The sequence below is a fragment of the Ixodes scapularis genome, unplaced genomic scaffold, assembly GCF_016920785.2.
Source record: "Ixodes scapularis isolate PalLabHiFi unplaced genomic scaffold, ASM1692078v2 PGA_scaffold12__126_contigs__length_90152505, whole genome shotgun sequence".
NCBI lineage: Eukaryota > Metazoa > Arthropoda > Arachnida > Ixodida > Ixodidae > Ixodes > Ixodes scapularis.
This window is the reverse complement of record NW_024609838.1, coordinates 3,630,715-3,702,008: the sequence shown is the minus strand read 5'-3', so window position 1 is coordinate 3,702,008 and position 71,294 is coordinate 3,630,715. Positions and strand designations below refer to the sequence as shown.

The 71,294-nt window shown below is 47.3% G+C and overlaps 2 protein-coding genes across 3 annotated transcripts in view; both read right to left on the bottom strand.

Annotated features, from left to right (window-relative positions):
- Window positions 1-16,591: 16,591 nt before the first annotated feature.
- LOC115329598 (transmembrane protease serine 9) lies at window positions 16,592-39,812 on the bottom strand. Its single transcript, XM_029991289.4, has 9 exons — window positions 39,496-39,812; window positions 38,428-38,609; window positions 30,929-31,160; window positions 27,938-28,057; window positions 24,231-24,441; window positions 22,471-22,603; window positions 20,755-20,926; window positions 19,010-19,158; window positions 16,592-17,153 (listed from the first exon to the last, which is right to left on the bottom strand). The coding sequence occupies exons 1-9, from the start codon at window positions 39,566-39,568 to the stop codon at window positions 16,839-16,841; spliced, it is 1,587 nt and encodes a 528-aa protein (XP_029847149.3). The 5' UTR covers window positions 39,569-39,812; the 3' UTR covers window positions 16,592-16,838.
- Window positions 39,813-56,380: 16,568 nt separating this feature from the next.
- LOC8051036 (oxysterol-binding protein-related protein 9) overlaps window positions 56,381-71,294 on the bottom strand; it is a 25,515-nt gene continuing 10,601 nt past the window's right edge. For both annotated transcript variants that reach the window (XM_029991290.4, XM_040500391.2), the window contains exons 10-20: window positions 70,518-70,599; window positions 68,782-68,882; window positions 65,033-65,062; window positions 64,401-64,566; window positions 63,242-63,404; window positions 62,063-62,147; window positions 61,161-61,432; window positions 60,130-60,252; window positions 59,446-59,537; window positions 58,637-58,772; window positions 56,381-57,781 (exon numbers count right to left, since the gene is read on the bottom strand). In XM_029991290.4, the coding sequence (XP_029847150.3) occupies window positions 57,710-57,781; window positions 58,637-58,772; window positions 59,446-59,537; window positions 60,130-60,252; window positions 61,161-61,432; window positions 62,063-62,147; window positions 63,242-63,404; window positions 64,401-64,566; window positions 65,033-65,062; window positions 68,782-68,882; window positions 70,518-70,599 (1,322 nt within the window). In that variant the 3' untranslated portion in view covers window positions 56,381-57,709. The remainder of the gene's footprint in view (window positions 57,782-58,636; window positions 58,773-59,445; window positions 59,538-60,129; window positions 60,253-61,160; window positions 61,433-62,062; window positions 62,148-63,241; window positions 63,405-64,400; window positions 64,567-65,032; window positions 65,063-68,781; window positions 68,883-70,517; window positions 70,600-71,294) is intronic.

Sequence of the window (71,294 nt, the reverse complement as noted above, 5' to 3'; positions counted from 1 at the left end):
GGATTTCCGAAAAAAATCCACCAATAAGTCTTACTGTAATTATTTTCATCTCTTTTCTGTACTTTGCCTGTTAGAGTACGTCGCCGTCTTTAAATACCGTCATCCATATCACTCATGGAAAAAAACACATCCATACCACTCGTGGAAGAAAAGCACATCCGTATCGCGCGTGGAGGAAACCGTGTCCATCGTTTTAACTACGCACACACATCACAACCCACGCAGCGTTACTTCGCAAACCCATGAGCGAAGAACAACCGGCGACGGCAGCGCGGCAATTGAGCACGCCCGAATTCCACCGCCCCGCGGCGCGTCCCCCACTCTGGCTCCACGCCAGCTGTGCGCGTGACTTTGACGAGAACGAAAGGGCTCGTTTTCACGAAAACTCGCCGGTGTCTGTCAGTTTGTCAGCGCCGGAGAGAGAGGGAGAGGCTGACGCGTGCTGACGTCAGCTCATTCGAACCAAAGGGAACGTCGCACGCGTCACCCTCTCCCCATTCTTTTCCCTTTCTCCCCGGGTTTTCGTCAAAACGAGCGTTCTGATACTGACGCATTAAAGACCTAATGACGTTTTGCATTACATTAAGCAATGCAAAACGTCACCATTGCATTGCTTAATGTCACAACTTAGACTGCGTTTTTAGGTCTAAACATATGTTTCGGCACCGTCATTCGCTGAGCTGCCTCCACGAGTTGCGGTGATTGGCTCTCCGAGTGTTGTGCGGGAAAGTAGACACATGGGCTCTTTTTTAGAGTGTGCGATGATCATCCAGATCGAAAAGGGCAGAGGTGGGTGTTGAACCCAGGATTCCTGGGTTTCGCAGCGCGAGCTTTCGATCCACATGCTCCGAGCTGGTGTGCGCTAGACCACCATTAGAGCTTATCACCCAAAATGACCTACAGAGTTGTGCCTTTCAAGAATACAGTTGTGCACAAAAAGTAAACGAAGACACGAACGCACTCATGTCATATATAGACACTGTGGCATACGATGTCATAGTGCGTCAATTTGTGTCACAACGTCATATTAGACGTCCCAACGCACTACGTTATATATAGTATCTGAAAGAATGAGAACGGCAGAGCTTGCGTCTTTCGAACCCGCGGCCTCCAGCACGCGCTCATTGCCTTCTATCATGCTTCGGCTGCGTGACTACGATCGAGGATCATGATACGCTGAAGCATTATCGAAGGTACGAAACTCGCGCTGGAGCACTCAAAAAAAAAAGGGGGGGGGGGGGGGGGGGGGGGGGGGGGAGGTAGTCTTACACCTTTCTGTCCCATGTAATACACCCAGACTTGTACGTAACATGTTACAAGTAATGGATTACTTCTAATCGATTACATTTTACTGTAATTTTGTAACGCTTCAATTAGTTCCTTTAGGGAGTAACAATCCTTGTAATTGAATTACTTTCTTGCTATAATTGATTACAAAGTTACCCATTACAATTTTTATCAATTTCCTTTATTTTTTCTTTTTTTTTTTTTAGTGGGGGGGGTGGTGTTAGATGTGCTCAAGTCACTTCACTCTGGAAACGGTTTTTTTTTTTTTTTTTTTTTTTTTTTTTTTTTAAACATTACGCACGGGGTTTCGAGGATTAGTAGGCCACTTCACTATGCTTTGTTCCTGGGTACATTTTTTTTTTTTCTTTTGGTACACCGGAGGCTACGTTCGGGTATGAAAAATGACCTTATCCAGCCTTTTTTTAATAATGTATTTAAAGTTTTTTAAACAGCGCTCTTTTTGTTTATTTTTTTCCCAAGAAGGATTGGGTGTGTTGGCGTCGTTCACTCAGCTCTAAACAAAAACGGTCAAGGTCTTCTCTTTTTTTTTTTTTTTTCGGAACAACTGAGTTTGATGCTTTAAGGAATATGCTACCGAAATAAAAAAAAAAAAAAAAAAAAGTTGATTTAAAAGTAACGTGGGAAGTAATCGATTACTTTAGTAATTTTTTGATCATTTTTTGAGGCTGTAATTGTAATTGGTCACTTTTTACAGTTAAGTAATTGTGATTGTAATCGGTTACTTTTTTTCAGTACCGTGTACAGGTCTGAACACACCCCAAACCTTCACTTCGAAGTACAGAGCATCGACGTCGAACTGACGGTCCCAAGTTTTACGAGGGGCTTGAGAACGGTGCGGTATAACTTAATAAACAACTAGAGTACATATCAAAGACCACAGAAAAATGAAAACAGTGAGGTTTTGCAGTAAGTTCAAGAAAACCCCGATTATTATTTTTTTTTTTTTTTTTGTAGTTCTGACATTTGCATTAGCTATTTTAATAAGCCGTACCCCTCGGCTATCATGCCGCTCGTGAAAGTTGGTGCCGTCCGTTCGACGTCAATGCTCTGTGCATCAAACTGAATTTCGGGGTGTATTACACGGGACAAAGGATGTAAGACTATGCCCCCCTTTTTTTTAAAGTGAGGTAAGAGAACTGAAAGACTCCCCCTTGCCGTTCTACCCCTGTCCATGATTATAATTTGGCATCGTTACGCGCACACTGTAAAAATGACGTGACCTCCGCATTGTCCTCCGCAACTAGTTAGGCCTAGAACCTCTACACACTAGGCCTCGTGCCTGTCCAGATAGGGCTACCCTCATGAGGACCACTTTTTCTTGCAGAGAAGCCAACGCTGTACTTGTGCGCTCCGCGCACCTCGAGCGCCGATCGAGGCTGCTCACGCACGGTTTCCACATCGAAAATGTGAGAGGGAAAAAAAAAAAGAAAAGAAAAAACGTTGTCTTCGAGCATAGCGTTTTTACGAGTTAGGCCTAACAGTTCCTCTACAAGGTGTTATTGAGCGATATTCAGGCCTAAGAAAAATTCGTTTAAATGAACCAACGAACCAAATTCCTTGAAACTTCCCACAATAATGATTTTATGTGATACATTCATGTAGTCAAACTTCATAACTGTAGGCTATGGGAAAAAAATCGGAAGCCTAAAAAAATCTTTTTTTTGTGTGTGTTTTTTTTTTTTTTTTTTTTTCTGTAGAGGCAGGAACAAGTTAAAAAAAAAAGTCTGGTTGACGGATGCTACTGGCACCACTCACGCTCGGATCTGCTGGATCTGGTTTAAATGACCCCCTAAAAGACATCTTTCGAAAAGTATTAATGCACTCCTTTCACTAATGTGTTTATACGATTTTTTTTTGTACGGTTGAACTGCGTTTTGAAACGTCCTGTAATCTGCAGTTAGACCTATAGCACCTCTCAAAGTTAGGTCCAGAGCCTCTCCAAGTTAGGCCTCGCACCTCTTCAAAGTAGGCCTAGCACCCCTCCAAGTTAGGCCTAGCGTTTCTTCAAATTAGGCCTAGCGCCTCTCCAGGTTAGGCCTATAGCGGCCGACCCTCCAATTAACAGTTAGGCCTAACGCCTCTTCGCTCCGCGGCTCCCGCGGGTGCACGCGGGGACGCGGTGGCCGTGGGCGCCGCGACGCGGCACGAGGACCAGATTCCTGGGCGTGCCGCCGCCAACAGCGGTCGCGTGTCCGCCGTCCGTTCCGGCTGGACGCCGACGACGCCGCGGCCGCGGCGGCGACGGCGGCACGCGTTGTCGAGCTCGTACACGTGCCGCGACCGACGGACCGACGACGGCCAGCTTCGTTACGCGCCGGTGGCGTGCACGAGCCGCCCGTGCCGACCGTCAAGTGCACGAACGATGCCGTGTGTATACGATTACGCAGACACACACACACAGGCGCCGCGTGCCATATTAAAACCTCCTTATTACGATTGGAGTATACACATGCACACGCGGCTCGGATGGTGTTCGCAACTTTAGGTGATGCTGGATAGTGGTGCGTGACAATCAGTCTCGTAGAGAAATTTTGTGTAAAGCTGAAAGAGCCTTAACACTCCCCCCCCCCCCCTACTCCCCCCCTAAAAAAATAAGAAAAAAGAATACCGCATTTTTCGGGTACTAGTCTGTACCCGGTGCGAAGTACTAACAAAGTCGGGGTCAAAATAAAGAGTTTTTGCTTAGATAGTACGCCGTGCATATAGTCCGCACTTATAGTGCCTAGTCCGAACGTTAAAAAATTCTCACACACAGCACACCTTGACAAATGCCTTTAACTTTTTTTTTTTCTTTTTTACTGTGAACGATTTAGAAAAAAAAACATAATCATTGTATAGTCCCCGCGCGTAGATAGTTTGCATCGAGTAACATTTAAACTTATAAACAGGTAGTTGTTATCGTGCAAAACAAAATTTATGTTTGTCAACACTCTTTCAACCTTGATCCTCGCAAGCTTTCTACCAATAGCTCACTGCACTGCATAAATTTATCGTCTGCAGTGCATGCTTCACAATGTCGCCATCCCCGGCAAACTAAATCCTGCTGTCTAAACAACTATACCGACTGATGTGCGTTTTTGTCCGGTTTGTGATTGAGGTTTCGAACGCTCTGCTGGAAATTTCTCATAATTCTTGGTCTTACTTTGCAGTCACTCGAATTGTATACAGTCTTCCGTATGTAGACTAATGCGTTTCGATTAACACTTACTGTGACTGTGTTACCTTCTAAAAACGTTTACCGCAACCGTTACTTCTTTTTTGAGAACTGAAAGTTGCAACAGTAGTTCAAATACGTATACTTCTTTTTTTAACTAACGAGGTAAGTAACGACTTTACAATTACTTTTTTTTTATGTTTTAAATTTAAGAATGTCGTTCAAGCCGTGCAATTCAACTGTTAGGTACACGTAGCAGAGCGCGTTAGATGGAATACAGTTCACACGGAAAGAATAAAAACACAAAAAAAAATATACGAGGGACAGACATCCACAGTGTTTTCAAGTTTTTTTTAAAGAACTGTGTGTATAGTTTCGTATATATTCGTATATTTTCGTGTTTTTATTCTTTCCGTGTAAACTGAATTCAACTGTTCCTAGTTCTTTATGAAACTCAAGTGATCGCCGTACTCACTCTAAAACTAAAAAAAAGGGGGCGTCGTCTGACATCCTTTTCTCGAAGCACCCCCTAAAGCTTTAGTTCGACGTACAGCGAGACGTCCTCAACTTTTGCGAGGGGCTTTGTAACGGTCAGATATGCCTCTCTAAACAGTTAAAGTACGTATCAAAATCTACAGAAAAAAAAAACCAGAAAAAAAAAACCACTCAGGTTTTGCAATAGGGCCAAGAAAACTCCGATAACTTTTTTTTTAAGTCAATAACTTGTACATTAGCTATCCAGTAAGTAAAAGTTGGTATAGCGTCGGTTCAAAGCCAAAGCGTTGTACGCCGAACTGAAGTTTTGGGGTTTCTTATATGGGACAAGAGGTGTAAGAATATGCGTTTTTGTTTTCCTTCTGAGAGTGCGTTATGTTTCGAGCGTTCGCTGACGCGAAGTGCTAAACACTCGTCACGAGCGATACAAATGATGTATTCTTCCTCGCGCACTTCGTGATCTGCACTTCATGGCTGTGGATACTTAAACATACACGTGGTTACAAACGTTTGAGCAACGAAACTTAGTATATGCTTACGGGTGGGACGTGATGGTTGCAGTCGGAAGTAGCCCCCTTTGTTACCGCGATCCTTACATCTTTTCTGGGCCATCCAAGTTATTGGCCAAATCCGCGGTAGCCCAACGCGTTGAAGAAGAGCCCGCAGTGAAGATTCCAGACGACGAATGCCGAAGATTAAGTTCCACCGGAAGAGCAAAGGAAGCACCGCGGCGACTAACTCCAATGTCATTGGATCCTGGGAAAGTAGTGCCAACTGCCCCCGTGTGGTCGCGACATTGGTTCATGGTATGAACCAATGGTTCATTGGTTCATACCATGAACACGACAATGGTTCATGGTATGAACCATGGTCGCGACAATGGTTCATTGGTTCATGGTATGAACAGTTTCTCGTTTACCTCTCCATTTTAGGAGAGACGATCTAAATTAACCGGTGACGGTCTTTGCAGAGACGTTTCTTAAACACCGAGATTGTGTTCACACCGGCGAAACAAGCAGGCATCTCGCGCACCGCGACCATGCATGGGGGGGCCGGTGCTCGGTGGCATCGGAAAATAATTTATATGGCTCGAAATACTCAAATCATTGTAAGGGACAGGTCGAGCTAAGCATGACTGATAAGTCTACTTCACGCACTCTGCCCAAGACAGTTAGTTATATTGGCGAGGAACGTTTCCAGTGCCACGATGTTCCATATAACGACCTACAAGTGCGACTGGTTCAGTCGCACTTGTAGGTCACCCGTCCCCCTCTCCCAAATCATTGGGCATGATTACCTATCCCCATGCGTCGCACCAAAGAATTCCAACGTCGTTCTTATTGAAACATGTCCAAGGTACGTCGATTTGACGCGGAGGTACCTTCGGAGGCTCCTCGAACTGCTGAGTAACACCGGCAAAGAACCGCATGTCCATGCTTCAGCACCGTACACTCGTTTTCTGGCTCCGCTGTTACCTCATCTATCTACTGAAATTTTAGGCGGGAGTTTATTGCCGCAATAAAAACCGCCGCTGGCTCGTTCGAGAGAGAGCCCCGTCGCAGCGAACGCTCCATTGGAACGACGATCTTCCCCGTCGCCCAAAAGAAGAAACCGGACTCAAAAACAGGCGTCCAAGCAAATTACGCTGGAACCCACGGGGCCATTACCTCCACGACGCGGCATGCAGCCAGCGCTAACGACGATGAACATGATTTGTGGGCCACTTCCCTTCCTATATGTGTGCCCGATCGAGTCTCTCTACCGTCTTTCTAAAAAATGCAAGAAAAGAAGAAAAACAAAAGCGCTAGTGGGAGGAGCCATGACAGTCTCCACCCATCCGCATAAGCCCCGCCCCTTTCACTCCACCCGCCACCTCCTCCCTCTCTCTCTCTCCAAGTCTCGGGTTTACGACCCTGCGGTGCTGGAGGAAGCGGCAGCGCTCAGTTCGCGACATCTTATCGACTCGTCTCCGGTTCAAGGTTTCTTCCCGCGGGGCGAGGCCTGGAGACGCGACGCCCCCGGCACCCATTGGTCTCACCGCCTGGGGCAAAAAGGGGGCGGATCCTTCGCTGGCTCCGCCTTCCGCCTGCGGCGACGACGCAGTCGGCGCGCGTCAGTCGCCGACGGAACACCGGCGCGGTTAGTTTTCACGACATCGTGGTTTTCACGCACGACGTCGCGTTTGCAATCGGCGCTCGCCGCCAGGTTCAGCCGACGCGTGAGTAGTGACGACCATCGATAACTAGAATACACGCCTCTTATGACTACGCAGGGAAATAACTATACAGGACAACACAAACACATAGGCTTTTTTTATATACTTTTATGGTTTGTGTTGTAGTGTAGTAGAAATTCCAGTATCGGGTCAATTCATTGTAGCGTAACATGGTAACTGTTTATTTACGTCACGCATACTGTACCCAGTCTTTAGTGGATCAGTAGCAAGATGAATCGAAACTTTGCCCCTTCGTTATGACCATCGCATTTACATGAAAGAGTCCACTTTGTGAGTCTGTAGATTTCCGGCTGTCACCCAAACTATGTACAAATTACGGTCCAGACTTCGGAATTTATAGATGTCATTACGTTGCGAAAAGAAGTGAAGACTCGAGTGAAGCAGCTATTGTTTTCTTATTCATTTTTTTAAACGCCTCAAATAGTCACCAAGTGACCTTACTGCGTTGCGTTTCATCAATCAACCATTATTATATTATTATTATTTGCCTCAAATACACTTTAGTGCGTATGTTCCCTTCCCAAGATCATTGCTTTGTACTTTTCTTGTAATTTAACGTTGTCAGTGCAACTTGAATATTGAATACGATCGTGACTGTTGTACCGTTTTAGTTGAACCATTGCACTACAAAAAAAAAAAAATAATAAAGGAATCTATTCTTGAAAGGTTTGTTGACCCCCAAAGAACTTTCAGCTCGTGAAAAACGGATTATTTGCGTCGATCAATGTGCAGGAAAACTACAGTGCGTCGACACTTCCATTATACAACAGCAATATTAGTTTTTTTTTTTGTGACATTTTTTTTTTGTATAACGTTGACAGTAAGTGTTTACTTATACATTAAAACACCGTCGCCATCACCACCGTTCTAAGTTTTCGCCGTGACTCGAACACGGGGCAGTTTCCGTAATCCTGTTTACGGAAGTGCCGTGATGAAAACGTCTTTGAGTGCAACACGTTTCCATACAGCGTATCGTTATCGGAGGTAACGGAACGATATCTACTAAAACTCTCTAATCGTCCAGCGTACCGGAACATGCTCGTACAGGAGGCTACAAACATTGGTTTGGTTTCAACCGATGAAGCGGAGGTCTTAATAGACGATCAAACGGTCTTGGCAGGCGAAAGAAAAGTGTCTAGATGTTAATGATTGGAGGCCTTTACTCCCCAGGGTGAAAAAGACGCGAGACAAAATATCGTACAAACATTCTCTTGGCGAAACACTAAGATTATGTTGGCAGTCCAATAAAATGGTTTTGGAAGACCTGGCAGAGAATGAAATGGTCTTGGCGTACACGATAAGTGAAAGCACGTTCCGAGTGTGCACCGTGAGCAGTATCAAAGTTTGGAAACAGAAACACGGCAGAGGATGAAATGGTCAGCGCCGACGTCACCGCGACTAAACTTAGCAGACGAACAATCTGCATATCACTCGGCGTTACCAACGACGACCCACGCACTCAAAATGGCGCACGTTTTCGCCCAGGTACGTGTGGGGGGTGCACGTCCGACGGCCGCAGCTGGTTCCCCCGAAACCCGTGGTTTGAACCACGGGATGGTCCCGAGGGTTCCCGACTCGTGACTCCGCGGGCATGCGCGACGGAGGCGCCGTGCCATCTGCCCGGCGAGGGATGCGTGCACGCCGGGCTGATTCACGCCAGCGCAGGTGGCTTTCTGAGCCGTATCGCAAGCTAGGCGACGCTGCGTGGAGCCACTGTTGGTGACGTCATTGGGGGGGGGGGGGGGGGGGGGTTGAGGCCCAGGTTTTGTGTCCTAAAAGGAATTGGCGGTACTCGGAGCCGTATACCGGTTGTCCGCGAAGAATTTGTTGAGAGCCCGACGCCTTTGTGACCTGGTCCCACTCGATAAACCCCACATGGACAACTTTCTAAAACATTCCGTGGAATAATAAAAAAAAAAGGTTTCATGAAGATTTTTTGTTTTGTTTTTCTTCTCCAGGGTTTATTCTCGTTTCAAAGAAATATGAAAAAAAAATCTAATTGGTTTGCTTTGTATGATAGACAGGCAATAACAGTCCTCGGGAACATCCGTTTTTATCGTTCAATAAAAAAAAATTAGAGTGATAGAAACCCGGCCTCAATGCGCTGAGGAAAAATCAGTGAGCTCATCAACTAACTCATTTACTCAATACACCCGTACTTATTGCTATAAGTTATTGCTGACATACGAAAAACTCAACTCGCCTGCCCCTCATGGGAAAAGGGTGGGCTTCACTAGCAATGCATTCCTGCCAAGCGATGAAGCCTGCCTTACGAACAGTGGGGCAGCGTTGAAATGTGCCGATGGAGTGAAAGAAAATAAAAGTATGTCCCGGTGGCATGATAACCGATCTCTTCGGCTGAAGACCGCGCTGAAGTTTGTTCGGTTGCCCGTGCTTGTTTTTGTTTGTCCCTTTGTACACTGCACGAGTATTTGCTCGAGCCTTTCGCTTACATCTTAGTTTGTATCCTGGCTGATTTCTTCGTTATTCTTTTTCTTTAATAACTGATCAAAATAAATGAAAAGAAGACATTGGCTGCTGCTATAGCAGCGCCGGCTACTCCTTTGAACTTGAGTGTTCAGTGTCCATTTCCTTCAGAGTTCACAGTTGTCACATAAACTAAACACTGCACAGAACACCCTGCAATACACTCCAAGTTATAAAAGTACACTATTTACATCAGGGTGCAATGATTTGTCATGCTATTTATATATATTCCTACACTCAAACGTACGTGGTGCACTGTACAATATATATACACTAAAAAGGGCGGTATGCACATTAAATTATTCAAACACTTTTTACATTAAAAGCTCAATTTAGCGCGATAGTATAGAACCAAGGTGTATTATATACAGAATTTCACAGTTGAAGGATGTATGTAACGTAAATATATCATATAATGATGTTTCCACTTTGGTGTTGCGTTTCTGTTGTTCTTGTTGAAGATGTATAATTCTCAATAACTGTCCGCTATTTTAGTTTGCAAGATGAAATCGCGTAAGGCAAACAGAGCCCTTTTTTGTAGAACTGGCGTAGGCCAAGGTCCTAGCATCTTCTTTAGTGACAAGGGGCGGTCGTCAAGTACCATGAGCCGTAAATTGAGCTCTTTTCGACACTTTACGAATCTTGAGCATTCTAGTAGGAGATGAGTTTCATCTTCGACCGACTCTCCACATGCACATTCTGGAGATTCTGCGCGATGGATGCGGTATAAAAAACTAGCGGTATAAGCAACATTGAGACGAAGTCTATGTAGTAATGTTTCTATGCTGCGTGGGAGAGAAATGGGTACGCGGAATTTTATCTGAGGGTCGATTTCAAAAAGAATGGAGCGTTTAGAGTGTTCGTCAAACCACGTGGAACTACACTTTGTGCGTACCATTGTCCTTAATATTTCCCGAGTGTCTCCACGGGAAAGGGGAACTCGTTGATATTGCCCGTCCCAGTGTGCCTTTTTGGCGAGGCAGTCTGCTGCTTCATTGCCCGTGAGGCCACAGTGTCCTGGGACCCACTGAAGTGCAATGTCATGGCCTGCCTTCATTGCCGCCGTCATTTCTATCAGAATTTTATAAATGTATCCGCCGTTGTTACTTTTATAGTTCATTGATTGTATGGATGTGAGAGCCACTTGCGAGTCACTGCATATGACCCATTCCTTTATCATGCTTCCATGCCGAATATATTGTAATGCTGACAGTATGGCATGTAACTCAGCTGCAGTAGAGGATGATCGATGTGATAGCCGGAATGAACGATGTGTGTCTAAAGATGGTATAACAAATGCAGAAGCTGATCCTTGATCGTCGGTAGATCCGTCTGTGTACACTTGAGTGAAACTGGGGTACTGAGTGTATACATGGAAGAGAGCCAGTTGTGCCGCCACCATACTGCTCACTGAGCTTTTCTTCTCCATTCCATTTATTGTGGTCTGAACTTTAGGCATCGTCAACGTCCAGGGAGCAGGTGAGGCCGGTACTTCCCATTGTGTGTAACTTGGTAGGTGGTGCTGATGTTCTAAAAGAACGTTATGTACTCGTGCGCCTGTTCTGCTCATAAGGTTATGAAAAATAGGATGGTCGATATGTTGTGTCTTTAACCGAAAAAAATGCCTGCAGGTTTCTTGTATTCGAAGGACCGAGACTGGCGGCTCTCGTGCCTCTGCAAAAACTAGAGTACCGGATGTTGCGCGAGGCACTCCGAGGCAAACTCTTAGACTACGAGCCAATAAGTAATGTAGACGAGTCTCGGCAGTGCGCGAGAGGCCATGGAGCACTGGTATAGAATAGGCTAGTGTTTGACGTACTAGCGCTACGTGCAGGTGGAGGAGGGATGATGTTGAGCCTCCCCATTTGGTTCCCGCAATGCAGCGTAAGGCATTAATTATTCTATTAACTTTTTGTTCCATCGCAGTCACGTGCGTGTTCCACGTAAGGGTTCGGTCTATAGCTATACCCAAAAATCGGTGGGTCTTGACAATTTCTAGTTGTTCTCCGTCTACAGAGAGTCTGAAGTCTTTTAGTCTTTTTAAAGTGAAAGGGAGAACTGCCGATTTGGTCGCAGAGAGGTCCATTCCATGCTCTTTTAAGAATGACACAATAATGTCTAGACCGTTCTGCAATGATGCTTTAACAGTATCAATAGAACGTGCTGACGCCCAGATGCATATGTCGTCTGCGTAGATGGAATACTCTAGCTCTGATGGAAGGAGACGTGACAGCTGATTCATAACCGCGTTGAAGAGAGTGGGGCTCAATACGCTGCCCTGAGGAACCCCATTGCGAAGAGTATGTTCCTGGCTTTTGCCTTTGTTTGTGTCTACAAAAATCTTGCGTTCATTGAGGAAGTCTGCTATCCAACGTAGGGTGCGACCGCGAACACCGAGTTCAAGAAGTCCATGTAAAACATGACTATGATTAACGGTGTCAAAAGCCCGTTTGATGTCCAGAAATACGGCTACGGTAATGTTACCTCGGCTTCTTTCGTGTTCTACATGAGTTACTAGGTTCAGTATACAGTCCATTGTGCATCGTCGTCTTCTAAAGCCAGCTAGGTGCGGTGAAAGTGCGTTGTTTTCTTCAACCCACCATTGCAATCGCTCGTTAATTAATTTCTCCATAACTTTACCAATACAGCTTGTTAGACTCACGGGGCGGAATGACTCCAGTGACATGGGCGATTTTCCTGGTTTCAGAAGAGGGACAACTTTCGCTAGTTTCCAGTCCTCTGGTAGACGTTCTTGTTGCCATATGTTATTAAATAGTTGAAGAAGAAGCGTGGTTACTTTAGGTCCCAAGTTCGAAAGGGCTCCGTATGTTATGCCATCTGGTCCTGGCGCTGTTTTTCTACCGGAAATTGTTTGTAAGGCAGTCTCCAGTTCGGGCATTGTGAATGGGAGATCCAACTCTGAATGAGTTGACCAAAATTGTGCATCTATTTTTTGTTTCACTGCGTTGCATGATGTTGTGAATTCTTTAGTACATGTCGCAGCGCCCGGCCGCGTGAGCAGTTGGCAAAACTCGTCCGCAACGAGGGCAACAGAAATATCCCGATGTAATGCCAAAGCCCGGAATGGGTGAATCTGAGTGACAGGAGTTTTAAGTGCTCGGACTATGTTCCAAATTTTAGGTATTGGTGTAAAAGGCGAGAGAGAATCGCAGTTACTGCGCCAGCGTTTTTTGGCAAGCTTTTTCAGTTGTCGACGCATGAGGGCATGCGTCCGTTGAGCCTCTAAGTAGTGCTCAACTTGCCCTGATCGATTGTATTTCCGTTCAGCCCTTCGTCGGATAGCCCGTAGCCTCTCATATTCGGCATCTACTCCAATACATCCCTGAGGAACTGATATTACCCGCGTGGAGCGTTCCATATTTGTGCGAATGCTTGTAACAAGATTTTCAAGTGTGCAGTCAATTGTATTTATGGTTTTAGTATTTAAGTGTCGATAAACTTTCCAATTTGTTAGTTGAGTTCTACGTTTCTGAGGAGACTGCAAAAGTTTAGGTTGACACACGAGGATAGGAAAATGATCACTTCCCCTTGTCTCGACATCTGTGCGCCAATCCATTCCAGAAGATAAGTTGTGGGAGCAGAGTGTTAGGTCTAAACAACTAGAATAACTAGGACCGCGCAAGAATGTTGCGGATCCATCATTCAATACCGTTAGGTCAAGATTTTCAGCAGCGTTGGAGATCATATCCCCACGAATATCGCATCGATCACTTCCCCAGAGAGGATTGTGGGCGTTAAAGTCACCAGCAACTACGAATGTTTTCCCAAGCTTTCGGATCATACGGGAAAACTGTGTAAGAGTGATGGGTGTAAGGGGTTCAAAGTACACGCTTGCAATGACTATGCATATCTTACCGATGTTCACTTTGCACGCCACATATTCCGGTGCATCCTCTTTCGATGTAGATACGACAGTTGATGGCAGGTCCTTTCGCACACACAGCATTGCCCGACTTGGGCCAGAAGGTCGTGTCGTTTGATAGGTCACATAGTTGGGCAGTCGGAATTGGGCTGTGACTCGTGCTTCGGAGATGGCGAGAATTGGGAACTGATGGAGGGCAACAAACTGCCGAAAGTCGCCGCTCTTTGATCGCAAACCATTGGCGTTCCATTGGAACAAAAAGGCCTGTCGGTACCGATCATTCATTTGTAGAATTTGAGTTGATCGGAGCACTCGAACGTGCAAAGATATGCTCCATTGAAAGTAGCATTTGCACTTCAGGAAGGTCTCTAGCCTCCGGTAGTGTTGTAACAATTGCCTTCAATGCAGCAAACAAAATCGGGAGCAGCAGCTTTTCCAGCTTTTCGGATCGGGCAGTTGTGTTTTGTCGGAGAGACGTTGAATATGGGTTGGTGTCGGCTGTCTGTGCCTCAACTGTTCTTGCGGTCAGAGGCGTTGGCGTCTGCGTCGAGTCACGTATTGCTGGCTTGCGTGGAGGAACCCGTGGAGGAAGTCGAGGTGGTATCGGTGGTGGAGGCGGTGCCGGCGGTGCCTCTGGTGGTGGTGCCCTAGGTCCGGCAGCTCCGATGGCTTCAGCGTAGGTATATCTTGATCTTTTCTGTATTGGGTTTGGAGGCGCAGGAGACACAGATCTCACTGCCTCTGGATTTGGTGGTGGCGAATGACGCTTAGTCGTCTTGCCGTGAATCAGTTCGTGTTTACGTAATGCTCCTATTTCTTTGTTTCGTACACAACCCGCGAATGACGCCGCATGTGGTCCACCACAGTTTGCGCACTTGGGGTGGTTTCTGGAGCTACACTCTTTATAGTTATGTGGGCCTGCGCACACCTTACATCGCTGTGGTCCTCGACATGTATTAGCCACGTGTCCATGCCTTTGGCAGCGGAAACAGCGTACCGCCTGTCCAAAGTATTCCTCCACCGGATGACGGGTGAATCCCAGGAAAACGCGTGTGGGCATTGGGCAGTCTTCTCTAAATTGTAGGATGACGCTGTCCCGTGGCTGCTTGACGACACTTCCGTCGCCTTGAGGTACGTAGGCAATTTGCCGTTTGACAGACGTAACCCCTTTGTCAGTGAGATACTCCAGGAGTTGTTCCTCTGTGTACTCGTTTGGGACATTTTTTATCTTGCCAAGATTCCTTGAGTAAGACTGCGGCACATTGGCCGCGACATCAATTCCAGCAACTGTTTTCAAGGCTAGAAGCTTATTTGCTGATGACAAAGAGGCAACACTTACCACAAGGCTTCCATCTTTGGTGATTTTATGTGAGCTCACTTTCTCTTGTGCTGTGGTGACAATTTCGTTGGCGATTCGGTTAGGGTTCACTTTCCAGAAGGACTGCGCCTTCGTTGACTTGAAGACGATGGGGATGCCTTTCGAGCGCTTTTTGCGGTATGTCACTGTTGTGAAAGGTGTCTCATCAAGATCAACGTCAATTTGGTCTCCTATTGAGTAGTCGGAAGTGCTTGCTCCGTCCGACGGAAGGCATAGTTTCTTCTCTGGTGTTTCTCCAGAGTCCTCCATTGCTTGACGTGTAGGGGCTGAACAACCAGCTGGGAGAATCAATTGAGGTGATCGTAGTAAGTGTGGTTGGCAAACGCCATGGAGGGGGAGACGAGCCTCCACCGCCTTGTTTTGCCCGTTGATGTTGGGACACGATTGTATCTGCGGAGCAGATCTCTTGCTCGCGGTCGCGGATTGGTGAGACAGTTCTCAAATTACCTTTCACGGCGAGGATTTACCTGTGGTGTTGTTTAAGCAGCAAATAGAAGAGAGCGGAGGAAAAATGGACGCTTCTCGTCCAGACACTTCTTCTTCTTCCTTCGTTATTCTTATTTTTTTTTTTTTTTGTTTACTTATCTTTTTGTTAGATGGGTCGACAAGCTTGCGAAAATTGCTGTCAAAGCTCGATCATAAGAGGCTCTGGCTTACAAAAGCTGAGTTACATAAACTAAGCAGTTTCCATATATAATTAAATCATGAGTGCCGAGAAAACAAAAAAGAACAAATGTACGTCATTTCAATGTTCTCAGCTGCTGGAAATATTTAATGATTTTTTCCCCCAGTCTCAATAATCGTTCCCGTATACTGCCGTCTGTTTAACATATCGCTTGTAGTGTACATATTCCTGATCAAATTTATTTTCAGTGTACCTTTGAGAGCGAGACCGAAGCTCGCCTCTGATCAGATCGAATTACGAAGGCTTCACTTGAAGTGTTTTTGGGCCCCGGAAATCGCTTCTGATAATTGGAGTGCTTCACACACAGAAAACGTCGCAAAAGTCGTACGGAACGTCGCGATCCTGGTGGTCGGTCGCAGAAGCGACGGCATAGCAGACGAACGGCCGTCAGTGTCGCTGGCGTCGCGGCGTCTCAACCTGGGGATGCCGAAGTTTCCGTCGGCTGGCAGGCTGCAGAACGAGCTACGGCGGAACAGGCGTCTGCCCCTATCTACCTCCGCAGCTGTTACACCGCCAGGATCGCGACGGTTTGCTGCGTTGTCCAGTTATGACGTCACCGCGGAACAAAATCGGAAAGGAGCAAAATAGAAAGGTAGGGAACACACCGGCGTATAGACTCTTTTTTTTTTTTTTTGGGGGGGGGGGGGGGGGGGGGGAGGGATTTTATGTTAGGGAGAAATTTCTTCGTGAATTGTCTTTGGTCCTTAATTTTCTAAGAAGGTGGCGCAAGTACCGCCCCATACAGAAAAAAAAAGAAATCGGAGTAGGTTTTTTTTTTTGTGATTATTTATTTTTTTAGGATATCGGTTTATTTCGGACATACGCTCTGGACGGACGCTACAAACGGTGACTATCGGTAAAACGCACACACACACATAAACACACACGGGAAAGAATTTCAGTCGAAGAGGGAAAGGTTTTGACTAAAACACTCGTAGCTTAAGCAAACATTAAAAAAAACGGTGTCTTTCAGATGAACCGATTACGTTTTATTTATTTTTTTTAACAGGAACTTATGTTCACTTCAGTGGTGTTTTTTCGGTTTGAACCGATTGTGTATTCTCACACCAACAGATGTTCATCGCTGTTTTTCTTTTTTTAATTTTTTTTTTTTTATTTCAAACGTCTAGGTATAGCCAAAAACCATTAGTCCATGTAGAGCTATTAAGTAGAGCGACCGGAACATGTACAAATTTGGGTCTTGAACTTATTTCAGTTACTCTGGAACGTGAGATGAACCGGTTTTTCCGTTCTGGTCTCGCCATTCACCGTTCGCGAAACAGTCCGGCGGAAGTCGATTGCCACTTTCGAGCGAACCACCCGCTTCGCTGTTCTCGGGCCCGGGTTGGACCTCTTGATCCCGGCCGCGGGCTCGGCGACGTAGCTCCGTATCCAGGGCAGGTAGGGAGCCACGGCGGTGTAGATTCCGGGCTTGCGCGGCTTGGCGCACGCGACGCCCGTGGAGATGACGCCGACCAGCGTCCAACGCGTACCGTTGCGGAGAGTGAGGGGCCCTCCGCTGTCGCCCTGCAACGTCAAAGAAAGAGGTAAACGCAACTCGGACGTGGAAACCGTCGTCGTTCTTCAACGAGCCCATCAAATGGCAGTTACACCGTCGCTCATACATCATTAAAAAAAAAAGAAGAAAAAACTTTTAGTTTTTTCACTCTGGTGAAGAACGCGTGCGGTCGTGTATTACTACTGCTTGTTGCACGTTAAAGACCCCAGGCTAGTGGTTGTGCTGCACTGGCTAAATTTCTCATCCACAGCTGGGAGACTCGTCGCTGGTTGAGGCAGACCAAGTTCTAGGCTGTATAAACATACCACACAACCCAATTTTTTTTCTGGTAAAGAAGGAAGACCACACTCTTAAAAACGTGTGTGCGTCTACTTTCACACACAAAACTCGGAGAACCAATCAGCGCAACTTACGGAGGCAGCTCAGCGAATGACGATGCCGAAACATCTGTTTAGACCAAAAAACGCAGTCTGAGTTGTGACATTAAGCGATGCAAGCGTGACGTTTTGCATTGCTTAATGTCACAACTCAGACTGCGTTATTTGGTCTAAACATATGTTTCGGCATTGTCATTCGCTGAGCTGCCTCCGTAAGTTGCAGTGATTGGCTCTCCGAGTGTTGCGCGGGAAAGCAAACTCACCGGCTTTTCTTGGAGTGCAGCGGAGCTGTATACAACGGAAAGTAATGGCCGGCCGATAGTCGGCAAGCCAGAGTGGAAAGGCTGCCGCCATCTATGAGCGACGGCGGCAACCAGATACGTGGCTTGCCGTCGTCGCTCATAGATGGCGGTAGGTGTCCAGAGTTCGGTGTCTTCATTTCTTTGCGGCGGACACGACCCTGGGGAACTCGCCTGCATGTACAGCGCAGTGACGTCGAACTGACGGCCACAACTTTTACGAGAGGCTTGATGACCGGTGCGATAAAACATATTAAACAACTGAAGTACATATGAAAGACAAAAAAAAAAAAAAAAAAAACGCTGCAAGTTTTGCAGTAAGGTTAAAAAAACGATTACTTTTTTTTTTTTTTTGCAGTCAGTTATACACGTGCATTAGCTATTTTATTAAGGTGTACCAGACGGCTATGAAGCCGCTCGTGAAAGTTGGTACCGCCGTCGGTTCAAAGTCAGTGCACTACACGCTCAACTGCAGTTTGGCGGTGTCTTATATGTGTTGCGAAGGGTGTAAAAATATACTTATTTTTTTTTTCTGCGTGCTCAGGCAAGTTTGAGTTAAACGCCGTATTTTCTGGGCGACGTTTAGAGCGCATGCTCGGAACGAGCTCACTTTAATAGGTTGCTAAAGTAGGCAAACCTCGACGGTGTGGAAAGCACGTTGCAGAACAACTGCAGCGCGCCGTCAGCACGCGCCCAGCAGTCGCGCACACAGGTACGGTTGCCGCTGAACGAGCACGTATGCAGACAGTCGTTTCTGCGACCATAGGCTCCTCTATACTCACAAAGCCTGGCAGTTCGACGACGGAACCATAGAGCGCCCGGTCGCAGATTTGGAACGCGCGGACCTGGTAGCACAGAGCATCAAAGAGACATTTCTCGCAGAACCTGGACGTCAGCGCACAGCTTTTGCAGCGGCGAGGACCCGAAACACACTTGTTCGCTCGGGAGAAGTGTGTTTCGGCGTCTCGCCGCAGCGGGGCGCCAGTCACGTGGCTCTCCTCTCATCCGTTGTCTGCTGCTACACCTTTCTTCATTTCGGCGGCCGCTTCTCGTGGCAATCTGCCAGGCTTTGTCGGTATATAGTACGACGTATTTAGCAGTGCGAAAGAGCGGCTTAAAAGATGCGCGAGCGAAAAAAACAAACGAATACATAAAAAAAATGAAGACGGAGAAACTCGAGACGCTCACCGAACAAGCGTCGCGTCCCCCTTTCTCGTAGCCCGCGCAGAGCATGTTGTCCCCCAGCTGCATGTCTTTCGGCGCGAACCAGCGGCGACATCGGTCCTTGGCCACCACGGGCACGGTCACCTCGCGCAGCAGGTGAGGACTTTCGGCCGCTGAAAACAGAGCGTGGAAGATTTATCTGACCCCCGCCGGTTCCCTCTCAAACACACACACAGCACCCGCGTGACTCCAGCGAATTGTATACCGGGCGCGCTGGTCAGGAAAAATCGCGTCGTTTTCGTCGCTCAGCACGCGGACCACCATAGATGTCTTGCACTGCAGCGTAAAATCGGTGTTACATATCGAAGCAAAGCGATCTTTCGACTGTAAAAACCTTCTTCTAGTCAGTGAGTAGGAATGACGCGGCGGAAGCATAAAAATAATTACTGGAAACGATGTTTGTTTTTATGCTGCCTACGAGAAGCAAGCGGCGATAGCAGACGACGGAGTCGAAACAACCTCTTCTCCTGAGCTTCTCGGCGTTGCCGCTACGCGGCGTCGATTCGGCTGGAGTCGCCATGGCCGCGTCTCAAGGTGCGTATTTGAGGATACTTGTGGAGTGCGTCAACGGACCGATTTAGGTACTCGATCTGATTGGTGCGTTTTCCTTGAACGTTGCATCGCATGGTTTGAAAGTGGAGAGAGATTGACATTAAGGGAAGGGGGGGGGGGGGGGGGGGGGGGTAAACACGCCTCAGCGATTCTGATCCCCTTTGGCCGGCTCCCAGATTTGCTTACCCGATAGGCGTAAGCGAATCTGGGAGCTGGCTAGAAGTTAATAACCTAGGAGTGTTTACTTAAGCCTCTTCCCCCGTAAACGAAGCGATGTGACGTCTATGAAAGCGCGCCAGTCAGAGTGGCGGGATCAACCATAAACCTTTTTTTTTTTTTTTTTTTTTTTGACGTTTAGCGGTTAATAATTCTGAGCTTGATCTGGATTCGGATTCCTGGCCGGTCGGAACTTGATTTCAAAAATAAACCCCGAAAACACGTACGTGACCTTACGCACGGGGCACCGTGAACCAGCGTTCTTATGCCCGAATCACATGGTGTAACTTTTACACGCGATTTCGCAGCTGCGACGTCGCTTGTGCGGCAAAAAAAAAAAAAAAAAGACGAAAAGAAGCGTGGTGTAGGATACTTAGGATGCTATCGAGCTCAGCGCTGCAGAAGCGAAATTGCGAACAAAACCGCACCATGTGGATCAGGCTCTAGATCTGTGGCTTGGCAAGCTAAGAGCGTCGCTCGAAAGCGGTTCCTCTCGCTGTCCGCCCGTATACCAGCTCGCGTGCAGACAACCTGCACGCAAGCTTCGGACACCTAGCGACCGTTATAAAGGGCAGAGCCATTAACATCCATCCATCCATCCGGCGGATAGCGTTCCCAACGCCACCGGAGCAGAAACGCCTCCGCGTGTAACAGAGAAGGATTGTTCTCGAACGACGCTCTATCTGCGCCAATTTGTTCTGCACCAACTACTTTGTACAAGCTTTATGCTTGCCATAAAAACTGGCATAAAATCATTTTCCACCGCAGGCAATGTGCATCGAATGTTCCACTGGTTTTGCCACTTTTGTCCACGCGGCGGGCTGGCAGCGTAGCGAGCGCCACCCGGTGGTCGCGCCCCGCAAAAGGCGCCATGGGCGTTCTGGGAATCTTGCCGACTGGCACTGATCTACAGTAAAACCTTGCCGTGGGCAGAGGCTCACCGTTCTGGGTGGCACCCCAGCCCGCTGCCTTGCACGGGGAGCCGGTCTCCGGCCAGTAGTCTGCCTCGTCGGGGAGGCAGACCGGGTGCACCACCGACGTCCAGGAGACCGGTGCGTTGAGTTCGAGCAGGGCCACGTCGTGCTCCTTACGCCACAACCAGGGCGTCGTATGCTGCCCAGCGAGCAGAGTGGCCAGGAGAGGGAAAACAACAACAAAAAAGTTGATTCATTCGTTCTCTAAACTGCGGACCTGGAGAATGTCTGCAGTTTACACAAAACACACACAAACACTCACATATATCGTAATGTACCGAGAGATCGCCCATCTAAAATTAAGAGCAAATAGACTGAAAATAAAGAGTGGGCTAACTTTCGATGTGCGATCAACAAAAGTTCAAAAAATGCTATTTCTCGATTATGTGACCTGCTAAACTTGTTATCTTAAAAAGAAGACACATATTTTGTGCTGTTTTGGCACAGCAGCAATGGAGGCCACAAAGTTGTTATCTGAGCGAAGAGGGATGAACCATACAGATGACTGCCCCCCCCCCCCCCCCCCCCCCCCAGTCAGAAATGTTCTTTTATCTCGCCATGCAACAAACCCCATTTTTCGCCAATGTCACCGTTGGCCTTTACTAAAAATAAGCTATCTTTTTGTGTCAAAAAAACAAAAAAAAAAAAAAAACATGCCAGAAAAAAAGGTATGGGTTATCTTCAGGTGCACATCAAGCATCCCAAAGCAGTATCGCGACATAACTCGGTTAGAAATGCCTTATATGCTCACATCGAGAATTGGGCGAGTAAAATCATATATACAGACACGGATATTATATAGTGCATGGTTCGCCTCTTTTTCCCAATTCTTGAAATGACCATATGTACATTTCTGTACGGGTTAAAGCATTTTGCACTTTTTGGCGCTAAAAGTAAGTTGACTGTTCAAAAATACAGTTCTAAACCAAAAAACTAACAATAGCATAAAAAATACACCACATAATTCTCTTCTGAGGAAAGAAAAAGCGTGGCCATCACGTCTCCTAGAGGGCGCTAGTTACGCTTCATTTCAAGTGAAAGTCACTGCGCATGCGCAGAGGCTTCCCTTGACGCAGATCTGTTTTCTGCTCACGCAGAGTGCCCCACCTGGTGTGGGCAAACACGGGCTTGTTTGAGACCGATGTGGAATGTATGAATGCCTTATTCGTGAATAAAATTACTATTAAGACGAAAGCCCTTCTTGTCCCATAACGCGAAAAAGCGGTGGCGTTGTGCCCGAAAAGATGGGAAACATCTTTACGTCATCAAGCACGCGCCTCGGAAATAAAACACAAAGAAAAGCACAGCCACGCAGATGCTTCGTCACGGAAGCCTGCGGGGGCTCTCAAGGTCAAAGCGGACGTGCCTCAGAAAGAAAACACAAAGAAAAGCGCAGCAACGCAGATGCATCGTCACGGAAGGCGTCATGAAGCCGGCGGGGTTCTCTGCGCCTGCGCAGTGGGGGAGCGTGATGTCACCGCCGGAGCGCCGCGTGAAAAAAGGAAGACGCCGCTTGTAGGAATGCGCTGCGTGTAGGAATGCTTTGGCATTCCTACACGTAAGCTGTCTTAAGTGTGTCTTCCGAATTGGTATTAATATTATTATTATTATTGAACAGTGTGTCGGTGTACAGATCGTAACTGGCGACGAGGAATCTCGGCGTGACAATGTCCAGGCACGTACGTTCCATGGCTCGTATCCGTGGTAGTCCGGGTAGGGTAGGATGCGGCGCACGTATCTCACGACGGCCTCGTCGTCCTGCAGCACCGTTCCGTGCCGACCCAGGCTGACCGTCCAGCTCTCGGGCCTCCGGTAACTGCGGCAGAAGACACACGTCCCCGATGGTATACACGGCGCCCGGAACTCGTCTCTGACCGGTGTGTGTCCTATACCCTGGCCATACATACATCAAAAGTGGTCCCGCAGTGGCGACAAATGACGTCACGAAAGCTGGCCTGTCTCTGTCCCTTCTACTTATAAGTTTCTGTTTCTACCCCAGTCTCGGGTTAAGTTCCATCATGGCTGTCACGCTGCTGGATGTCGCGATCCTGACGCGGTTAAACGTACAAGTCCCGACATAAAAAAAAAAGTTTGAGCGAGCCCGCGAGCGTCGCTGTCGTCGCGGCTTCCCAAGTCTTGACTGCCCAAAAGCTTCCGTGGACGCCGCCAGGATCGTGGGCAGCGCCAGCGTGACACTCCTATGACGTCATCAGGCGGAAACCCGGGGTCTACTTTTTTGGATGAAGTAAACACACCAGTCGGTGGCGCGTTCCTCCAGACACCCTACCATAGGGGAAGAAGTGAGTGGAGAGCCTAGACTGAAGAGAGGGTTCATCTCAAACCACGGGACGGGGAGCGTTTTCAATTTAAAATGGCGGACGCCTCCCGCGGAGCATGGTCCCAAGTGCGCATGCGCTGCGTTTTTGCGTGGAGAGGAAGAAAGCCGGCTAAAAAGGCGGAGGAGCTCGGAGACGATCAACGCGTTCGTCACCTCCTCGCAGCTCGTGTTGCAAACGCGTCCCAAAAGACCATGTCACCGCGATCAAGTATCTAGAAAGTCTTTGCTTTGTGAGGAAAATGTAGATTTGCCTAGTAGTCGAACGGTAATCCCCTTTTTCGTTGAGGGATCCTTTGTGGAGACGGAAACGCGCTCGAGCCTACAGCTTCCTGAGTACCCGCGGTCACACAGCAGACACGTCTCACGTATTATGAGGCAAGTTTGCTTCGTTCACATGTATGCTGCGAACAAGTCTGTAGGCAGTTTTTGTATGACCAATGGGACCGTCATACAAGGAAGAAACATGCCTTAGACAGTGGTTGTCTTTTGCATGATGCATTAGTTTCCATCAACGCGACTATATATATAACGCTATTTTCGCTTGATTGTATTGGGGAGGAGGACAGACCGTGACGCCCCAAGCGGTTAACCTAACAACTACACGGATGGGGACAACAAATACAATGACGCAGCGTTCGGCCGACATAACCGAACGCGGCGTCAGCGTTCGGCTGGAGTTCGTGTTTTCCGGTGAAGGGGAGGGGGGGCTCTTTCGTTTCCACTCGGCCTGCATGAACAATGCAGCATGCACGATCCCAGCTCATCACAAAAGCCGAAGTGGGTCAAGCTCGCATTCTCTGAGGATAGATCCGGCACTTAACGTCGCTTCGTCGATTGTTAGTATTTGTTTTTTATTAAACTGCGCCCCGCGCTCTATTGTAGAAGATGACATGGCCATGCCCGTAAGGCCTGTCGGCATGTGCGCAGGCCTTGTGTCCAGTAAACACCAAGCGTGGGGAAAACAAACGGGTCAGAGCGCCCCCTATAGTTCGATCTCCTGCCCAATAGCTCGAAAGAGCGTGCCTCTCAATCCAGGTGCAATTCACGGGTTATTAGTCGATAAGTGTCACCCTATATAGGAACAAGTATGGAAAGGGGCGGTTACTCTTTGAAGCAGTGGGCGGCGCTGAGCAGCCATCGGTCGGCGAAGAGCGTCGCTGCGCAGCGGAACCCGAACGGCTCTTGATTCCGCACCCTGAGTTGGGCGATCCAGGGCCAGCTCTCCAAGGAAGCCTGTCGGCCGCCGGTGATGCGGTCGGTGCCCGGCAGATCAGCGGGAGCCACACCGCACTCGTGGTCGTCGCGTCCGCTGAAACCTGCGCCGGCGGTATAATATAGGCCTGGGACACTGAGCGCGTCGCAGTTGCCAGATAAAGTCCTCTCATCGCCTTGGTCACGACCGCCACCACCAGGTGGCTCTTGGATTACCGGCTAGCGGTTGTCTGTTGCTGGCCCGGTTTGCCATGCTTCCTTATGCGGAGAGGAAGTCGTCTGCTTCTTGTGCAAGAGTTGCGGTGACGTCAGAAGGACGCCGAGATCTGATTGGCTCTGATTGAAGGATAGTGGGTAGACCTCAAAGCAAGCTGCCTTGAAGTCTACCCACTATCCTTCATTAAGAACCAATCAGAGCTCGGCGTTCTGACGTCACCACAACCCCTCCGAAAGAAGCAGACGAACTTGAGCTTCGCATTGAAGACACGCTTGTTTTGAAAGTAGTTTTCTGGGTATGGCCGCGTCAAGTAGAACTTGGCACTTGGGCTACGCGCGTGCTGTTTAGACACGGCTTCGTCCTTGTATCGTGCCTCAACGGCGGCAAGAGCAGTGTTACGAACGGATTGAGGCGAGATATCTCTGGCGCGATGTTCATGCTCCGGCGTCAATCGAGGTCATATCAGACGCGCTGAGCGGAAAGCGCACGCGCAGAAATGCCAGCAACGGCGCGACTTTTTTTTTCTGTTTTTCTTGGTTGCGCCGTCTGGCCGGCGGAGGCGCTGTCGAATTAGGCTGCTGAGCGCGCGCCAATAGGAAATTATCTGGTCGATCGCGTCGGAGCGCTCGCCCCGCTGTCTGTCGCACATTGTGCGTTTGGTATCTCCGACTATACACCAATCACGGACACGCGCCTTGATCGTGCGCTTTTTTCTTTTCATGACCGCAAACCCCCATAATCATCTTTTATTTTCCTTGGAGACCCACAAGGTGTATTGCACGAGGGAGTGGACATGCATATATAGCTTTGTAAATATAAAACGTAATGAACGCAACAATAACTCAATACTAAAACGCTGTAATCTAGTTTGAGGGGTTAGAGAGGAAAAGGGTAAAGGAGGCTGCAGCCAGTATATTTGTGTGGTTTATAGAGACAATCTGGTGAGGTAGTGTATTCCATTCTTTTATTACCGAGAGTAATGTAGACATTTTACACCAGACTGTGAACAAAGAAATGTTACGTAATTTAAGAGAACGGTCAATAATGGGTAAATACGGTGGGGAGGTGATAGCAAGGATTCTCCGGTATGGCTGTCGTGATAGAAACATTCAATGAAGAGACAGGCGGCGGAGAGAGAGTGTGTCTAGGTTAGCTGAATGGGGCGCTCCTGACGTGATAGTATAGCCGGTCGCAAGCAAGGCCACATGGCAGCCGCCACGTCTCTGCTCGTGCGGACAAGCCCGCGCAATTTTAACCTTGCCAAAGCTACGCGCCAAGAAAGTGGGGAAGAGGAGGTTTGCATTCGAACGCGTTCTACGAGTGCAGTGGAGAGAAAGGCAGCTAGGTTCAAGACTACCCAGCAATCTTTCCAACCAGAGCTCCTCGATTATCTGGTTCATTTAATGGTCGGTGAAAACTGAAGCAATTGAGATCGTGGCTTACCCTGTTCACGCTGCTTACTCAGTCTAAAATAAACTTCCAATTACGTTTTAAACAAAGTGCAATTTCGGTCTGCGGTTCCCAGTCATTGGGGTGTTTAAAGGGTGGAAAAGCTGAGGGGGTCTTAAGGGTTGAAGGGGTTTGAAGGGCTCAGTGGTGTTTGATGGGCTGAGGGGGTCTGATGGGCTGAAGAGGTTTGAAGGGCCAAGGGGGTCCCATGTAACGCATCACGGCTGAAGGATTATTTTCAATAGGGTTGTGCGATTCGTTCTTCGGCTTTCTCATCGATTAATGTCGCAATCTCATTGGCTGTAGAGCGATAATGAGATGCTCGGAATTCGACACGCCATGAGTTTCTGAAAATGTCCCCGACCGTAGCGAGGTACGCGCCAGCGGCAAAATGGCGGCGTCCAGCGGCCATACTTGCGAACATGTACGGAGCCTGGCACACATCTCAATAGACAGTGTTAGTGGACCGTACGCTATAGCTTTGCGTACGCAAGGAGATTACGGGTCGTGAGTGCGCATGCGCGGAACGTAATAGAAGGGCTAGCGTATTGCGTACGCACGCAACGCTGGGGATTTTTCGTTGCTGGCTAGCGGGCCTTGCGGGACGCTCTCGAGAGATCTCGAACCCAACGAGAGCGCCAGTTTCAAGATGGCGGTTCCTCGACTGGCGCAGCAAGGGCGACGTGGTGTTTTCGAAGTTCTGTGTTACGTGAAATTGCATGGTGTTCAGCTCGGCGATTCTTTCTGGGACCTACCGCGGTCGAATCAGATCGCCCTGCAGCTGAAGGAGTGCACAGCGGAAATGTTCGCCGCTCGCAGTGTGCGTCGACGCTGCGATCTGCTCAACGCTAAGCTTATTCCCACAGTTCATCGCCGGCGGACGAACGACTCTAAAAGAAATCGCCGAAGTTCTCGCTATGCACTGGACATCAGAGTCATGAATTTGATTCCGCCATAGCATTGATAAAACGTGCCGTTTCCACGGGACGACTGGCGGAGGCTCGGTAAACGAATTTGGCTACGCACTCGTACTCGTATACCTCTGTACCCCACAAAAAAGCGCGCTTGACGAGGCAGCTGTGGCTTGGTTTAATCTGAAGTAAAATGATTGGACACTTTTTCTTTTTCAATATATTTTTCCAGGGGCATGGTTGCGCTATAAGCATGCGGAATTCTACGGCTCTAGCAAATTTAACCAAGATCATGCGCGGTGTTCACTCGAAAACGTAAGGCACAACTAAATTCGGTCCGAGGAGGTCATTTTTAGCGTACACTATACTATTGCGTATTGCGTACGTAAGATCCAGCAACGCTATACTAAAACTGTCTAATGTCTCTATCGCCAACGTTGTTACTGTTACAGGACGCTACGGTTTTTCGGGATAACGGAGTCCTGGTCTCTTTTGGAGATTAGACGCTACGTCACCCAGGAGCTACTGTGTTTTGCTTATTGGAGCAGTTCTCGCTCTTCTGGATACGGGTTGGGGCTTCGTAAAAGCGCACAGGCTTTCAACCAGCCGCAGTAACACTGCTCAAACCTCATACAAAAGACGCGGTGCTCGACGCAAACACGATAACAGAATAACCTAAGGACACGTCAAGCTTGTTCGAGGCATCTTTGGTTCGTAGGTATGTTTGCTTTGAACGTTCCCGAAGACGTCTTTTTGTGTGATTAGTGCAACAGGTCCGTCATGCAAGGAAGAAAGATGCCTCGGACAGTGTCAGCAAACTGACTCTTGTAATAACAGTATACAACTTGTATTATTAACAGTGCGGCCGCGGCTTAAAGGCCAGTCGCCCGACTAACATAATAATCTTACCACGACCGACCAATCGTATAAATGCAAACGGATAAGGATTGAGAGGCATTGTGAGGCCGCGGATCCTCAGTGAGGACTTTCCGTGACTGAGAACAATTCACATCTTTCGTTTACCTGCAGGGCAGTCCTGTTCGTCGGTCCCGTCGCCACAGTCGTCTTTGCCGTCGCACAACTGGCCCTGAGACACGCAGAGTCTCTCGTTGCGGCAGCTGACGAGATCGGGAGGACAGTCAGCTGCGATGGTCATCCCAGAGACGACATTGCGCCGGCCCCGACGACATGGAGACATAGCCAGAGAGAGCCCACGTCAGGACATTCGAGTACCTTGGTACTTCGGACAAGAGAAGCCGACAGCCCAAGGAGAGAACAGCGTCCCGGGCTCAAAGTCCCTCAAATGGGAAGATTATGCATGCTCAAGCACCGTTGCAAAGTTGTTTTTTTTTTTTGTTTTTTTTTTCATGTTCATTTTTATACTATTAACGACAATAGCTTTCGAATAAGGGGCCCCAAAGTGCCCCCCCCCCCTCCGCCTATTTTTGTATCAATTAATAAAAGAACATTATAGGATAAATCTGTCTCACTTAATAAACTTCTCATCAGGCTACGCTACTCGACAGAGGCGTGCGCTCACAATAACTCCTTTTCGATCGCATAATAATTGCTTCAAGTACTCTTTTTTTCCGCGAACAGTAACTGATTGGAATAGCCTTTCTGAAAGTGTCGTTATGCAGCCATCATTGTCTTTATTTGAATCCCTTCTAAATTAGTTTTGTCCCTCTGAAAAATATTTGTTCTTTTGTTTCTGCGACTTGTTTGCTATTTTGTTTGCCTGCATGTCTTGTCAATCAAGTGTATACCCACCTGCTAAAATCCCTTTCAGGGGTTGCAGTATCAATAAATAAAAATAAATAAATAAAAAAAATGTTTAAACTCTCTGATCGTCGTTATTTATTTCGCTCTATAGGAACTGTGGCGTCCGGTTTTGAGCGTGGTGACTCGATCGCCGGGCCCTCAAAGTCACAACCCTCGGAGTCCATTGTTGTAGAGCGCGAGCCGACGGCAAGCTTCTACGGTGCTTTTGCAATGTGCATCCCACACTACCAAGATTTCCGGTATATTTTCTCGATTTTAGGTTACGAATATTTTTAGTGAAAGAAGTGTCCCTGAATTACGAGGTTAATTTTTTCCCCTCAATGCCTCGCGTAGTTTTGCAGATATCTGATCTCAAAGTTTTGTTTCTAGGGTCTACGGCGAAACCGAAACCACGAGCCCCCACCCATCTTTTGAGAAGAACTACAATCTTGGTGGTGAGCAATGCACGTCTCAGAAACGTTGTGGAAGCTAATCGCAAGCTCGCGCTGAGCAGGAACGGGCTAAACTATGGCCGCGAGTGAATGCAGCCTTCGGGGGCACCACGACGCGCTTGAGCGAGCAGGGGGTTGATAATCTTCGAGCACGATCGCCGAAAACGCAGCAGAAAAACACGGCGAAAGATGTGGCAGTATGAACAAGTAATTTCCTTGAGTACGAACTTGACGACATCGGGGCACAAGGTCACTTGCCAAACAGGCAACTTGCAGAATGCCCGCTGAGAAGCTGGGGGTAGCATTTTTTATATCGGTTTTCGGGTTGATCGCGGATTCCCATTAGCGCAATTATTCCGAAGTGCTCGTATTTAGTCTCCGTAAATTGATATCAATCATTTATTTTGGTTCAACTTTTGGCCTGAGTTAGCCTTTAAGAGGCAGATATATAACTCTTCAAATCACTATATACGTTTGAAGAACAACACGCACTTTGAATAGCGCACTCAGAAATGGCGTCCGGTTGCAACATACACAGCATTTCTTCGTTCGTACATACGCCAAAAAAAAAAAAAAAAGTAATCGCCGCCTTTTTGAATTTTTTTTAGAGCATTTGAGTGCGTTGATTTCGGTTTAACTGCATTGCGACTAGGGGTGTCACGAACTTTTGTCCAACCGAATTTTTAGGTCGAACTTTCGGGAATCGACTGTGTCGAACCGGATCCACGAACTTTCGACCTTTTCACCAGAATCGACCGGTTCGACTTTGTGGACAGTGTGGCCATACCTTGATACGAGCATGTCTAGGTTTGGAGAATTTTTTTTTTTATGCAAAGGGTTATTTTAATTTTATGAACAGTTGCAATTAAAAGAAACTAATTTTAATCACTGAAAAAGTTAATAACTTAATTTTTTGTGCTGTAATAACTGAAATAACCAATGACTGCTGCCCTTTATTCAACCCTTAGCCATCACCATCGAATCCGAAGCCAACTGGCCAGCCTGTCGCGCATGCGCATAGCAGTCGAACCTGAGTCGAACCTTTGTCGAATTTGTCACAAGGTCGAAAAAGTTAAACCTGGTCGAACTTGAACCTCAACCTGTTCGCGACACCCCTAATTGCGACTGTGAGCAACCAGAACATCCGTGCTTTGTACGCAGGGGCGGATCCAGAGCACCTTTTATTTTTTAATTTTTTTTTTTTTGGGGGGGGGGGCAGAACATCTTTAAGGATACTATTCTCCCGTTCTTTCTTGTGCACCCATGTCAAATTGCCCTCTGAGAAGGGGTAGGGAAAGGGTCGACTTTGTTTGGGGGAGGGGTCGGCCGCCCCGTCGCCCCTCCCCCCCCCCCCCCCCCCCCTCTTTGGATCCGCCACTCTTTGTACGCCGCATGCCGGGTATTTGTAACGGGCGGTAGCTTGCGCCACCTAGCCTGTCTGAAAAGACAAACGCGCTGCTAATTGAACTGTTTGTCATGCTTCATTCGAAGCACGGATATCCCGGTGATCTGCGGCCTTTTCTGGCCGCAACGCAGTCGACCGCAGTCAAACACGATTGTGGGAACGCTGTGGGCCCTTTAGAATCCAAAGGCTGGCATACTAGTGTGGCAGCAAGCGCTCATTAAGTGTATTAACCTAAGCGATAAACTTTGGTGCTCGCACGTACCCTCTCTGAGCAAAGTAAGAGAAAGCTCCGGTGTCGTGTTCGCGTTAACAGTGCCACGAAGTGTTCGGGACTATAGGTTCAAGCTGACGCCTCTGCCTGACATCTTTGTAGAGAGCACCAGCCTGCGAGCTCACCTTTGCGGAAAACGTGCTCGAAGTAGAAGTTGAACCCCTCTCCCGGGCCCAAGCCGAGGTACTCCAACTCCAGATGCAGCGCCCCGGACGAAGACACCAGTTTGGAGGGAGTGTCAGCACCGCACAACTTGGCGAGCAGTGGGGCGCTGGTAGAGTTGCCGTCGTACACGGAGAGCGAGCTCGTGATGCAGTCTTGGCCGAGGTAGAAGAAGCTCTTTTGGAGGCTGATCACCTGCGAGACGACACTGATCCATTGGCCAACCCCCTCCTCGGGCATGCGCAAAAGAACTCAAGGGCAACAAAACAACAACAACAACAGCAACAACAATGTCCAATCTCTCTCATTCTCACACACGTAAACGGCAACATACCTGCATTATCAGGATACCCTTTCTAACCTCCCTCAGAAAGACCTTTGTGGCTCATGAGTCCTTTCGTTTATGTTTGAATATAGTGTTGTTGTTTTTTAGGCCCGAATGAACGTTATTTCAACAGCCCGTGTCTCTCCTGTGCCCCTTCCTTTGTCATGTCCTTTTGAGATATATTTTTCATTATGCTCAACGATTACCAACAAGCCCAACTTACCATCTTGCTAAACGCCCTTCCATCTTTTTTTTTTTTTTTCTTGCCCTGTCGTTTAGATTTTTTTTTAGTGCGGTTTTGTCACGAAAGCTAAATGATCGAGAACTACAAAAAACAAACATATATTCAGGAGTTCCCTCAGCCACATCTTTCAAGAACACTGCAGAAGGCAGATGACGTATTTATAAGTATCGTAAACGTCAAAATTGAGTACAAACTCACCTATACTGTGGAATGCAGAACCAAGTCAGCATGTCTTATGGAGGACATGAAACATTTTTTATTCGCTATCTACTGCTTATAAATCCAGCACGCAAACTGTTCGTTCGGAGCAGTCACTGGCGTTTCTGGAGCAGATGCTGACATATGTTACCACTTAACCTCAAAATGATTTAATTGTTGCCTCACCACATAAAGCTGGAAGTAGTCCATTTTTTATGATTATCGAGTGTATATGATTATATTCAAACTGGTGATACAAAAAATTAACCACAAATAGCGTAGCCTTAGCCTTATTTCCCGGGAATTAACTTGACTGCTTTATCTGATTATTCATTACAGGTCAAACAATCATTCAATCGTAGATCAAAGAAGTCTTTATTTCTCTCTCGGTGCGATTCTTTCCAAACTATAATACCCTTGTTACACGGGCACACCTAACTGCAGTTACGCTAATTTATAATTAGCGCACAATACTTGCGGACAACATTCTGCGGCTGTGCAGTCAAAGCTATGGGCGAACGTGCGCTTGAGCATCTTGAGCACCCATCAAAGCAGTGCACGCGCTCTCTTCACTTTTCTTGAAATAGCTGTCCGAGGGTATAGTGCGGCATCTGTGCTGCCACGTAACCGCAGTTCAAGCTGAGTTAACCGCGGTTAAGTGTGCCCGTGTAACAGGGGTATAAGGGTCGTTCAGCAATCATGGAGCTAACCCAAACCGTTTCCCGCGTCAACCGCTTCTCCTTGTACACCGGTGCAAAGCGGCGAAGCTCGACGCGCGCGCGCGTCGGGGCAAAGAGGTGAAGGTACGCAAGTGTCACGACGTGAGGGCGCTCGGTTTTTACGGTAATAAAGCGGTCTTATCGAGAGTAAGAGACACTTCACCTCTCTTATCACTGCAGCCGCCGTCACCCCACTCAATTTAAGGGGCACTGAAGTCGATTGTGAACGATTGTGAGATTGTCCTCTTGTGGTGACAACCCAATCCTAGACGCTCTAAGCATCCCAACAAACCCGAAATCACAATCGTGCGTAGCTTATTTCTTTGTTAAAAGCGTGCTCAAAGATCGTGACGCGCCCTTTTTGGGAAGAATTTTCTTCCGAGTGAAGTGGTCGACGAAGGGAGCTTGTCTGCGAGTTGCAAGCGATGGCTTCGCCCGCGGAGAAAAAGAGGAGTCTTATCCGAAAGTGTACCTACATATCAGACACTCTTCGAAACAAGTTATAATAAAATCATTCGGAATCTGCGCGTGTTGTAAGGCTTTCAGTGGTCCACACAATGTACTCCGCGAGAGAAAAGAGTCCACATGTTTTTCTATTGCCCTGAGATGGAATAGGCAGTTTTGTAATATTGGTCTTGGTATATGTAGGAACTAACACATTTGAAACAATATAAGATCAAAAACGACCTTTTTCAAAAATGACTTCAGTTCCCCTTTAAGGAGTTTGTCTCGCGATTGTTTTGACTCCGTGGCATCGCTGACATCACAAAGACGGCGTCGCCGTCTGGACGCTCGGACGATGACGTCACTGGCGCGGGTGACGAGCGAGTTTTAGCTAGAATCTGTCCCAAGTTTAGAACAGCGGGACCCAAGACCTTCCCAGAAAAAATAAATAAATAAATAAAAGCTTTCTGCTCGCCACGTTTGGTAATTTCCTCGTGCCCACCCACCTCCTCCCCAGGGTTCGCTCCGCTAAAATAGAAAAAAATAGTATTTATTTTATACGGAGTGCAAGTTTGTCTGCTTCTTTTGCAGGGGTTGTGGTGACGTCAGAACGACCCCGAGTTCTGGTTGGCTCTGATTGAAAGATAGTGGGTAGACCTAAAGGCAGCTTGCTTTGAGGTCTACCCACTATCCTTCGATCAGAGCCAATCAGAGCTCGGCTTCGTTCTGACGTCACCACAACCCCCCTCCCCCTCCCTCCCCCCCCCCCCCCCCCCCCCCCCCGGCAAAGGAAGCAGACGACTTTCTCTCTGCACAAGACGAGTAGGATTATTGTACTCCGAGGGGCAGCCGAAGGCACGATCTTGATGGAGTCAATCAAGAAGCTCCTAAAAGTGCCTCGTCACAGTATACGTGTCGTCCTCGCGCGTTCGCTACGCCGGATAAAAAAATCCCGCGTACAGAAAGAAAAAAGCGCAGGATCACGGCGCATTCAGTATGCGTGATTGGTCTAGCCGTGAATAGTAAACGCATAAAGACGACGAGCGCCCCTAATGAAAAATACACCAGGCAATCCTGGTGTGACATCAAAGAATCCTGATGTGACACCAGAATATCTGGTGTGCCCACCAGCGATGCTGATGTATCGAGCACACCAGCCTGGCGTGCCCACCAGAAATGCTGGTGTACCCGCACATCAGCCTGATGGGTACACCAAGGGAGTCTGGTGTCACATCACAAGGACTCATGCGCCGACCAGGCAGCCTGGTGTGCACATCACGCAGTTTGATGTGACACCAGAGTTGTGTTTTCGTTGACTTCTCCCCCCGGTCCGCGCGCGTGTTTTCTATTAGTTTGTGTGCCGCTCCGTCCCCCGACGGGGTGCCTTGTTTCCTCCCGTCTTGGTGGTCGCCGGAGACCCCGCGGCGGGCTCCTTTGTGCTCAAGAAGTGTCCCCCTCGTCCCGAGCACTTTCACGGGCGGCCTTGAGCAGCTTGGGGAGCTCGCCGGCTCGCCTCTTCGAGGGTTTCTCTTTCCCTTTCCGCCGGTATTCTTGTTTAAGTTTGAGAAAGTAAAGAAGTCTTCTTTGTGAGCCGAAGCCGAAAAGATGTGTTGGTGCACTTTCCTTACTTCCGACGAGCTTGGTTTGGTAGCAAAGTAACAAAGGAAGCTAGTAATTATTACGATTTTTGGGGCCGAAATGCCTACTACGAGCGAGGAGGGCGTCGACCGCCTGAAGCCAAAGGGGATTACCCTGCGAGCCGCCACAACAAAGATCATCAACGAGACTGGCGTCTGCTGGCCACGGATCCAACCGACATCGGTGAGCTCGAAGAAGCATTTGATATTCTTCTACTTAAGGAGGCTTCCCTGAAAGAGCTGGACAAGGAAATCGAGCTATCTGTCGAATATGATGCCTTAGAAAAGGAAATTTCTGGTGTGGAGGGGTGCGCGGAACGGATCAGCGTAACTAAGACACGAGTCAACCGCAAGCTGAAAGGCCAAGAATTTCGGAACGACAGGGCGTCCGGTTCTTCGACGCACGGCAGTGGCTCCGGACAAACTCCAGTTGATCACGGCCAAATCCCTACAACAGTAAAGCTTCAGAAGCTTTACTGTTGTGCTTTTTTGAATAAAGTAATTATGGCAGCAGCGTTGTTGTCAAACTTATCATTGTACGCTTTTTTGTGAGTAAAGCAACACCCAGTCAACAGGTGGTCTGGTATCATATTACAACAAAACCTGATGTCCCGCCAGAACACCAGATTTCTGGTGTGACATCAGAACACCAGATTTCTGGTATCATACCCACACATCAGATATCTGGTGTCACAACAGAACACCAGGTTTCTGGTGTCACACCAGAAAACGTCCCAAATCACATCTGTGAAAAAGTCTGGTGTAACATCAAGTCACACCAGCCCTCGAGCTGGTGTATTTTTCACTAGGGCGCGCAGTGACGAAGCACTTTTGCTGCTGCTCGATTGGCAACGTCGGATCGTGGCGTTGGCTGTGCTGGGACTTTGTATGAAACGGAGTACGCGAGGTGCGATCAAAACGTTCCGAGACCGATTTCTGCAGCGTAAGAAAGAGAGGGCAGCACACCGTGTAAAGTTGCGAGACGGATTTCTGCAGCGGAAGAAAAATAAGACGGCACACGGTGATGCGCCTGCGGCCAGTCTAAGGCCTTCGTGTCTAATTACGTCAAAAAACGTCGTTGTTTTGTTTTGCTTTTGCCAACATTTGGAGCTTCGCAACGCGAGTTTTTGTGACCGCGTGCCCGAGCACACTGGCGATTTCGCCATATATAGACTGAAAAATCCAGAGCGAGAGCGAACGTCGATTCTGTGTCAATCTCGGCAAATCTAAAACGGAGACATTTGAAACGATTCGGCACGCTTCTGATGTCAAAAGGCGGTGAATTATGCGCGAAGCGTTTGTGAGTGACAATCGTGCGAATGTCACTGCCATGCTTGACCCGCGAGTGCCACTCAAAAACATTTCGCACAATTCGCTCGTAAAACACGCCTTGTTTTTTACCGAATCGCCGAGCGCCACGTACACTTTGCTCACAATCAGAGGCGTAGAACTACGGGAGGGGGGGGGGGGGGGGGGGGGGGGCGGGGGCTCTGCCCCTCCCCTCTGTAGTCTACGCCTCTGCCCCCCCCCCTAATAACATTGGGGGGGGGGGGGGGCAGACCCCCCCCCCCCCCAGGCCATGATTCTTACCAAGACGCTGTTTACGTCTATGTAACGAGCTTCTAGTAGTGGCATGTGAACGAAATAACGCACACAGCGACGAACAGATGGCGATATACATACGCTGTAAATGTGCCCCCTAAAAAAATAAACTACTGATCAGCCTGCCCCCCCCCCCCCCCCCCCGGGAAAATGGAAAGTCTACGCCGCTGCTCACGATAACTTGATGCACCGCAGCTACCACGTGACCTACCTGGTAGAAACCATTTGTATGTGCAAGTGGGATTACGTAACAACAATGTAATCATTGCTGTAACGGGCCCCTTTCCCAGCACGGGTTGGATCTTATCTGGTTTATTTCGTACACACTGCTCCGTGCCATCCACCCGCCGTATCTCTTTGCAGGTGCAACGACTGGAGCCGTCAAATATGAGCTACGAGATCAGTGAGGAATGACGCGTCAGCTGTATTGTTGTTAAAAACCACCGTTGCCAGCTGTTCGAAGCTTTATCTGGAATCGCAGGAAATGCTTTACCGCCATCCAGAAAGCTTAAAGCAGTCCGCCACAAAAAGAAACGATATTGCCCGAGCTTGGTGATACCGTAGACAAAGTTCAGAAAGTCGCGTCCCCCTCCCCCTCGGATCTCGTTGTATATGCATAGTAATGTCATCGATTGTACACGTGCATTTATTGCGTAAAATTTGATTTTCTAACTTTTTTAATTAAGTATATTTTAGGTGTATGAGTATATTTTCATACAATATATTTATTGCGCGCCGATTTTCTAATTTTAGTTCATATATCACACATCCTGTCCATTCGCCGAGTTCAAAGTAGCCTGTCCCGGAATACGGGAACAAATTATTTACTTTCTTAGATGGAGAGGAACTGAATTGAATCGTAATTACTATTGAATTAAATCGAACAAGAAATGGTCGTACAAAACCTGTATCTTATGTTCGAAGCATGAATACGTATAAAGTATAGAAGTTTCAAACACGCGGCCTGCGATTGGCTGGGTCGTGGTACACAGGCAATCACTCTAAAAAAGAAAAGGTCCGTGCGTCTACTTTCCTGCACAACAATCGGAGAGCCAATCACCGCAACTTACGGAGGCAGCTCAGCGAATGACGATGACGAAACATATGTTTAGACCAAAAAACGCAGTCTGTGTTGTGACATTAAGCAATCCAAAACGTCACGCTTTCATTGCCTAATGTCACAACTCAGTCTGCGTTTTTTTTGGTCTAAACATGTGTATCGGCATCGTCATTCGCTGAGCTGCCTCCGTAAGTTGTGGTGATTGGCTCTCCGAGTGTCTTGCGGGAAAGTAGACGCACAGACTTTTTTTAGAGTGATGCGCCACAGTGATCTGATCTCGCCGCCTCACTTTTTGCTCGAAAAGTAGCTCTGCTCTTTTAATGTATTCACATAGTTTAGGCTTTTCTGTGTTCATTTGCTATTTGTTTCGCTTTATTATTCTGCTTGCCAGCTTTTTGAGATGTACAACAATTCCGCTAGTAAACTGCAAGCGCGAGCTCTTCGTTAAAGAATGCATCTCGGCTGCACCAACTCTCGATCAGATGGAGCAACTGCCAATCATAGAGCTATGAGCTCGGGTATCACAATTAAAAGAAGTATTTGTTCAGGCTGTTGCAATAAAAATCGCCAGGAAAGCAAAAACTGTAAAATATAACTGATTGCTTTTTTTTTTTTTAGTTGTTTAAGAGACATGTTGAGCTTCGTTAATTTTTTGAATGAATTGAGCAACGGGAACGACTGTGTACTTTCTCTCTTCTGTTAAAAATGGCAGCACGTTAGCGGTGCGGTGTCATTTTAATTCTAGTTATCGCATCACATCAGGGCCCAAAGCAGTCATATAAACATCTAAAGATGTCACTGGCAAAACTGTAAGTATACGAAAAGCATAAAGCACGAGGTCGATTCTCTTTTAAACATTTTAACTCCCCCCCCCCCCCCCCTCCCCTCCAGCTTTACGTTGGATTTCGGCCTTTCCGGTGTTGGCTATCTGGCCCCCACACTCAAAAAAGTTTAAAACCACTAATATAAAAAAAAAAACTTCATTCGAACAAGCAATGGTCATACAAAAGCTGTACCTTATGTCCGAAGCGTGAATTCGTATGAAGCAAACCCGCTTAATTCGAACAATGCTTGAGGCGTGTCTGCAAGTAGTTCTATCATCGTGGCTGCAGACCGTGTCTTTTACATAATGTACGAGTAGTGCGCATCTGCGGCTTTAACGTATACAGCGGTTCTAAGTGTTTCTGGCCACGATATGTGAAAGAGGAACTCCGCAGCTCCGGTGGTGCCCACCTTGCCGGGGCGGTTGGCAACCAGGGTCCACGAGCAGCGACTCGGGTCTTTCCCACTCGCGGGCGGTTTGGCGTTGCGTCGATAGGCCGGTCCGAAGAGGACGCCCTGCGAGACTTCCACCAACTGTCCGCCGTTGCACGCCTGGTCCGGGTAGATCTCCGGGATGCTGCCTTCCACTCGCCCTGAAAGCGCAGGAACAGTCCGAAGACATTCGACAATCTCTAAAAATAGGGTGGTTGAGTGAGAAAGAGAGAGGGTCCGAAGACATTCGACAATCTCTAAAAATAGGGTGGTTGAGTGAGAAAGAGAGAGGGTCCGAAGACATTCGACAATCTCTAAAAATAGGGTGGTTGAGTGAGAAAGAGAGAGGGTCCGAAGACATTCGACAATCTCTAAAAATAGGGTGGTTGAGTGAGAAAGAAAGAAACTCTTTACGGGAACAAATTTTCAGCACGGTTGACGTCGGGGATTGCAAAAAATATAGCGTTGGCCGAATAAATGACGTAAACTTAGTCATTAGCTTTTCTTTTTTTAATTATTGACAGTAAGCATATGGCTCCAATTAGAAACTTGTTGAGCATCGTCGAAAACTACTAAATTGACAGATTTTAGAAAGATCTAAGGCACGAAGTTTATCTATGTGCCAGCGCGTTCACTGCGACTTTTACGAAAAATAAGTACACCAAAACCGCTTCAACCAGCGAACTTCCCAGGAAGGTCTTAAAACTTAATGGTCACAGACAAGATGAGGACGGCAGCGAGGTCTTTCTGTTGTACCTATAGCCTCCAGCATGGGCTTCCTACCTTGAAAAGCATTTCGGCGTCCTGTGGGCTTCGAGCGTGCACGCGTAGCCAAAGCACTAAGGAAGGCAACGAAAGCGTCCTAAAGGCCGGGTATCCGAAACACGCCCTGTCGTTCCCCTCCTACCATTTACTAAAATCTCAAACCCCCAGCAAAAGAAACAAAAGACATACAAACAGGGTGCCCAACAAAGACTCTCGAGAGATAGTTAAAAAAAAAATTAAATAACCAACGTGGGAAAAGTAGTATCAAATATAAAGTCATACCTGCGGAAACCGGAGATATCCATACCAACGCCGGCAGTGTCAGGAACGCGACCAGCGGGGCTGCAGGCGCCATAATTGCCAACTCCTATACCGCAGGTGATCAGCTCTAATTCCTCTATGAAAACTCCCCTCGACCACACGCGGCCTTATCAAACGATTAGATGCCCGATGTGTGAGGTGTATACCTGCGAGCGATCGGTATCTCTGACGCGAGTCGTATCGGACAAAGTGATGACGTATCCGAAGAACAAAGGCTCCGGAGGCCTTGCACGACGATAGCGTATACGCGAGCATTTTCTGGCTCAATATCGTCGGATGTGCCGAGCATTATCATAACGGCGGTGTGTGTACGTGCGAAGCCGGGCTTCTACAAGTTGCGGGTCTTGCGCGGCGATTGTACTCTTCCGTGCAAGGTCCCGTCTCTGCAGAGGGGACCTTGCAACGGCAAGGGCACCGCGTGAAGGCGCATAAATTCACCGCGCGCGCGCGTTACGGCCTTGCCTGTTGTCAGCACCGCGGATACGCGACGGCGGGACGTAAACAATCGGCTCTGGTTCCGGTGTTTGTCGGAAACAGACTCGATCCTCAGGGACTAATAAGGTTTTCGGTTCTGGTCACCTATCGTTTCGGTGGTTTTTGAGCTTTGCGTGGGACCATTATCCTGACCCTTGGCGAAGGAAAGCCTGCTGACGACAGTTCGACAATCCTCGCTGTAACTACTAAACTATCGGGAAAAAAAAAAAAGAGATCTATTTCGTCTCAAGTAAACAAACAAAATATCTCGGGCATATGTATAAGCATTTCTAGCGCTTTTTCTTCATACAAAGAAATCCGACTCACGGCGCCTGATAGAAGAGAACTACTGCGCACGCTCAAAACGCTTTCCACATCCCAGTAGGGGGAAAACGCGTGCTTGTCGCCCATACAACACCCTCTAAGGTTTACTTTACTCCCTTAAGATGGTGTCTATGTGACACCCCAAAAACCCAATGTGCACCCCCGGCGGCGTTAAAACAACACCTTCGAACGAAGCTCTCTGATGACGACGCGCATGCCAATCAACATCAGGAGTTGTCTTACGGAGGATATAGAGAGCCTACTATCCGTGGAAAAAATAAATACAGCACAAAGAAAGGCGAGAACGTGTCTCCTCAGTCCATCTCTTTTTATGAACATCATTGAAACTACTATCGTGGTGGAAAGTACTAAGTGTGCGTACTAACCTAAGTGGAATGTTTTGATGCCTGCCAGTAAAATACGAAAATAGTAAAATATTTATTTATTTTCGTAAAATACTTACGTATTTTTGTGAAATATTTGCATAATCTACGTGAAATACGAGAAAGCGCCGAAGTGGCGTTCGCGACAACCGTGTTGCGCAATGTACGTAAAAACGCTTGCGTGTGCTTCCTGACGTTACTTTAAAACTCTCCGTCCTTGGTCTTTGGAACCGGGAAACTTGGACACTCATGTATAATCCCTGAGGTTTTTTTCTCGGCCGATTGCTTTGAACCACGCAATAGACTCTTTTTCAGAAGTCCGCCAAGAGACATCGGCGGTCGCCATTGCTTGGACACGAACCGCATGATTGGATCCGAGTCCTCGTCGAACGATGACGTCACACTCATATCGAATACGAGCTGAGCCGAGCTCACGCCGAGCGCTGACGCAGCCGTCGTGTCCAATACAAGCTCAGCGTATGTGAGCAAGCAATGGCGGACAGGCGTTGGCGCGGTCTTTTAAAAGGAGTCTATTCCAGTGGCCGCAGGACTATATTATATTAGTTAAAACATAGTGCAAAACGTGGTTAATGCCTTTAAAAAACTGTAAATGTAAGGCAGGGTGTCGAACCGGAACCGAACCGAACCGAAAACCGGAACCGAACCGGCATTTTTTCCGGAACTGAACCCAAACCCGAACCGTTATATTGTTATCGCGATGAACCCGAACCGGAACTGAACCGAAAAAAAATAACGGTTACCGGCTCATGTCAAAACGGTTTGGCCACGCGCTGTTGACAATGAATGTGCTATCAATGCCATTTGTTTTTCAAGTGCCGTCAACTGACACACACCTCGATTACATATTTTTCTTCTCCACTCAGTCTTAGGAATATAAACGCTGCATCCATGAATCTTGACAAACGCTGCATCCATGAATCTTGACATAGGAACCAGTATTGCGCTGGTCGCGGCTTGCACGGAAGAAAAAAAAATTAAAAGGCTGTGCAAAAAAAAAAAAAAAAAAAAATCGCCTCACGTAATTTTGTTTTTTTTACAATCTCGTAAATCCTAAATGCTGCCTCATTTACCAACACGTTTCTAGAACGCGCGAGTTTTTGAAGCTTGCTTCCATCGGAATGAAAAAAGAAAAGGCTGTGGAGTTTGATAATAATGCATCCGGTTTCGTATATGCACTTAGAAGCTAACATATTTGTGAGACAGCGAACTCTTCTATATTAATATTTATCCTATTACGTCCTTCTGGCGTTGCGTTCGGTGAAGTGTTTTTCATATTCCGTATCTTGTTTAATGAAAAATTCTTTAAGGGTCTAATTTGAGTTACCGAAGGCTAGTTCAAATAAAGAAAGCTGTATTTTCTCCCCACTGTTCCTTCAATCGCTTACACGCCAAGGTGGCGGGATAGTTAGCGAGTTCTACTTGTAAGTGCGTTTGTAAGGAGGTCGCGGATTTTACAGCTACTGCGTCGGACCCAATTAGATGAAGTCCGAATGCGTAAACGTCGGTGAGGTAACCTTTGAGTGCACATAAAGAAACCATTCCTGGTAGAAGTCCTTGAGCCTTACACTACGATGTATCCCGTTTCGTATGTGCTGATTTCAGATGTTTTATTCGTAATTTATTTTGATGTTGCAATTTGTCATTTATAATTTCCGAACCGGTTCGCGAACCGGTTCAGCGCCCCGAACCGGTTCGCGAACCGGTTCGCGGATCGAATTAATCGAACCGGAACTGAACCGGAAGCAAATAAATTTACCTGAACCTGAACCGTAACCGAACCCGTATTTTTTTCGGTTCGACACACTAATGTAAGGTAAATTTGTTTCCCCAATCGCTTGTTCGACAGCTTCAAAGTCCTCTCCTCATAGTGCTGGCCAATGAAATGTGTTGAGATCATCATCGCGAATTAACCAATAGTTTGTACAGCGTTCCCTAAGAAGAGCCCCTGCTTTGCCAAGGTGGTATACTACTTCGCCTCCACTCATAGCAACGTTAAGCAGCAGCTCGTAGAAGTAAATATTTTTTTTTTACCGGCAAAGTTTTTCCCCTACATAAAAACCAGGATAAATTTCAGATTGTTCTAGCCATGAATGAATTATTAGCAATCAAAATTTAAAAATTATTTATCTTCTTGACGCTCACTAGATGTCCTCAAATGGGGACAGTATAAGCAACACTGCTCTAATTTGGCTTCGCGCGCTTTCGACTTTTGCCCGCAGAACGCGTTGTCTTCCTATGCCTCCGAGTTTTTTATTGGCAACTCCACTTCGCCGCTCGCCCCCTCGTGAAGGAACGCAGAACCAGTAAAAACACGCTTGTATTTTGAACGGGTGGCTATATTTTTGGTTCCAGAGGGCCAATTCCAGCGAGCGCTCGAAGTAGAGCCATCGAGGAGCGCGATGCATCACGGGAGACGTGACGTCAGTTGGACCAGCACGCGCAAGGCTCCTTGGGGGCTTGCGTGGTTATGAACTCCGCCACTTGGTGTCGTCAACACGTTACAACCAGGCCGATTGTAGTTGCACCTCCGCACTCTCCGCAGGAGTTGAATAGGCCGGGGGGGGGGACTTTCGCGGAGCGGCGCTTCTTTAAATCAGAGTGGCGTCTTTTCGAGCAAAAGAATTGTGTCTCCGTGGTGTGGCCAGAACGTGGTTGACAGTTAGACAATAAAATAGGTGCTAGAATTTCGTTAAAGTGTGCCTTTAAACTGTATAATGAATAAATAAATAAAAAATATCCTACGTGCGTGCGTGTAAAATCCCACAGGAGTGTTTTTGCGTTAGCACTAGGGTGCGCTGCAGCGAAGCGAGACACAATACGAAAGCCGTTGTGCTCAATTTTCGGCATCAGCTGAAGAAGGTCAACGGGGGACGCAGATTGGACACACTATATACAACACACATATACAGGCTTCACCATGCTGACAAACATAGGTAAGCACAGCCACAGAATGTGTGATGGGCATTCCAGGGAAGAAAAGGGCGTCTGAACGGCAGCGCCTACCGAAGATTCGCTCTCATTTCTGGCACACGTCGTCAGATGGCGCAGCATGACAGAAAAGGATTGGAGGAACGCCTGATCCAGTCGGAGGTGGGTTTTTCCCTGACACACATGGAAGGAGGCGCAGAGGTGAAGTAGATGCTGCCGGGCCTCACCTATGCGGACGATATTGTATTGACGGCGGAGACGGTGGAGGACCTGCAGCGTCTAATATGTATATGCGAGACGGAGGCAGCTACGTTGGGCCTTCGGTTCAACGCCAAAAAGTCGGCAGCCCTTCAATTAGCCGCGTCCGATGAGGCTAAATTAAACAGTCTGGTGCTGAACGGCGAGCAAGCACAGGTACAGGAGTCGTACAAATACCTGGGAGTTGTACTGACCAACAAGCCGGAGTACTTGTCCGAACATTATGCCCACCTCCGACAGGCAGCCGTGCGAGGTACGAATGTACTCCGAAAACGTAATCTTTGGAGTTGCAATCGTTTTCTGGTGACTCGCGAACTCTGGAAGGCAGTTGTGGTGCCTGGAATAACCTTCGCCAACGCGGTTCTTTGTGTTCCTGGCACAGTGCGGGAAGTCATGGAACGTCGTCAACGAGAGGTCGGGAGGCAGGCTCTGGGCTGTCACAGAATGGTGGCCACCGAAGCAGTCCAGGGAGATCTTGGGGGTCGTCGTTTGAGGCCAGGGAGGCGACCAGTAAGATAACCTACGACAGTCGTCTCCGTCTCATGGACCGCGGCCGGTGGGCCAAGTCTCTACGTTTACACGTATCTCACGGGAATGCAGACTGGCTGGAGGAAGCGGCTGTATCAGTTAGAAAAGAAATACGGCTTCTTTTCAACCCCTGTAACTATTACATCAGACAGGAAGGGGGAAACGGAGATACGAAACAGGGTGAGAGAGGAGGAGGCAGCTCGGTGGGCAGAAACGGCGAAGTCCAAGTCGACGCTATATATGTACCATACCATCGACATAAGCACGAAATTTCGGCAGAGACTAGACTATACGAAAACAGCCTGGGCAGCCCGCTCCTCATTGAGTCACGCGCACGAGGGCTGCGAACGCGGGTGTATCGCCGTCGCTTCGATCAGACGTTGGAATCTGCAGCCTGCCGTGTGTGTGGTCAGGCGGATGAGACAATTGGACACCTTGTGCTGTCGTGCACCGGTCTGCAACCAGTTCGACCGGCGGAGTGTGGACAGGCAAACCGGGAGCTCGCACTGGCAGAGGCACTCGGCTTTGGGTCTGCTTCCAGCTCAGTGGCAGACTCTGCGGGTGGGACTAACGGCAACAACAACGCCGACGCCACACCGAGAACCAACGGAGGGTGGCGTGAGCAGGTGGAAGCTACGAAGCGAAGGTGGAACTGGTGGATGCTAGTTTACCAGGGGGGATAACCAAATCCCCACTGGCTAGGTCCCAAACTCTACGGGACCGCCCGATTCAAAAGGGAACAGCCGCAAACCATCATCATCATCATCGGCCGCCAAGCCCTACAATAAAAGATTTTCCGTGCTCTAACTACCGACCCTAAGTATCTACTTGCCTCCCCCCCCCCCCCCCCCCCCCCCGCCCCACACACACACAGAAAAAAATGCTGCATATATTTGACTAAAAACCCTGAGACTGGGACGAGAAGGGACGGACAAACACAAAGTTTCAGTGTCCCAGTCTCGGGGTTTTTAGTCAAATATTTAACCACCACCAGCTCGTTTGCGTCCTAACCTTTTGTTTGCTGCGTACCTCAGTTGGCAGAGCACTTGACACAGATTCTCAAGATGGCGAGTTCAAATCTTTCCGGGAGTCTGAAGTCTTTTTATATATGGTTCTTTATGGGCGTAACGCTGTAAGACCCCTTCACATAATATGTTGTCTTATACAGCGATACCTGTTAGTGAGACACTTGGCGAGTTTGTGCCGTCGACCGCGCTCCATATCGACGCGGGCCATTTTCGGCACACTGCCAAAACATTCCACGGGCCGCTTATAACAAGATAACGAGCAAGCAAGATAACATGCATGGTCATGCACGATAGCAAGATAACATGAATTGTCAGTAAAACGGACTCCGCCCGGGAAATATGGAAGTGTACTGGGATAGGTGCAGACATGCACGTAACGCGTTACAAGTACCGAGTTACTTCTACCTAGTTACTATTTTCGGTAACGAGAAACGTATTTAGTTACTTTTTTTAGATAAGGAACGAGTAACGGTATTTAGTTCCTTTCAAGGCCAAGTAACGAGTAACGGTATCTCGTTACTTGTGAGGAGTAACGTGTACAACACCGTTTAACAGACTCATTTTAATTCTCACCTGAGTCTACGTCTATTGCGAGAACGGTAGGTGGGCAGCCCGAAAAACAACTGAACAGTAGGAAAAGTGTATCAACGTATATCGCTGGACACGTCAGTCGAACAGTTTGACCGACGTGTCCAGCGATAAACGTTGCCGTGCTGAAATCTGCAGCTGGGAATGTCTTTCACCCATTAAACACGATAAGGTTGTTGGTTGAGCCTTCTAGAACCGGGTACGGAGCTAATGTAAACCCGGAGGTCGCGAACACGGGAAAGCACATAACCCATTACCCGCTGTCCTCAATGACGGCGCAGTTCCCGAAGATTCACCAGCTCTTCCCGAAGCACAACACTGCCGTTCTTTCGAGCGCGTCGGTAGAACGACTCTTCAGCGTCGCCGGAGATGTAATCTCAAGCAAGCGGGGAAACATAACTGATGAAAACTTCGAGAGGCAGCTACTGCTTAAATGCAACGACTACTGAAAAGAAAACAATAAACCACGAAACAAAAACAGCTGTGTATTTGATCGTCAAAGTAACGTGAAAAGTAACTCGTTACTTTCGACGTGACTCACACGTTCCTTTTAAGAATCGGTAGCGAGTAACGTATTCGTTTACCTTTTGAGCGAGTAACGAGTAACGGTATTTAGTTACTTTTTTAGGGTAACGTGTACACGTCTGGACAGGTGCCCATGTGGCCCAGGTGCACGAACAACAATTCTCGGGAGATACGCAGATAAAACAATTTTACGATGTGTTCTGTATCGGAAAGCAGGTGCGTTAGTGCCCCGTCAATGCGCCTGACAGATAGTTTTATTTTCTAAACGAATAGCCAGAAAGATGGTTTTAATACTGTTTGTTTCAATAAACCTTCGTTTGAGTGTACGCTTCGTCTTGTTTACTTCTTGTCCCTGTTTATTGGTCGCTTTTCGTTTAGCACGTGTGTTCATTTGTACCGAAGTGAGGTACGAAATTACGCTGCGGTCTTACGCAGACAGCTGAAATGCTCTCTACGTAATACGCCCTCATCGCTTCCAAAACGCTACGGAATTTTCGTCCGGTGTGTTCCTCGGTTTAACACGAAACGCCTATGCGGACTCAACGGTGCGCGCTCGCACCTTTACCGTTCATTCGGTCCATTTGCCCCGAAATGACACCTTAGCACGGCGAGTTGGGCTAGTTGGTTGTAAATGCTTGAAGTGAGGCGCCAAAACAACGAGGACACAAGGAGAGACATGCGCCTCGTTCTGTCTGCTTCCCTCCTTGTGTCCTCGTTGTTTTGGCGCCTCGCTTCAAGACACCTTAGCGGCTCCGACGCCACACCTCAGGTGTCGCTGTGTTTCACCATACGAGTTGCGTGTTTACAATGTTTTCATGAAACAAATAAGAAAGTATCATTACTGCAAGTAGCACCATTGATTGGTCCTCCAACACACCCCTCGCCCTCTAGAAAAATCCTCCCCTCCTCTTCGAAGTTCCTCTTGCCACTACCACTGATTGGCCGAGCGTCCGTCCGGTTTCGGCTCGCCACTTGCGTCCGCCATTTGTGCCCCCCCCCCCCCCCCCCCCCCCCCCCCCCCCGTGTCGCAGATTCGCATTCTCCGGCGGCGGAAACGCTGCGTTCGGCAGATAAGGGCAGCCTAGGGGTTGCTAGCGTCGAAATGTAAGATAAAAAGACTCTCGGAGCGGAGAAAAAAGCGACATTTTAGGGGGAAAGAGGTCAAGGCGGTCCTTTTAGTATAAAGGGGCTTTAGCAAGTGCTACAAAAAGAAAAAAAAAACTATAATTTACTTTTCTTTTTTGTGGACACGCTCAGACTTGTACGTAATCCGTTACAAGTAACGAAATTACTTGTAATCCCTTACATTTATCGGTAATTTAGTAACGGAATAATTACATATTTTCTAGAGTAATTCTAACGTAATTCCCTTACATTTTTGACGTAACGGATTCCTTGTAATCCGTTACATTTTTTTTGTCATAACCAACCCCGCCCCCCCCCCCCCCCCCCCAATTCTAAATAAACTTTTTTTTTTTTTTTTTTGTAAAGTCGATTGCAGTGACACTCACGCGAATCGACCAGCGCAAAGGGAGGCTTGGCACTCTTCAGTTCCGCAAACTCTTTTTTTGCAACACCAAGCCCCTGAATCTATCTTTTTTTAGACCCTAACATCAATGTCGAAAAATCCAAATGAACATTTCTACAAAAAAAAAAAAGAGGGGGGGGGGGGGCAGGTCATTTCCGCTTTCTTTAGTTCTTTTTTTTTTTCTTTGCGATCAAAGACGGGGAGAGGGGGACACCAAGTGATTGTGCACCTCTTCGAGAAGCTCGAGGCGGTAAGTGCACTGGAAAGAATTAACAATGTCTTTCTCGGTTATAGCGACTAGGACCATTTTCATAATGTCACAACACGAAACAACGCTCCGTCTACCCTAACCTATTTGTGAGTCAGCTTTTTGCGAGCACTTATAAAATGGTAATATTTTTCCTTTCTTCTTCTTCCTGTTTTGCCCCAGCGGGACGCGTCTTATCTCAAGCAGATATTTTTACAAATAAAACATAATGGTGGCTGACGTAGACTTGATATTCTGGGCTTGAGGAGAGAGTGAAATTTGTGAGTGGGGCCATTGCGTGGCTTACTTAGTACTCTACCCTTTGCTGCCCGTGGCATCAGCGGACGTCTATCTGGAGAACATCGGAGTAAACTGCAGTCGGTTCGTGCTCCGTGCGTTTTTGAACGGCACCAACAAAGGTACACACGGCAAACGTGCGTTTACATTTCCTTGTTTTGACCGACGTTCTAATTAATTGTTGCTATGAGTGTCCTTTTTCTTTTATTACTTATATTTATAAACTGGAAACATTTTTTATTCACCAACGTCTCAAAAGAGGCTCGAACTGCTCAGACCAAAGAAAGAAGAATATCGAGCCAAACCTTATTTAATATTTAATTATCCCCTTACTGTTACAACTATGTTTTGCTGTTGACTTCTACAGCTTCGCGATTTATACAAAGGAGAATTTTAGTAGATCGGTCCGATGACTCCGATAATGATATCCGATACTTCGCCGCCGTCTTTGCGTATGCATCATATCTTTATCGGGTACCGTTATCGCGGGTATCGGAGGTATCGGAAGGATCTACTAAATCTCTCGAATAGCAGGCAACGGCTGCAACGACGAAGCTTTGTTCTACATTCGAGGTGATTAGTACTTCCCTTGCTTCGCTGAAAAAGCTCAATGCAGAGCATGAAGCATTCGTGAGGAACAATATGGCACTCCCATCCAGTGCCTCAGCCCAAATGGTGTTGAGCGTATCAGTCGACATATTGAGTAAGAAATAACGCAAAATGTCTGACGAGACTTTCGAGAGCCAGCTGTTGCTCAAAATACTCAAGGTCATTAAATGGAACAGGTGGCAACAATAAGAACTTGAACAACCATCTTCCCTTTGTTTCTTACTTGAGGACAATAATGTTAAAAGTAACGCCACGAAAGTAACGGATTACTTTTTGGGGTAACGGTCAGTTACTTTCATGGGAGGGTAATTGTAATTGTAATAAATTACAATTTAGCCTCGAGTAATTGTAAATGTAATTCCTTACTATTTTTCAGTAACGTGTACAAGTCTGGACGCTGTAGATTGCATTTGCGCTCCGATAACGGTACCCGATAAGGATAAGATGCGTGCACAAAGGCGCCAGAGGGGTACAGAGTGCCTCCGTTATCGGAACCCCAGAAACGACCTAATACAAGGTCGAGGCGATTTATCGGGTGGCGAACAATCTCAGAAACTTGCTTTGAATGATCCGCCAGATCGGCAATGAAGCCACAACGCCTCGCTGCTACTCTGCTGGACAATTTCAAGCAAGTTTCCGATACTGTTCGCTACCCGATTCGGAGCACTCTTCTTCACACTTCGGTGAAATGTATAGACTAGTGCCACTAGTATAGACCTTTCCAAAAAAAAAGCTCCTGGCGGGTTTTATTTTGACTGTTCGTGCGTATGGCGCGTGATTTGCTCGCTTTCCAAAGCGACGAGCATGCGCGTGCTGGGCTGAGGAGCTCGCACGCCGAGCTGAGGAGCTCGTAAATATTGGAATGGTGTATATAGCAGAAGACGTACTCTGCTGCAGCAGACACGGCTCTGTGCTGCAGCAATCACATCGATGCCAGTGATGCGGATGGTCGGTGCCATTTTGAAGCACCTTTTACAGCAGCACAAAGAGCTTTTGGAGCAAAAGCACAAATTTCATTTTTATTCGTACCACTAAGAATATTATGTCAAGATTTATCTTTTCTCCTATTCAACTAAAAACAATGCTTGCGTTGTCTTTTCATTTCTATCCTACCATTAGCATCAATTGCACGGTAGGTTTGATTCCCTCAAACAATGAACTATATCTATTTAGTTACGTGTACAAACACCAGGCACGGCAACAAGGTGTTAATTGATGAAGTTCAGTAAACCGCTGTAAATGATTATTTTAGGTATGGAATCCAAGGTGAACCAAATAGTAGACTCGCCTCAAATAACGCTGGAAAAAAAATTAATTTCGAGCACCCAATTGACGTTTCATTCAAGCTCTAAACGTTGTAAGAAAAATGCAATTCTTTACTAAAAACAAATTCTTTTAACACTGTGTTAAACATTAATGACATTTAATACATAAAACTTCATAACAGAAACCTTGTCATCGAATAGATGGAACCAATATAAAGGTGATGACTAAGTAAAAGAATTGACATAAAAAAAGTAAAAAAAAAGCTTTTAGTTTTTTTTTACTTAGATGCAGAAGGAAGAGTAGCGCAGCTGTACTATGTGCCGCAATTTATGAGCGACGGTGGCAACCAGACAACCGGTTGTCTGGTTACCGCTGTCGCTCATAGATGGCGGTAGCTGTCCAGGGGGTTGTGTCGAGATTTATTTGTCTACGGACACGAAACTGGGGAAGCAGCTCCGCTGTAAAACGAAGGAACAGAGAAATCAATGCAAATCTTGCAATACCAATTTATCCTTGCAAGTTTTGAACCTTGAATTTCGAAAAAAAATATCGTCAGAGTATCGCAGTTGCTCATATATGCTTATAATGCAATTAAATGCAAAGGTGCAAGCGAGCTGGACAGTAATGATGAAAATATATGCTAGCCAATTTTATTAAAAAAATTTTACAGGCAAAGTTATTACAACAGCACTTATCAGTTTTTTAGATGCCTGTATATTATGCAGGCCTGTACAGGTTATTTGGAAAACGTATTGAATCAGATTACTTGGGAAGAGTAACTGGCCGTTACTTGAAAGAGCAACCAATACTTTAGATAAGTGTTTCTCAAATGGGGGTCCGCGAAAGCATTTTAGGGGTCCTCGAAGCCCTGCCTCATCAGTCAAGCCCGGCAAAGAAACGTTGTATTTTTTTTTTTTTTTTCATATTGACAAGAAACGTTTTTATTTTCGGGTGAGTTTTCTCGTGTGTATGCCAATGAGAGAAGTCTACTTCACACTAGTCCTTACTTATATCCATTTAATAAATAATTATCATAATTAACCTATACCTTCCCTTCCCCCTCATCACGAACAGGGTACTCCAATTCACAAGGGGTCCGCAAAGCAATGGACCTCTTGGCGAATATGTGCTGCCACCTAGAAGCGGGTTTCACATGCAGCGATTTTGGCCCTAAAGCGGCGCGATTTCTGCCGTCGCGGCGCTCGTGCCGCTGAATTGCTGGTGCTGGCTAGAGCGCCGCGACGGCAGAAATCGCGCCGCTCTAGGGCCAAAATCGCTGCATGTGAACTAGGCTAGACACGCGACTGGGTTCGAGGCTAACTGGCGAGAAAACAATGCGCGCTCAAGGCCTCTCCCACCCGTTCCACACCCAAAACGTCAGCTACATCCTGTTCACCCATTGAGGCGCTGTGACCTAGATACTGCTCCCCCAAACTCGCCTTTGTCCCCATCGTACGTTATCTTCCGCCCCGAGATCGACACAACGAAACCATCTTCCCTCTCTGCTCGGCCAGAAGGAAGAGAAAGAGGGTACTGGAACCATTTACTCTTGAACCGATGTTTCTACAAAAGGTCCATTGGTTGAGAACCACTGCTTTAGATTTTCAAAACGACCGACTTTTCTGCCAGTTTGAAAACATGTCTTTCACCCTGTTTACTTTTGGAATAGTGTTACTATATTATAGACTACTTATCTTCCTAATCCACCGACTTTGGTAACCCATCCTCCCGCCAAAGACCTTGTTTGTGGTTTTAATAAAAAAAAACAAAAAAAAAAAACTTGCAAGTACAGTTGTCGGGCGCCGCCATCTTGCTGCGGGTGTGGGTAGATCATTCGATAGGCCACAGGGCGGCCATCTTGCATGCGGCGAAATAGCGTTTTTGCTAGCGTTGCAGAGGCCGGCGGCAGCGTGCTGAAGACATATTTTCAACTCGTTCGTCGTCATTCACAGAAGTTTTTTAAGTCCCTGTGTAAGCGTTGGGAGTTGCCGTTGAGAACACGTGGTAATTTTTACGAAAACGCAGTACCGCAGGAAAAAGGCACAACTCGTCAAAAGCAAGTGTCGCCAGTCTCGTAACGTCATCAAAGCTTCCTTGGCACGCCGAAGTGCTGCGTCTCTGTGCTTTCGCACGCCTGGATACCAATCAAGATTGAACGCCGTGTGGATGTGCTTTGCGAGTGCAATCTGCGTGAAGCCGTATGTAAAGGCACAACTCGTCGAAAGTAAGTTTCGCACCCAAACAAAGCGTTTCCATCCACGGCGCGGCCAGACTAGTTGTCGAAGCGCGGCCGCTTACAAACGTCTGTACAGCCTGAAGTTAAGCAGGGAACACATGAGCGACAAAAAAAGGGCACCGGGCGGCAGTTTCTATGGCAACTTGCGCGCACACTTTGGCGTGGCGGATCGGCATAGGTCCATATCACAGCGTCCTGGGCTGTTGCTATGGGAATCAGTGCGCGGCGCCCTTTTTTGCCGCTCATGTGTTTCCTGCTTTAGACTGCCTCAAGGGGCGGATTGTCCCAGATGCAGATGAGCAATTTAGCCCGTACAGTACAACCAGTGATACACGACCGCACGTCGGTACAATGCCCATCCAGATCGAAACGGAGTGGGGTGGGGATTGAAGTTAAACCCAGGATGTCAGAGTTCTGCAGCGCGAGCCTTCGCTCCACGTGCTCCAAGTTAGTGTGTTAGTGGGCGCAAGCCAACTCGGTCATCGATCCCCCGCCTTGTTAGAACACAAAGTAATAAGATAACTCGGTCGATTACTTCCCAAAAAAATATATTCAAATCATAACAATCCAAAAAGTACGCGATTAAATCTGATTACTTGTAATAAGCACCGTGCAAGTCTCCACGCATTGCTCCGCCACGGAGGTACGTTTTTCCCTTAGCACTATAGGTTGTGCTGCGGCGAAACAAGGTACGCAAAATCGCGATGCTCTTTTCAATTGTGGCTTCGCTGCAGTACACCAGTGTGCGATGAGAAGCACTCTCAGCGAAATTAACCCGACAAAACAAACCACGAAACTTTCCAAGTACTGGCAGTGTTCGATGCAGATATAAAGCCGAATGTTATACAAGCAGGGACGGCGCCAAGGGGAGGCGAAGGGTGGCGGGCGCCTGCTCTAAAATGTGTACTGTCACCCCAATATAAACGAGAATTGGATAAACAAGAGTGTGAGTTAGGATCCCCATCGTACCAGACGCTAGCCTTTTTTCTTTTTTTAATTTCCGTTGCGAGACGCAGATAAGCAGCATACTGCGGGTGAATGTCTTTTCGTAGCATGTGCAAAACAAGAAAGGAGCTTGCAATGCGTCTAGACGAGCTAAAGCCGGGGTTACAGGTTAAGAAGGTAGCGGCAAATGCCCTTCAAAGGGAATCCTATATCCCTCCGCCACCTCCGCACCCAATAACGTCCCATCGTTTCCGTGACGTCGTGGCCAACGCGCGAGGAGGGTCTTGCCTTTCTGTACATATTTGCTTTATCTTTCGACTGTGACTTGGGATTGTGGAATCCACGAGAGGGAGATTAGAGTTTTTCCCCTCCGATGGAAACAAATACGACTTTTGGGGATTAGCTTCCCCCTCAGATAGATACAAAGGCCGCTTTCAGGGGCTCGGTTCCCCCTCCAATGGATACAAAGGTCGCTTTCTTAGAAAGTGGGATCGGAGACAAGTTGGAATCCATTGAAGCGGAACAAGGAGCGTTTCCAGTGAACTCTTCTTTCGTCTGCGGAGAGATTTGAAACGGGCGCATCACGCTTGTGGGAGGAGCTTCTCCTATCTTCTTGACTTGTAACCGACTATAGAAGAGCTAAGAGCGGGAGGGAGCCCGGGGCAGTAGGGGTGCCGACTGTCTCCTCTAGAGCCCCCTTTCAGTTGACAGGGTGGAAAATAATCGGGCAGCTGGTTGCGGGAGGTTTCATAGAGCGCTGTGTGCTCCCCGCGCTTCCTTGCATATCTGTGATAGCTAACAAACAATCTTGGTCTAGGCAGCTAAGACATTTTATACTGACCAATAAGCACAGCACCAAGAACTTTCAGCTCGCCACCAAAAAGCCTCCAACGCCGCTGTCATCGGACTTTTTACTGACTTCAGTCTGTTGTCAAACCACAGACTATCGGAGCCTGCCTTCAATAATGCGATGTAGAATCTTCAACTGTCATGCCCGCTGGGAGCGACCACGTCTCTACTCGGCCATTGTCTCCCATTCAATTATCATCGCTTTCTAGATGACAAGTCTCGAAAGCCCATGCCTCCCCGAAAATGCTGTGTGCCTCCCCACTATGGAAAACCTGGAGCCGTCCCTGTATAAAAGACGATAATCACAACCTTGGCGCAGTTCTTGATGTCCTCAATGTCGAGACAATCTTAGGAGTCAGTGGACCTGGAACGCTACCAAGGTGAAAATTACCAAATGGCACCAGTCAAGGGGTCAACTAACACCAACCAGGCTGACCGGCATCTCTGCCCTCCCTACGACATTGTGCTATGAACCCGGCCGCCAGACATCTCCATTTCTCAGTCGATCGGCAATGGCGGCGGAGACTATGACGTAGTGCGTTTCATCGATTTCATTTTTAATGTGAAAGCATTCTGTCCCGTGGAGCGAACTGGCTTTGTCAGCTTTTAAAGCCTCACTGAATGGCACCTAAGCTGCCCCGTCCCCATGGAGCGAAGCCTGCCGTCTCTAGCAGCGATTTGATGGATAGGCTACCATTGGCTGGCGTGCATTATAGTCGCAAGGAACGAGGCTTCCATTGGCTGCCGTGCGGCGTAGCGGCGTAGTTACAAGGAGCGCCACCCCACAAAAGCCCTCTCCATGGCGGCGTCAGCGGCCCGGCCGCCGCAGGCTCTGGGCCTCCGGTAAGAGGGAGCATCCAGCCGCACAGTCAGCTAAGGGAGTGGAAGAACGACATTCTTGCTTTTGCATTCACAACTCAAGAAGTGCTTAGGCGTCCTCAGAATTTGTTTACTTTGAATAGATTTCGGACCAAACCAGGGATGATCCGTACGTGACAGTGTGTGCTGCAATATGTAGTGATGTGGAAGAAACGTGCATGAAATGTGGGCCCCTGTATCCCTGCACGGAAAGGAATTAGAGATAAGGAAAGTAGGAAACAGTTTCGATTAGGGCTCGCTTTGTTGGACTTGCCTTGCAGAGGTAAGTTTTCTTGAGAACTATGTTGCTGTTTAGTTCCATGTAATCTATGTAATCCTAACTTGGTAGAGTTTTACTCAAAGGCACACTTGTTCACATATCCCTGGAGTGGTTTCGGTCTAGTGTTAGAATCCTGCCGAGCACGAGAGCCGACTAAAGACGACTATGAATCATCGTGAAATACGCAACGACCTGTACGTTCTAAGCTCCGTGTACATATTAAATACCTCCTACCTTCGATGACTGTATTCGACGAATTTGGAGACATATTTGACGACGAGTGAACAGGTTAGAACTCGTCTGGCGGCTCAGCTTCGTTAGAAGCCGGACAAATCGGTTGACATCACGCCGATGTGGAATGTGGAGAGGAGGCATTCGAGAGGCCTGTCAGTCTAGGTAGGGTTGGGTCAACAGGGACCAGCTGAGAGATCAACACGGTCCAGTTCAGGGGTCAACTTCAAAATACAAGGTCCAGGAAAAATCGATCAATGCACAGTACATTACCAACAATCATATCCTAGAGTACGTGATTGTTCCAGTATATCATACTGGAGTAGAATGTTTTCTCTTTTAAGCTAGACAAAAAAAAAAAACAAAAAAAAATGTCCTTACATGCTTTAAAGACAAGTGCCATTTATGCCCTCGAAACATTTTGACAAAAGAAACCCACCACAAAAGTTACAAATGCATTCATTTATTACTATTCCATCATCCAAAGTGATAGAGAATATGTTACACATATTTTACAACCAAGATTGCTCTTCATTACCCGAAACGGTCGCACCGCAGAGCTCGCGAGACGGTCCGTCAATCAGGCACAGAAGTTGTCACAATCAAATCATTATCTTCATTTATCGTCTGGAGTGACCAAAGTGCAGTCAACAAAGTGAGTGCAATTTGTTCTAATCTAATCTATGTTTCTAGGTATGAATTGCAGCTAGATAGTCAAAAAGCAGCCCATGATGCCAAGCTTCTTAAAATTCCAAACTCCTACTCAAAATTTTATCCTACAAATACCAGCTAGTGGCTTTTTTTTTTTTTTTTTTGCAAGCGGAGATGTTTGCGAGGTAGAACTACTGCATCTTTGCGGAATTTGTACCCTAACTTGAAATGCGAGTAAAAAAAAAATGGATATGTACATGCCCCGTTCTCTCTCGAGACTCGAGCAATTTCAAAAATACAAGTTCACGGGGATTGAGAACGTCAGTAGAAAAAAACAGCAACAAAAAAAAACACCTTCCCTACGATATGCACCTCCACGAAACAAGCCAGATATCTGTTGACTAGCTCCTTCCTCCTCTTTATTGCTCTGAGAAAAAGGCCACCAACGGCCTATTACGAAGACAACGAACCTAGGTCACATCCAAACGTTCTCCAACGAAACTTCGTTACAGGCGCATTGCTCAATGCCAAGGTATTCGAGAATCCAAGAGAGAAAAGGCACCAGCAGTAACGCAACTCGTTCTAACCCTGCGCCAACTCCCCATTCATTTATGCGAGCCTAGTTTTGCACACAAGCGTTCGAGCAACTCTTTGAGGTGAAGACGAAAAACCTGAGGTAGACCACCTTCACATGGTCCCAACGCAATGGAATGAATTAAAAAAAAACAAAAAAACTTCTAAGACAAATACAATTCTCTACGAGAAAAAAACAACAAAAAACCCAACTCCTTCTTTTTCTCACAAATTGGGGCCAGCAATGAGCTGCAGTCGGTGCAGCGTGTCTTGAAGAAACACGGAACGCCAAACTGTTGCTCTTGGGCAGACGCCCGCAAGGCACGTTCTTGGTGGGCAGACAACTTGCCAAGCTGGGCGGGCGGGCAAACGTGCACCGTGACGGCGGAGTGTTCGTATCCCCGGCTGCCGTCGTTTCTCGCGCACAAAGGAAGCGGGCGCAACAGCGTTGCAATTTAGAGTCGCTCGAGGGGCCGTTGCAGACGACGCGAGGTTTGACACGTGCGGGGGGGAGGGGGGGACGGAACTGTTGCGGAGTTTCCTCGGCGCTAGCTCTTTTTGCCCAGTCGTTTCTGGAGGGAGTTGTTGTAGACCCAGTGTTCTCCGACCTCGTGGAATACCTGCGAGGGAACGGACTTGAAGTTGGCAGAAAAAGACACAAACTGTAAACCGAATGGGTGGCGCCCGTAAAAACACGAGCAAGCCAAATAGGTCTCGTAGGTCTCGACAGAGGTCTGAACAGAAATACAAACAGGCTGTGTTCGTTCGCTCTATGCTTCCCAGTCACACGGTTTTGTTTCTTGTAAGACAAACAAAACTGACCGATAAAGGTCAAGCAAAAGAAAACAAAAAGTTGCACGAGTGAACACGCGGCACTCAAGAAGATACATCTGCACATAGCTCTCGAGTAAGGGGAATCTAACCTCTATTAGAGCGGTAAGAGACCCAACAACAAACTAAACAAGTGGTCAAGTGCAGGTTTTAATGGACACCGACCATCCAGCATTTCATAGATGACACTAAGCTGCATAGGGGTGTGTTATCATTGAACTCAATGACCGTCTCAACCAATGTAAAAAAAAATATGTTGGCTTCTACGGTCCTTGTAACCTTTCCAAATGTGTGTGCCGCCCGCAAAGCTTTGAAGTTTTAAGTTATCCAGCCAGTGACCAGCCACGGAGAGTAGACTACTTTCCAAGCATGGGGGAGGAAGCGGGTCATTTTCCCTCCGTACGCTCACAAAAAAGAGAGGAAGGAGGAAACTTTCTCTAGCAAGATCGCTCGTCAGCTCCGCCCGCCGATGATGTAGGTTTCCATGCAAAGCCCACAATGTAGAGCTCAAATCAACGTCGTCCCAGACATTCTATTTCGAGCACCACAGAGTCCCGAGGCAACATTCTAAAAATGGTGCTGGTGTTAAAAGACAAACCAGGCCCAGCACCGGTCACCGACTCCTGGTGTCAGGGTGGGCTCACCCTATTCTGCCACGTCACATTGTTCTCCTTGCGCTCCCGGGCCTCGCTGCGTTGCTTCTCCTCCAAAAGTGACTTGCCCTCCGTCGCCAAGTTCACGTCCTTGTTTTTCAAGGCTAGCGTCACTTCTTTCCACATCCTGCAAAGAAAGCACTTCATACCCCTCTGCGAGATGAAACTATTCTTAATAAGCCATTCATTCGGTTGTGGCAAAGTCGTGAGCTTCAAGAAACCATGCTGGAGGTTAATACGAGCGTTCGTAAATGTGGTCAAAACGGAAGATGGTATAATACTTCCAAACCAAACAATAGTGCAAGTTACCGCAACTTGCCGCCCTACTAGTGCTACACCAAACTTCATTTTCCCGGGTTCGATATTTCACGAATTCCGCCTGGAGTGGCTTCTGGGAATATTCTGCAGGCACAAAGTTTCACGATTTGAAGCGACACGCAGCATACTTGTTACAATGGGGCGATATATCCGCACAATCTATTTTTTGCAGTATTATTCGAGTGGCAAAGTTAGCAAAAGCTAGGTCTTTGCCAAACTTAAGCAGGTTCTAGTATTTACGTACCAGTAGTGGCGTCAGACACACTTTGACTTGTCCACACTGCGAGAACATGCCACAACAGCTTAACGACACTTGACGACGTTACGAGCACGCTACAGAACGGTCGGAAGCTTCGGTGAACGCTAATTGAAAGCGTGGCCCTTCTGAATGGATCTATCTGCCGAAACCGACGTGAACATTTGGTAACCATCTTCACAACCTAGGGAAAAAAAGCTTAAAGTTTTTAACGAGCCTAACTCACCTGCGTGACTCGTACGGCTCTTGCTTCTCGATGGGCTTCACCACTTTCTTAGTTATGGGCAAGCTTGTCGTGTCCACGAACACGGCCAGGTCCTGCACAGGCAGACAGCGACGAGACATAGGTTACAACCGCGCGGAACCTCGCCATCTTGTTTCACCGGTACCAGGTTTGGGTTTCACCCATCATCGTACTATTTACCCAAGAGCCAGCTGCACCCGTTCGGGTGTCCTTGCATAAACAGGGCTAACAAGCTAAAAGTGCGTCGGGCTGGCGTGCCAACAGATGCTCTCTGCATTAGTGAGAGACAAACATAAAGGCACCATGGCACTGCCCGGGCTCTTACGTGTCAATCCACCGTGTCAGTTATTCTCGCAGCCCCCCCCCCCCCCCCTCATTGGGAGGTCCACAAATCGTCTTTCGTGAACGGTGGGACGTCAAAACTTCAATAGGATTTGCGGCGTTACGTGCAGGGTTACATTGGACGCTGATATATTTCTAAGATTTCAGTTAGCAAACGACACAAGCCCCACTAATCGGCGCTGGCACTGCTAAGATGGCAAATGCAGGAGAGCCAAGCAAACTCGTCAAATCACTGTATTGTAGCCGGTTCCACTGCCAGAAGCTGATGTCAAGTGATTGGGCAAACGACAGGGAAGAATGGCAAAGTGATGGGGCATCGCTCACCCCGCTGGGTTTCTTGGTGGTCATGACCCCGTTCCACTCCCCGGTGACCGTGAGGAAGGGTCGCCGATCGTTGGGGGGAAAGATTTCAGCTGTCAGCTGATGCCGCCTTCCCCCAATGATGGGCTGTAGAGGGGAAAGGGACACACTTATTAAAGAAAGCAGCTGTATAAAAACACTCTAACAAGATAGTGTGTTTATGTGTTCTGTCGTCTGCTAATGACTGCGCCTTTCAAGCAGCTAGGGAACCTTGAGAGGTCTTGAGAAAGGCACAAAGCAAGACAGTGTGCACAAACCCTAGACAGAGTTTTAGCACTTCGTGTTTCAGTGTTTAAAAGGCTGATATCAGCATTACTGGTACAATAAATACTTCTAAAGCATGGAGGTCACGGTTGTGCCATGTCCTGCAGTCTACAATGTGCCTTTTCATTTTCTTTCTCATTCCTCCAGGGCCTTAGGACCTGTTGATTGTACCTCTCTCTGTAGTACCTTGATTGACTGTAGAGAGATATATTCAATCAATCGATTAGCACTATAATAAACGAACCAATTGGGAGGAAAATAAATCCACTGATTGAGAAAAAAAAGTAATCAACCATCTGATTGATAGAGAGGTGCAATAAAACAATAGACTGACCTAAAGTCAAACCAACCAGTCAATTTCTTTATCGAGAGGTACGATCAACCATTCAATTAACATAAATGTGCAATCAACCAATGAATTGATTGACTGAAAGGTACAATCAACCAGTCAATTGATTTATTGAGAGGTATTACCAACCAATTGACCGAGGGTACAATCAACCAATCAATTGACGAATAAATAAAAATTAAATCATACAATTCAATCAATTCATACATTGACCAATCAATTCCTTTGATTGGTCAATGTATAAACAGACAAGTAAATTTATTAATCAGATACAATCACCCAATCTATTGACCAATCTATAAAATCATCCACTAAATTGAATGATTGATCAAAGGGTAAGGGGTGCAGGGTCCCTTCAAAAGAATGTCCTCAAGCCCCGCACCTTGGTGTGGAACTGTATGGTGCAGCTGTAGCCGGTCTTCTGGCAGTTGATGTCCACGGTCCCGCCCAGCTCGATCCAGGGCACGGTGAAGATGGAGCGGCCGTAGCCGCTGGGGAAGGTCACCGTGTATTCCTCGTCGTGCCGCAGGAACATGATGCAGCCCTGGCCCACGTTGTGGACGCCGATCGACATGCCCAGGAACTTGGACTTGGTCCAGATGTAGCCGCAGCAGGCAATGCCCTTGGCCACATGCTCCGCATAAAAGGCAGATACTGCACGGGGGACAGCGGCCAGTTGGAGCTATACCAAAAAGCAACGTCTCCCACTTCGATCATTGGGTAGTGGATGGATAGATGAAGGGCAGTGACTATACCCTTAGTATTGGTGGGTAGCTTACACCACTTAGCCTAAAAACATTTGCATTTCTCCCCTTTAAGTTTTGCCCTAAATTTTGTCTCACATTTGTCCTGGTCGGCGGAAGGGGAACTAGACACTACCATAGGCTTGAGTTTCACATAAACAAGATTATTCTCTTCTCCTACCAGCAGCTAAAAGCTTTCCCAGCCAAGGACCTAGCCGGAAGGTACTCCCGCACCGAAAGAGCGCCTACTTCATATTTTCCGCCATTCGTACCTACATCGCAGAAAGGCGCCCATTCGGAACTTTACATTACAATGCCATCCACTTACGACGATAACGAGAGAACCCGAAAATGTGATCGTCGTAACCGATTGTCGTCGTATCTGGACTAGAAACTGATGGTTTCTAGTCTATAAACTCTAGAAACTGATCGTTACAAGCGGTATGCACGTGGCATCGTTACGAGTGGATAGCATGGTGGCCGACACGGATTTGCATTGCTTTTGTCCGCTCGGCAGGGTACAGACACAATCGTTTCAAACCTGGAGGGTGATGTGACACCTGCTCGGCGATGAACGAGAGGTCGTTGGAGGTGGCCCACGGGACTGGGCCGTCGGGCACGGGCACCTGCAAAAGAGGCGCGAGACGGACTTTTATCGATTGTCCAGAAACGACCTCGGCCTCACTGCAACCGCCGTTCTTCGTTTGAGAGATTACCCGGGCAGCGCTTTAGACATCGTGGGCATATGGATGGTCAAACAACTCTCGTGAGATCACTTTTGTGCATATGCACGTCCAACAAGTTGTGTTCTGTGAAGTATGAGGCGGTCGGTGGTCACTACTTTATCGGCACAGAAAGAAACTGGTTCCAAGTTAATTTTTAGATATATGCAAGTTAAATAGACGTTAGAATAGAGCAAATAAGGTGGATGATTAGAGGGATTGATGTTAATAGTTGCACCCTTTCTAATGGGTGATAGCTTGCACCAGTTAGCCTAAAAACTTGTAAAACATAATTCCTCCTCCTTTTAAGCCAAAGCATTTGTGTACCTACCAGCAGGCCGTGGAGGGTGATTGCCAGGATGCCCCTTGGAGGATCGGACAAAACTAAAACATCATCCCTGCCTTCTTTCTTTGTAAATCTAATTGCCATACAAAAAACAAAAGAAAGTAAATTTGTTCAAACTTGTTTGATCTGATTAAAAACAAAAAAACAAATGACTAATCTTAGATGCACATAAGTAATACCTTAATTCACCACATAGAGAGGAAAGTCAACAACTCTCTACAAGGAGTTTTACTCTTCATTTTTGTGATGGTTCTCGAGGGGACAAGTATGGTATGTCAAAGGTTTCAGCGGGCCACAGTAAAAAATCCGGCAAACCATTAATTGATCGATGCCGAAAACTCAAAGATTTAATTCACCAAACCTGTGAGAACGAAAGAAACAGCAGGCGTGCCAGTGCGAAGAGATTACTATACCACGATAAAAGGACAAGCACGTTAGAAAGTAAAAGTAAAGGAGGCTTCTCTACTTTGTGGCATCATCTTGACACAGCAGAGGTTCTAATCTTCTGAAAAGAATGCACGCCATTGCTGCTTCACATTAAAAATACTAGTCTTGAAATCGCTTCTGTAACGCCATACTGGCAATCCTCATACAATGATCGCTGCGAAGACCACAGTGCTCGGAGAGAGAGAGAGCGGGTGCCGTGGCTCACCCCAGGCTTGTCACCAATCCTCCAGTAGCAGCGGAAGATTTCCCCCAGGATGGGGTTGTACGGCTTCTTGGCCACCGACGTCTTGCGACCGGCGTGAAACGCCGACAGGTACCACCTCACCACCTCCACCATCCGGTCCCTTGGGTCCTGATGGTCCACTATGCTGCACAAGGCGGCGAACGTCGCCGTGACACCGTCGCGGCATGCAAGCGCACGGAAGAGCCGAGAAAGCGCCACGACTGGCACGCGCGGAGAGTTCTAACTCCCAACTAAATATCGCATCGGTACAAGATTCGTTTGCTACACCTGCAACTTCCTGAAAGGACAACAGCAGCTCGTTCGAAGCGGGTCTAGTGAAATGCGTCTCGTCCTGCCAGCACCTTTACCGACAACTTACACGGAGAGCAAGTAGTCTGCTTCTTGCTCAGGAGTTGCGGTCCCGTCGGAACAATGCCGATCTTCGATTGAAAGGATAGCGGGTAGACCTCAATAGTAGATGTTTGCACTTCTCGATGCGAACGTTCCCATTGTTACTCCTGCCACGGCTGCTGTGATCACAAGCCTTGCATGTGGCCAGGGTAAACACGAAGCGACGTGGGAGAGGCACCTCGGGAAACGCCGACAGCTGCGGAGACGCGAAACATCCTACGGCTGCTTCGAAACAAAGTGGAGTGCAGCAATGGCGACAGTTCTTTCCATGCTTGGAGCAGTCTGAGGAGAAATGATGTCCGGATGAAATTATCAGCAAACTCAACCTAATTATTTTTTTTACTCAGTAAAGCTGCCGCGGGATGTTCATAACCAAGGTTTCTTTGACTAAATATACGGTCAGTGTGTTCCACAGTGTTCCCATCCACCTTTAAAGCTGCTGCCACTGTTTATTGGCTCTATTGCTTTTATCGAAATATACCGCATATATTGAGTTTTTTTGCCATACCGTTGACTTTATTATAACAAGAGATTACTGCACTTCCAAATGTCTATAGGCACCCACCACACCCAGCGACTGAAATCAAACACCTGGGTGCCAAACATTTGGTCTTCAGAGGAACCGGCCGTTTTTAGAATGCTAGTTGCGCATTACCGAAGAAGGCAACTGGGAAGACGCAAAGAAGGCAGCTATGGGATGATGTGGAATGGAGCAGGGCCTCCAACTCACCTGACAAAGAGGTCGGGATGCGCGAAGAAGTCTGCGTACATCTCGAGGAGGGAGCGCCGCTCTAGGATGAAGGTGGGTAGCGTCACCTTGGTGAGGTCCATGCCAATGCGCACCTGAGACAGCAGGTGCGAGAACACGCTCTTCTGCCCCTCCAGTGATGCCAGCGCTGGAGGACAAACAGCAATGTGTTTTTCAGCTCGTTTGCACGAACCACTCGTGCCGACCTGCAGGCGCTTTGTCGACCCTGCAAAGCTGCCGGCTATGCGGAACCTACTCATTTAAAAACTCTACAAATGTGCAACAGGTCTTTCTTTTTTTTTTTTTTCAGTATTGACATCAAATATTGCAGTTTTAATGTCAAGTACCGCCCGTTCAATGCTAAACACTGCCCTCTTAATTCGGAATGCTGCCTCCGTCATCCTTTTTTCATTTCAGTATTTTCTGTGTAGTGACTGAATAGCTTTTTGATGCCTCACATTAAGAAGTTCAATGAAAAACAATGAAAGCTGGGAAGAGACAAACCCCATGCCCAACGATTGATCGAAAGATCAACTTTTCCAAATTTGCCTTTGCTGCTCACAAACTTTACACACTAAAATATGGTGCATGCAACATTGAACAAGCTCACTTACACTCGTCTTCCGTTTCTTCATCGTAGGCAGCTGCAAAAATAAGAAAAGCACATGCTATCCAACACTGAACACACTGCATGGTTACAAAAAGAAAAATAACCTGCCAAACCAAGCCCAAGAACACGTAATGTTGTGACTCCGTAGAGCAAAGTCACAAAAGTTTTAGAAGATAATGAGTGTCTACATGTCCATACCAGGCCGTCACTAGTGCAATAAGCCTATACATCCATTCCCTGATAGACAGAAAGCTATGCCATATGCCAGGAGAGATGCAGTGAATGCCCATGCCGAGGTCGTACGCAGAAAGTTCTACGGCCTACACGAAATGCCTCTTTACTCTCGAGCAAACAACTGACACAAGTGGAACTGTTGGAATACTACCGCTAAACCCCACGTGGGAACCCGCTACAAACTCGGGTGTAGTGGGAACCGATACCGTATGCAGAGATTGCGGACAAAAGACATGGGAACGCACTGCAGACTTGCATGTCACGGAAACAAATGCCGCAGATCGTGGACGCAGCAGATTCGCGCGTCATTATACAATAAACGCCCGAGAAATCGCTACAAACTGAGATATCGCAGAAGCCCACATTGCATGCACGGATCACGGTGAGATAAACACGGAAACCGGCTACGAACTGTGGTTCCCGTCGGATATCGCGATATCCGACAGGAACCACAGTGCATTATTACGTGTTGTATTTTGTGCCATTAAATCTTGTATACCCCTCATATAATGTCCCAACAAGGCGACTTGAGGTATGTTAAACAAATAAAAATATCCAACGGGAATTGGAGGTTTCAGAATTTTTGTTATGTGTATTCAGCCTAAAAACAGGATGGGCAATCTCTCGAGGGGGGGGGGGGGGGGGGGGGGGGGAGGGAAAAGGGGAAGGAGGGGGGGAGGGTTCACATGGGATTTTATGGCATAAAATGAGAATACAACATGCCACCTAAGTAACAGCTTAAAGGGGAACACTGGTCTTTGAGCTTTCTTCCTCATTTTTTGGCCAAGCCCAATGAAGCAGCACAGGTTTGTTCAGACTTTTGTGCACATTTCAAAAATCTATTTTTTTTTTTTTAATTAGTAGGTTAGTTCTCAGGATAATTATAATTAACCAGACTGTTTCCAGAAACAGTGAAAAAACATTTACAAAAAATAATGTTTTAAAGGGATACTGAACCGAAATTTGGATTTCGCAAAGTAAGGCTGCAGAAGTGTTGAACGGGACGCTATGAACTCCAAAACATCACTCGTACACCGATATCTCAAACGGATGGCCGTAGTTTTGGAAAAGAAGGGCGCGATCAAGCGAGTTCTTTGACGTAACTGTCCTCCGGGAGAATGTGAGAATGAGGAGAAGCGGCCTCGCTTCTCTCCTCCTCGCTTCGGTTCACCAGCTTGACGGGACGTAGCGAGGAGGAGAGAGAACGGGAATCGTGACGTGCCTTGTCGCGTCGGCCTCGTCGGCCGGGTTCAATCGCGCACTTCTTTTCCAAAAAATACGGCGATCCGTTAGATATATCGCCGTATGAATGATATTTCTTGGTTTTGCAGCTTCCCGCCTATCTGCCCGGCCTTGTTTTGTGAACTCGAATTTTCGGTTCAGTATCCCTTTAACATATGCAGTGATGTGATTGGCCTAAGCCGTTTTGGAGCACCTTTTGGAGCAACCAAAACAATGTTTTGGAGCAGCAAAAGTGGCCTTTGGAGCAACCAAAAACAGTGTTTTGGAGCAGCAAAAGTGGCTTTTGGAGCAGATATTCTTAGAAAAAAATAATAATTGTTTCAGGTGCTGGACAAACCAAGGACAGCTTGATTGCCGCAATAAACAAATTATAGTCAAGTTAGATGACCTGGGAGTCTTTCAACACATAATTGAAATACCAATGACATTACATATTTTGCAATGCTTCCGTTAAATGATACATATATATGTACCCGCTACAGGTAAATAAAAACCAAAGTGCACATATTAAAATTTATTTGAAAATGACCAGAAGTATAAATAGCACAGCATTAGGTTGACTAGTGATAAAATAAATGAAAGCAGTCTCCAACTGATGAAACACGGAACTACTGCAGTGCAATGCGAAATTGTCGCGCGAGCGGAAATGGTTGTTCGATCGAAACCATGCCACTCCGCTCCGTCACCAACTGGTTCCCAAAATTGTATGCAAAATGTAACTGTCCAGCATACAACAAAAAACAGTCCAGTGGCATGTGCTTGCCAGGCCGGCAGGCGAGGTACAAGCTAAACACACAGAAAAAAAAAAAAAAGCAAAGAACCTGAGCACGTTGATGCAAGACATCACGAACCAGGGTCAAAAAGTTCTTGGAGCGCTTTGTGCAACGACTGAACTCGAGACAAACAAGCGTGCTGTGCGGATTCAGCATGCAGACATTGGCTTCTTTTCTTTAGCTCACTTCCCTTCACCAACTTTCTTTCACGGCAGGTCCCTCCCGAAAGAAAGCCCACCGAGAAACACCTAGGTAATCAATACTTCGACACAAAAGTCTTTGAGCGAAAGAGGAATTTTTGTAGTAGCGTATTAACCACAAACAGGAATGTTGATGAACATGCGGCGGTACTTAGTTTCATTTTGGAAAGTGCCATATCTGCAGTGACGTGGGGACGACAACACCCGTCGTCGCGCGACCACGGTGACTGGCAGGCAGGGACCAAATATAGTTTTCCCACGCTTGTGGCTTTCAGCAGCGGGTGCTTCAGCTCACAAAGCAACTGCCCCTCACAAAAACGTGGTTTCGTTTCATAGCATGACGGCATGGCTCGTACCCCAGCACGTTTTATTCAGTGTTTTAAGCACGTTAGCGTCGGAGTACCGCACATGCTCGCGTCTATCGTTAAAAAGAATAATAACAAAAATTTTTTAAAAAGAAAGCGAGACGATGAGGACGCGGAACGAGACATGATGGGAAAACCATGCAAGACCAGATGAATGATTGATGCACCGCAGGGTACTTTGTGTCGGGCGGCCGCTTGCGCCACCTAGCTCACCGCGTGCTCAATTACGGTATTCAGTTTAGTTTCGGTTTAGAAAGGCGGCCAAAATTGGTCCTTTGGCACAGGCTTGGCGCAGATTATCCATATCTTGGCAAAATGTAGCAGGGTGTAGCAGGGTTAGCCCCTTGGCACAGTTTGGCGCAATTGGCGCAGCAATCGCATCACTGCATATGGTCAGATACTACAAACTATGAATAAAATGTTGGAAGCACTTTTTAGACCAAAGCATTAGTGACTTTACAACACACTGAAGTTTAGTGCTTAATGTGTGGCTACCAAGCAATAAAAAAATAGTTCAGTTCAAACCTTTTCTACACCTATACTGAAAAATCTGCTACCAACCTCGTATGCTTTGCACATTTAGCTGCATATTCCTGAAAATTTATATTTCTGTCTGCTCTAGAGACTGAGATATCCATCCTGGATATTTGTAAGGAGTCCAAAATTTGTGTTTCAAGAAAGTGTTGTTTCAGCATCAGCTTCAATTCCATATCAGCCCATATAAATATTATAAAGTGATATTATGGCTCAAATATTAATCTCGAAAATAAGAAACTTGGCAAATCATAAGGAAAATAGCTGTAAATTTCAAAATCTCCATTTTCCAAAAAAAGAAAAAAGTTTTTAGGGATTTTTTTGGCTCCAGAGACCCATGTCAAAAATTTGAAAAAAAGTACACGGATCGAGACAAAAAGAAAGGAGAAAGAGAAGGTTGTTTACCATCGTAGAGAGAGTAGGCGTTCCCTCCCGGTGAAGTTGTTCCATCCGTTTTGGAAGCTGCTGGCTTCCCAGTCTCTTGCATTTGGGACTCAGCCTCAGGCCTAACAAAAATGAACACGCAAAAAAAAATGCTTGGGTGTTTGAAAAGTTTTTATGGCGACATCGTGGCTGTTAAACTGGCGGGCCGGTGGCAATCGCGACACCTCTAGAGTCACTGTACATGTCAGCAATGGCTTCCAAAGTAACGCCAGGTTTTCTCTGTGCCACTTCTAGTCAAGATTAGTCGGTCTCTTTCCACGCAGACAGCCAGAGTCAGCTCAGCCTCAATGGCAAGTGACCGCATCAAAAAATGGCGAGCGTGCTCGGACAAAACTTTGGCATCGTCCTTTAATCCTGCCTCCTGACGATATCCTGACAGCAAATACTGTAGAACCTCTCCGATATCGAGCAAAGATGTGTAGAGAGTGGAGCAAAGGTCAAGTACTGTTCATATACCGGGCGTTTCTGCAAAGACTTTCAAACATCCCTAAAAATAGGGCATTTGAGAAGGAAAATAAACTTTTTCTGGAACAAACTTAATTTAGATATAGCAAAATATGTAATTATTAGCAGAATAATTACCTAAAATTGATTGTCAGTTTTAGGAGGACTCAAAGAACGTGGAAGGTGCGAGGGTCCTCTAAGGTTGCCACACGTACAGCAAGCACAGAGCCGGCGATGCTAAAATGCAATTATGACTTTTTCAATATTTAGAAAGTGAATGACTAAGATCTAGGCAATTACTCTGCTAACGAGTACATCTTTTTGCAATCCCAGACTTCTGCCGTGGCTGGCAGTTAGCTCCCAAACAAGCTTTTTTTTTTTCTTCTGAACCAGTAGTTTTTAGGAATGTTTGGAAAGTCTTCACAGAAACACCCAGAATACTTATAACAGGCACTAGAAGCATTGATATGAAGACGAGACAGATGAGACAAAGACTTCTGCAAAAGAGACCCAACAACATCAACGAGCAAAATTAGTCCCGAGAGAAGGCACGACATAACTCTTACAGCCGACGCCGTTGATCCACAGACCAGTTCGTCCCTGATCACTTACAATACTGTTCAGAGGCAATGCTGTAAGACAATGTCATAAACAGGGTCTTGCTGGGGTTTTTTTTTGTTTTTTTTGCAGTATGTACCAATGAGTCCCCAAAGGCAATCACTGAGCCTGTTTTATCCAATGTCAGAAAGAACCAAAACACTCCGAATGGGAGCTGTTACCAAAAAAAGGGCTGTATCGAGCCCTTTTTTCCACGCAGCTGCTTCCGTCTTAGGAAACCGCATCCCTAATCTCAGTTCCTTGTCTTATTGGTGCCGGGACGTTTTGCACGTCATGTGAATGTCTTCTGCAAGCTGGGGAATCCTAAGCCCGTCTACTGTTCTTTACAACATAGGCTCCAAGAATTGTTGTTTTCTTTTGTCCGAGTCGAAAAATAGACACAGAAAAACACTGAACCTGTGGAGAAAAAATAAATAAAGCCCCAAATTTGAAAAAAAAAAGAAAACGAACTCAAAAAACAAAGAACCCTAGCAATAAGCAAGTTTTCTCTCTATAGGGCGCCCCTACGATGGACTCAATGGTGGCGCTGGCCGGCGGAGCAGCACAGCAGAGGGACCGACATCCACCACTCGAATCGGGACATCCCGCATTTGGCGAGGCGCACGGCAGAGTAGAGCAAGCGAGCGAGCACTCACGTCTGCGTCGGGAGGGTGTCCCGCTCTTCCCGGGCGTCGAAGAAGTCCTCGTCGTCGCTGCTGGAGTACGACACCGGCGGAACTGCAACGGAGAAAGAAGCATTTCGAGGCGCCGGTGTGGTCCGCCAAGCGCCGCGGCATTCGTGGGTGCCGTGAACGAAGCTCGCCAAAAAAGAGTGCCGTCTCAAAAGTGTGCGTCGCTCATACTTCGTTTCGCTGCAACTCGTCAAAGAGTTAATGCTACTGCCCCTTCGAGCCAATAGGCAAGGTGCACTACGGTTTTCACCAAAAGTATGGCAGTGAGAGCGTAACTCGAGCGGTCGGAGAGGGGGGAAGGAGGGACCCTTACTCAGAACCCCCCCCCACAAAGATTGACATATCACTCCAAATTGATACAAAAATGGCTGTCCTCTCTTTCCTGCCCATAGGTTTGACGTCACTGCATCTGACCAATGAGTCGATAGTACACCGTAATTTTCCGAGAGATGCCCCACACCCTGAAAGATAACCCGTCCCCATTTTTGCCCCTATTCACTATTTTCTTTTAAAGACCGAAAGATAGTCCACTCCTAGTAATCATAGTGTTCGGGTCGACGATGATCTTGGTGTAAAAGTGGCTATGCTTCGTTACAGATTAAGTCCAGATGCAGAAGCAAGTGCAGTCGTGCAATGCAAGCCCTGTTCATGGAAACATGCTCGCGCATGTAGCATTGGCTGCGTCTGGGCTTAAGCTGCAATGAAGTATAGTCAGCTGCGGCAGGAGGAACAACGTTGACA

Excerpts from the sequence above, each read along its gene's own strand:
- LOC115329598 (XM_029991289.4), bottom strand. The coding sequence starts at position 39,568 with ATGGCGCCTGCAGCCCCGCTGGTCGCGTTCCTGACACTGCCGGCGTTG. Across the intron at positions 38,610-39,495 it reads GATATCTCCGGTTTCCGCAG|GGCGAGTGGAAGGCAGCATC; the intron begins GTATGACTTTAT and ends CTGCGCTTTCAG. Across the intron at positions 20,927-22,470 it reads ACGGATACGAGCCATGGAAC|CATACGACGCCCTGGTTGTG; the intron begins GTACGTGCCTGG and ends CTCGCTGGGCAG.